Source organism: Eschrichtius robustus, chromosome 3, assembly GCF_028021215.1.
Source record: "Eschrichtius robustus isolate mEscRob2 chromosome 3, mEscRob2.pri, whole genome shotgun sequence".
In the NCBI taxonomy this organism is placed as follows: domain Eukaryota; kingdom Metazoa; phylum Chordata; class Mammalia; order Artiodactyla; family Eschrichtiidae; genus Eschrichtius; species Eschrichtius robustus.
The window spans coordinates 79,386,707-79,458,795 of record NC_090826.1 but is presented as its reverse complement, the minus strand read 5'-3'; the positions used below and the strand labels follow the sequence as shown (position 1 = coordinate 79,458,795).

Genomic DNA, 72,089 nt, shown 5'->3' with positions numbered 1-72,089 from the left:
ACCAACAGATGGAGAGATATACCATGTTCTTGGATTGGAAGAATCAGTATTGTGAAAATGACTATACTACCCAAAGCAATCTACAGATTGAATGCAATCTCTATCAAATTACCAATGGCATTTTTTTATGGAACTAGGACAAAAAAACTTAAAATTTGTATGGAGACACAAAAGACCCCAAATAGCCAAAGCAGGCTTGAGGGCAAAAAACAGAGCTGGAAGAATCAGACTCCCTGACTTCAGACTACACTACAAAGCTACAGTAATCAAGACAATATGGTAATGGCACAAAAACAGAAACATAGATCAATGGAACAAGATAGAAAGCCCAGATATAAACCCACGCACCTATGATCAACTAATCTATGACAAAGGAGGCAAGGATATACAATGGAGAAAAGACAGTCTCTTCAATACATGGTGCTGGTAAAACTGGACAGCTACATTTAAAAGAATGAAATTAGAACACTCCTTAACACCATACACAAAAATAAACTCAAAATGGATTAGAGAACTAAATGTAAGACCAGACACTATAAAACTCTTAGATGAAAACATAGGAAGAACATTCTTTGACATAAATCACAGCAAGATCTTTTTTGATCCACCTCCTAGAGTAATGGAAATAAAAACAAAAATAAACAAATGGGACCTAATGAAACTTCAAAGCTTTTGCACAGCAAAGGAAACCATAAACAAGGTGAAAAGACAACCCTCAGAATGGGAGAAAATATTTGCCAACGAATCAACGGACAAAGGATTAATCTCCAAAATATATAAACAGCTCCTGCAGCTCAATATTAAAAAAAAAAAAAAACCCAATCCAAAAATGGGCAGAAGACCTAAACAGACACTTCTCCAAAGAAGACATACAGATGGCCAAGAAGCACATGAAAAGTTGCTCAACATCACTAATTATTAGAGAAATGCAAATCAAAACTACAATGAGGTATCACCTCACACCAGTTAGAATGGGCATCATCAGAAAATCTACAAACAACAAATGCTGGAGAGGGTGTGGAGAAAAGGGAGCCCTCTTGCACTGTTGGTGGGAATGTAAATTCATACAGCCACTATGGAGAACAGTATGGAGGTTCCTTAAAAAACTAAAAATAGAATTACCATATGATCCAGCAATCCCAGAGAAAACTATACCCAGAGAAAACTGTAATTCAAAAAGACACATGCACCCCAATGTTCATTTCAGCACTATTTACAATAGCCGGTAATGGAACCAACCTAAATGCCCATTGACAGACGAATGGATAAAGAAGATGTGGTACATATATACAATGGAATATTACTCAGCCATAAAAAAGAACGAAATTGGGGCATTTGTAGAGACGTGGGTGGATCTAGAGACTGTCATACAGAGTGAAGTAAGTCAGAAAGAGAAAAACAAATATTGTATATTAACACATATATGTGGAACCTAGAAAAATGGTACAGATGAACCGGTTTGCAGGGCAGAAACAGAGACACAGATGTAGAGAACAAACATATGGACACCAAGGGGGGAAAGCGGCGGGGGGGTGGGGGTGGGGGTGTGATGAATTTGGCGATTGGGATTGACATGTATACACTGATGTGTATAAAATTGATGACTAATAAGGACCTTCTGCATAAAAAAATAAATAAAATAAAATTCAAAAATTCAAAAAAAAGAAAAGAAACAAATGAACCTATCTACATATTAAATTGGTAAGATAACTATATAGAAAGGAAAGAATTTAATCCAACTAACTTTTGGTTAGTATTTGGACTGTACATCTTCAGTGAGACATATTCTAAAAATAAGAACTGTAAAGGAATTTTAACCTTTTCTAATAGTATTGTTTTGGTAGTGGTATGGGTACAGCAATTTCAAAATTATTTGCATATGTTATGGCAATGAGCCAATGAGTAAATTTATTGATGTTGTTGAGATCCAGGGAGGTTAAGAACATATTTGAGAGAATCACTGTGGAGGAATGAGATACAAATAAAGAATGGGAAAGGGAGAGGAAGAATCCTGTAGTATTGGATTGGAATTAGAGGTGCTAATACATGATTTTTTTAAGCATTCACTCTTCTCCAACCTTATTGAGATATAACTGAAGGACATGAAGCCACACATATATAAAGTATGCAATTTGTTCAGTTTTGACAAATGTATGTACAAATAAAACCATCACTACAATAAAGATGACAAACATTTCCATCAAAAACAAAACAAAACAAAAAAAATTATTGAGCAATTAAACCGCACTCATAACCAAGTTAAGGACACAAACTTTGGAATCAGATAGAACTAGGCATGAATTACAGCTCTTTTATTTACCAGCTGTGTGTACTGGGGTTTGATGGGTTTGGGGGAGTTAATTGACCACTCTGAGCCCCTCTGTTTTCCTGATCTGAGTTTGAATGAGGGTTAAATAACAATAAATGCAAGGCAACTAACACAATCCCTGGTGTGTCAATGTTCGACCAATTGAGGCTATTACTATTGTTACTTATTTATAACTACTGTTTTCCTCTGAATCACAGCATCTCAAAACCTTTCCCCAGAGCTTGCTGGAAAACTGACTCAATGGTCTTTGCCAGCTGTCTTCTTCCTGGCCATCTTCCACTATAAGCAACTGGAGATGACCAAGTGATAAGTTCTGGCCAAAGAGACATAAGCAGAAGTCTGCTGGAGAATTTCCAGGAAAATATTTGCTTTCCCAATAATGGAGATGGATATGTCTGAAGACTGCCTTCCCTGCCATCCCTTCTTCCTGCTTTCAGTGTAGATACATTACCTGGAGCTGCCATTGTGTCTTGAGATGAGGAGGGAAAGGCCAGAAGGATTGAGAGGGTGACTCAGACAACATGAAGCAGCTGAACCAACATCAGTAGTTGTCTGACTCCAGATTTCTTATGTGAGAAAAGTAAACTCTATTTGTTTAAGCCAACATAAGTCAGTTTTTGTTGCTTGCAGTAAAGACACGATCAAAACTGATTCAACTGCCAAAAGTACTTTATGGTATGTGTAAGAGAACATTATAAAAAAGTAAATTAACAATAGCTCTGGGGCTTCCCTGGTGGCGCAGTGGTTGAGAGTCTGCCTGCTAATGCAGGGGACACGGGTTCGAGCCCTGGTCTGGGAAGATCCCACATGCCACGGAGCAGCTGGGCCCGTGAGCCACGACTACTGAGCCTGCACGTCTGGAGCCTGTGCCCCGCAACCGGAGGGGCCGCGATAGTGAAAGGCCCGCGCAGCGCGATGAAGAGCGGTCCCCGCCCCGCGATGAAGAGTGGCCCCCGCTTGCCGCAACTAGAGAAAGCCCTCGCACGAACCGAAGACCCAACACAGCCAAAAATAAATAAATAAATAAATAAAGTAGCTATAAAAACAAAAAACAAAAAAAACACAGTAGCTCTGTTCTTCAAAGACTCTTCAAAGCATAAACGTCAAATATTTTATCAAAACTTTGTTTAGGAGTGTTCTACCTTAAAGCCTAAGAGGGACTCAAATTAAAGTAAGAATCATCCTGAAACAAACTAATCCGGAGGGGAAAAGCAAGAAGGACCCATTGAGAAAATAATTGTCGGGGAAGATTTCAGTGTGATTATCACTTAGATATGTCTCCTGCTCTAGTCTATTGGATCTATGTCTAAACAGAGAACTGTGAGAGAAAACTGAAAGATGTGTGTGATCGTTTGGGTTACCATTCAGCAAATACTCAATCCCCCCCACCTCCCACTGCAGGTGGTATATTCCCCTGCCCTTTGACTTTGGTCTTGGCCATGTGTCTTGCTTTTTCAATGATATGTTTGAGAATATGACAAAAGCAGAAGCTTGAAATACACTAACATGATTGGGTTTCCCTTTTTGCACATCTCCTTTTCATCATGAATGGACTCAGGTGGCCATTGACCCAAGGAAAATGAGAGATATTTGGAACAGACTGGATCAAATCTGCGGCTTGAAGCCAAACCTAGCCCAGCCCAACCAATATTATACCAATCCCAGGCAAACTGCAGGCACATGACAAAAACAAAATACAAAACAAAACAAAATATGTATATCGCTGCACACCACTGAGTTTGGGGTACCTTACTTAGCGTTATTATAAAAATGACCGTAACAAACTATATCTCCAAAAACTCTGGAGGACATAGATTTTCAAGTTTCCCAGCTTTGGATCTCTTTAATAAAGTGGTTTTCAACCGGAGGCGATTTTGCCCCCAGGCAGGTATTTGGCAATGTCTGGGGACATTTTTGCTTGTCTTAAATTGGGGAGGGGTGGCATCCAGTGGGTAGAGGCCAGGGATGTTGCTAAACATCCTACAATGCGGGACAGCCCCACAACAAAGAATTATCCCGTCCAAAATGTCAGTAGTGCTGAAGTTGAGAAACCTTGTCCTAATAAAATAAGATGCTAATAAGGATGACATATTCTTTCCCTTTTTGCCACACACCTCGGCTCAGCCATAAGAACTCCTGTGTGTGTGTGGCAGCCCTGACTGCTTAACTAGCTATGTCAATAAGTACTTACTGAGTGCCTGCCAGCATTCCAGGTGCCAAGGATCCAGTGCCGAATTAAAAGAAAAAATTCCTGTTCTCATGGGGCTTACACTCTAGTGATGGAGACAGGTGATGAACAAATAAATAAAATGATTCTAGATCTAGTGAGTAGTAAAAGGGTAAAGGGATAGACAATGACTACATGGGAAGTCCTCTCTGAGAAAGTTGTGGTTTAACCTCGCTGGATGAGGAAAGAGACCCAGTCATGCTATGGTTTGGGCAAAGAGCATTCTGGGCAGAGAAAACACTAAACACAATGGCCAGGAGACAGGAGCAAAGTGTGGTGTATCAGAGGAACAGAAAGAAGGCCAGTGTACCTGTGGCATAATGAGTAAGGTAAGAGATGTGGTCAGAAAGACATCTGCAGGATCACATATGGAACTGCTGGCATGGTACCAAAGGTAGATTCAAATGAAGCTTTCAGAGATGTCATGCAGAGGGAGAGCTCAGTGTCTGGCGGTGACTGAAAGCAGTGTGAACAAATATTCATGAACATGTGGGATACTCCCTGGTGTATGTGGAAAGCTGGAGTGGGGGTGAGGACTTTACAAGGGAACTAGAGAGAATAAGTTAGCAAGCAGGTAGGGGTGAGAGCAGGAGAATTTGAGTTATGTTTGTTACTGTATCCCATCAGTAACCACAGACAGCTGATTGAGCCTAACGAAACTTAGGGATGCATCTGTAACTAGAGGAGAAAGAAAGCTATTCAGCACTTTCTTTTCTCGCTCAAAATCTTGTGCTTCCTTGGAATGCTGCCTCTCTAGGTTCCTGGCAGGCCCCCCGTGTTCTGAAGAACAGAGCTCTGCCTCTTCATTACTTCCCAAAGATAACCCCACCGCTGTTGACTCCAGATTTCCTCCTCTGGTGTTTTGGAGTGTGGGAAAAGCTAGAAGAAATAATTTAGGATCTCTGAAGCAGAAGGGAAACCCTGGAAGTCTACAGACCACGTTTCTAACATGCCATGTATCCAGAGGTGGTTTCTAGGCATGTACAATTTTGATTTGTTTGGAAACCAGTGCTGTCAGACAGACCTAAGTGAGTAGGCCACTCCTGAATTGTAATCACCGCTTAGCCCTCTGTAAGACTCCTGAGGACAAGGATTATGTCCATTTGTTTATAACTGTATCCTCAGCTCCTAGTATTAATGTCTGGCACCTAGTAAGCACTCAGTGGATATGAGGTGAATAAATAATGTTTCATGAACATTCAGACTTATAAAAAGTAGGTAACACAAAACAAAATAAAATAGCTGGACACATCTATTCTCGAAAAGGTCTGTATATTTATAGACATATACTTCCAAGAGAAAAATAACTAGAACATTCATTCATACAATCAGTTCATTTTTTTTTTTTTTTTTTTTTTGAGCTCCTACCATGTGCAAGGCATTGTGTTAGCTGGAGATGGAAGAAAGAGTAAGACACAGACCTTTCTGGGAAGCGGAGGACTCCAGGATAGGGTGGAGAAAGAAATATCTACAGCACGTCTATTGGTGAGTAGAGGGAGAAAAGGTCAAAAAGCCTGCGAATGCTTCCTAGAACCACTGAATCTAAGGCGGCTTTTTTTTTAATCCTAATACATTCAAGCAAAACATTTAGAGTTCAAATTCCACACCCAACTGTTTTTAATATATCTAGACCAGTGGTTCTCAACTGGGGGAGATTTTGCCTCCAAAGGGACATTTGTCAATGACTGGAAACATTTTTGACTGTCACGACAGGCAGTATGCTACTGGAATCTATGAAGCAGAGGCCACGGATGTTGCTGACCATCCTATAATGCACAGGACAGCCTTCCACAACAAAGAATTAGACTCTCCAGAATGTCAACAGTGCCAAGACTAAGAATCCCTGATCTCGAATGACAGAAGAATTAGGAAGTACCATGCAAATAAAAACACAAGTATATAATTTAGTCAAGGTTTCTCTAATGTAATTAATGTGATAATAGGATCATTTAATAGCTGCCTCAAATGTAAGTCAATAAAACACAAATAATAAAACAATAATTAGATTTTTGTGATAACTATGAATAAAGTCTCATGATATGCACAATTCAAATATTTATATTAATCAGTCATATTCCTAGCACCGCATACCAAACACAGGGTCTTAGGAAAACATTGCTTGATTAGAATTCCAAATTGAAGAATGTCACTCTTAAATAGAAACTGTGGGTTCTTTTATAGCTTTCAGCTTCTAGGATGGAAAAGACTTAGCCCATTCCTTTTGGGTTTAAAATTACATTACATAGTCATATGTTCAGCATCCTTTAGCTGGATACGTTTGTCCCCTGTAGGAAGTTTATAACTTGTAAAAGGAGTTTTATGTAGAATACAAATTGGGAGTATTACATGACTACCTCTTGAGGACACTGAGTTGTACAAACAACATCACTTTATCTGACGTAGTAGCTCTGGATTGGTCTGTCTGTTCACCCTAGGGCTGTCTGAAATTATAGATCGGGGACATCACTGTCATACCCCAGCTGCTGCAGAAAGCTACTGAAAGAAAAGGAGATTTATGAGTATTTTGGTTATGCTGAACCAAGGATACAGGAGCTATACAACAGGGAGCCTAGTGACTCTAAATTGTAGGCATTATGCAAAAAGAAAATGCAGAGTTGGGTGTCAAGGGAGTCCTCCAGGAGCAATAGGACATCTTTGTAAAATCTCTAAAGAATAAATTTAACAGTTATTAAAGAACACCACCCTGTTGTTGCAGGCACTGAACTTTATATCCCAAGAAGAGATACAAGGCATTTGCAGGCAAACATCTGTCATTTAACAGTGAGAGTGACCTCAGCTCTGACAAGCAATTCAAACCCCAGTTGAGGAAAGTTATTTAACTCTTTGTGGTGGCTGAGTTTGGAGCTCCAACATTAGCAGGTTATGAATATCCTTGACAGTTGAGGAACTCTGATGCCGAAGGAAAAAAATTATTGGGAATAACTATGATTGGTTCTGTTATATGAGCCATTTATTAATTATTTCCCTTTAATTATATCAGATTATCAGGTCATAATTAATTTTGACCAAAGGCCTGCGCAAACATTATGGAGAAAAGAGTAGATGTAATGTAATCTTCAAAACACATTATGAAAGATCAAGACGGTTAAAATAAATGTGAAAAAAACTAAATTTCTGTATTAATTTTACATAAAGGTTTACCAAGCCAATACTTCCTTTTCTCTTTTATCTCTAATGAAAAATAAATAAATAAATGAACTCTGACATTTAGGTAACAGTAAGAAAACTAAAATGTAAATGTTGAAAGCCAACTAAGCGCCCCAGACAGTACTAGGTGTTTACTTACACTCATTTAATCTTTGCCTCAATCATACAGGGAAGATAATAGTATCTGCATTTTATATATGAGAAAATTGGGGCTTTTCTTAATTTAAATGTTTTTCCCAAGATGGACAAAACTAGAACATGGTACAGCTGGGATAGGGAGTGGGGAACAGCGGGGAAGAAAGATCTGTTGAATCCCAAGGCTAAGAAGCTGTGTTACACTATGTTGCTACAAGAAATTATATTTTTATTTTGGTCAGACACATGAATATTAAAACTCATCACTTGAAAGAGAAAGCATTAATACTATAAAAGTTGATCATGAGTTCCCCGTAGCTCCATGCCTACATATCCAATTGCTTATTTGATATCACCATTTCAATGTTCCACGGGGAATAGCAACTTAACATGCCCCCAATTCATTTATCATCTACCTCACCTAAACTTGCTCTTCTTCTTGCTTCTCCTACCTCAAGGAACAGTATTAACATCTACCTAGTTGCAAAGAAAAATAGATTAGGAGGAAATTCACAAAAACTGCTAATTGTGCTGTTATTTGGGTGGTTGTATTCTAGGTGTTTTTATTTTATTCTTTATACTGCTCTGATTTTCCAGATTCGTTTAAAACATTTACACTATACACATGACATATGATTATATCCTTGTTTAAAAAACAAAAAAGAAAAACCAAATAGGTTGAATGAAAAACAAAAAGTTACCGCTTTCCCAATGCAACTTCCCACTTTACATGTAAACACCGTTTGTGTATTCTTTCAGACGTTTTCTATGTAAATACATTACTTTTACTTTTATGCATTTCTATACAAATATATAGTTTGGAAATTATATATTTATATATACACACATGTAGTTTTTCCAAGTAAAATTCTAATATATACATTATATTGTAACTTGCTTTTATCTTCTTAACAGTATGTCTTAGAGATTCTTCCATGTCAAAGCATACAGGTCTCTCTCATTCTTTCTAATGGCTATATAGTATTCAACTGTTGTGCTTGTACAGTAATTTAATTATTCCCCTATTGCTAAATATTTAGGTTGTTTCCAATTTCTCATTGTTACAAATAATATTGCAAAGATCATTCCTTCAGATATATTCTGCTTCAGCAAATTTTAGACACACTCTTTCCCTCCACATTTTATCATCTCTGGGACTGGAATGCATCTTACAATTGATGACATCTTATGATTGCTGTCAGCCAGGTGGTATTTTTTTGATACCTTCTGGTAATAGTAAAAAAGCATCAACCTCAATACATTTTAGATTAGATGAAATAAGTTATCTTTGCATTCACGTGCATTTCAGATTTCAGGCGAATGTATAGCTATTTATAGGTAAGATGGCTGGCTCAAATTATATGTGCATTTTAAATTTTGCAAGTTACTTCCAAATTTCCCTCCTAAATATGGCGAATCAATCTATTCAGCCATCAACCATCTGAGAAAGGGCCTACTTTCCTCACCCATAGTGGCTATTATAAATATTTGAATATTTATCAACACAATGGTTGATAAATTAGAGCTCTTTCACTTAATCTTTGATCTCTTATACATATTGCAAATATTTTCTCCCCTTCTGTCACTCTTCTTTCAACTTCATTTAGGGTGTCTTTCACCCTGCAATAGCTTCTTTCATGTCCCAAATTTGTCAATATTTTTCCTTATGTCTTCTGGGCTTTATATCTTGCTTAGAAAGACCTCCACCCCGAAATTATAAATGATTTTCATACATTTTATTTTAGTACTTGTGTAGTTTTTTTTTTAACCTTTGTCTCTTTAATCCATTTGAAATTTATTTTGTGTATAGAATGAAATAGGCATTTACCTTCCTCCAATGTAACTATTCTACTGTCTCCAAATCATTCAGTGTATTTTATCTTTTACCCATGGTTCAAAATGGTATCTTTATCGTATACTATGTATCTGCATAGTATAGAGTCTGTTTCATTAATCTGTTCCATTGATCTATTGATCTTTAATATATTATTGTAGTTTTGTTGTTCATCTCTAGTAAGAAACATAAGCCAAATTTTCCTCATTGTTCTTTTTTCAAGTTTGTTTTTCTTGGTTATTTACTTTGTGCATGAATTTCTGAATCAGCTTAAATGGCACATACTGCTAATAGTACCCCAATATCCATTTTCACCTTTCCTATTAATAGACCCCTGATTTTTACTGGAAACATGCCCATATAGAATATATACAATTCCTTGTCTTTTTGCAGGTGTGTTCATGTGGGTGTTTTAAGCAGTGGGATCAATGGAAGTAATTTTCACATATTGAGGTATGGGGAAGTTATTCTGGCTTATACATGATTTAACTTGAACGTTAGGCTAACCAAAACTGCCAGTTTGCAGCCTATTAAACATGCATTGTACATCTGCTTTAAACATTAAAAAAAAAATGCATTTAAAAATCAAAATGGAGTAACTGTGGTTCAAGCATTCAAAATAGAGCTGGTGGCCATTGTGGATGTGGTATCACACATGTTTCTTCATCACTGAGAACTTGAATTTTTGGAACTGTATCATACTAAAGGAATTGTATCATACTCAAGGACACCACCAGCCATTCTCAAAACAATATCTGCTAGCAGCTGCCAACTGCAACCTTGTGGTGTCAAGCTCTCCTGTTGTAACTATGCAACCATTTCGGCCCCTAATCAATCCTTGCTTAACAATCAGTTACTTCTTGCCAGCTCCAATTGTAATTTTTGACAATTTATGTAATTTTGTGTTTTTTGCCTTTATAAACCTCCCTCCATTTCGTAATTCAGTGGAACACAATTCAAATGCTTCTTGAGGAGTGGCAGGATATATTTAAAGTGATAAAAGGGAAAAAACTACAACCAAGATTACTCTACCTAGCAAGGATCTCATTCACATTCAACGGAGAAATCCAAAGCTTTACAGACAAGCAAAACTAAGAGAATTCAGCACCACCAAACCAGCTCTACAACAAATGCTAAAGGAACTTCTCTAGGCTGGAAACACCAGAGAAGAAAAAGACCCACAAAAACGAACCCAAATCAATTAAGAAAATGGTAATAAGAACATACATATCGATAATCACCTTGCATGTAAATGGATTAAATGCTCCAACCAAAAGACACAGGCTCGCTGAATGGATACGAAAACAAGACCCATATATATGCTGTCTACAAGAGACCTACTTCAGACCTAGGGACACATACAGACTGAAAGTGAGGAAATGGAAAAAGATATTCCATGCAAATGGAAATCACAAGAAAGCTGGAGTAACAGTACTCATATCAGATAAAATAGACTGTAAAAAAAAGACTGTTACAAGAGATAAGGAAGGACACTACATAATGATAATGATCAAGTGATCAATCCAAGAAGAAGATATAACAATTATGAATATTTATGCACCCAACATAGGAGCACCTCAATACATAAGAAAAATGCTAACAGCCATAAAAGGGGAAATCGACAGTAGCACAATGATAGTGGGGGACTTTAACACCTCACTTACACCAACAGACAGATCATCCAGAAAATTAATAAGGAGACACAAGTTTTAAATGGCACAATAGACCAGATAGACTTAATTGATATTTATAGGACATTCCACCCGAAAGCGGAAGAATACACTTTCTTCTCAAATGCACATGGAACATTCTCCAGAATAGATCACATCTTGGATCACAAATCAAGCTTTGGAAAATTTAAGAAAACTGAAATCATATCAAGCATCTTTTCCGACCACAAAGCTATGAGATTAGAAATCAATTACAGGGGGGAAAAAATATGTAAGAAACACAAACACATGGAGGCTAAACAGTGCACTGCTAAATAACCAAGGGATCACTGAAGAAATCAAAGAAATTTTAAAAAACCTAGAAACAAATGACAGTGAAAACACAATGATCCAAAACCTATGGGATGCAGCAAAAGCAGTTCTAAGAGGGAAGTTTATAGCAATTCAAGCTCACCTCAAGAAACAAGAAAAATCTCAAATAAATAATCTAATCTTACAACTAAAGCAACTAGAAAAAGAAGAACAAAGAAAACCCTAAGTTAGTAGAAGTAAAGAAATCACAAACATCAAGCAGAAATAAATGAAATAGAAATGAAGAAAACAATAGCAAAGATCAATAAAACTAAAAGTTGATTCTTTGAGAAGATAAACAAAATTGATAAACCTTTAGCCAGACTCATCAAGAAAAAAAGGGAGAAGACTCAAATCAATAAAATTAGAAATGAAAAAGGAGAAATTACAACTGAAAAAGGAGAAATTACCACAGAAATACAAAGGCTCATGAGAGACTACTACAAGCAACTTTATGCCAATAAAATGGACAACCTGGAAGAAATGGACAAATTCTTGGAAATGTACAACTTTCCAGGACTGAACCAGGAAGAATTAGAAAATATAAACAGACCAATCACAAGTAGTGAAATTAAAACTGTAATGAAAAATCTTCCAACAAACAAAAGTCCAGGACCAGAGGGCTTCACAGGTGAATTCTATCAAACATTTAGAGAAGAGTTAACAACTCTCCTCTCAAACTCTTCCAAAAACTTGCAGAGGGAGGAACACTCCCAAACTTGTTCTACAAGGCCATCATCACCCTGATACCAAAACCAGACAAAGATATCACAAAAAAAAAGAAAACTACAGGCCAATATCACTGATGAACATAGATGCAAAAATCCTCAACAAAATACTAGCAAACAGAATCCAACAACACATTTAAAATATCATACACTATGATCAAGTGGGATTTATCCCAGGGATGCAAGGATTATTCAATATACACAAATCAATCAATGTGATACACCATATTAACAAATTGAAGAATAAAAACCATATGATCATCTCAATAGATGCAGAAAAAGCTTCTGAGAAAATTCAACACCCATTTATGATAAAAACTCTCCATAAAGAGGACATAGAGGGAACCTAACTCAGCATAATAAAGGCCATATACAACAAACCCACAGCAAACATCATTGTCAATGGTGCAAAACTGAAAGGATTTCCTCTAAGATCAGGAATGAAACAAGGATGTCCACTCTTGCCACTATTATTCAACATGGTATTGGAAGTCCTAGCCACAGCAATCAGACAAGAAGAAGAAATAAAAGGAATACAAATTGGAAAAGAAGAAGTAAAACAGTCACTGTTTGCAGATGACATGATACTATACATAGAAAATCCTAAAGATGCCACCAGAAAACTACTAAAACTAATCAATAAATCTGGTAAGGTTGCAGGATACAAAATTAATGCACAGAAATCTCTTGCATTCCTATACACTAACAATGACAGATCAGAAAGAGAAATTAAGGAAACAATCCCATTTACCATAGCAACAAAAATAATAAAATACCTAGTAATAAACCTACCTCAGGAGGCAAAAGACCTGTACTCCAAAAACTATAAAACACTGATGAAAGAAATCAAAGATGACACCAAAAGATGGAGAGATATACCATGCTTTTGGACTGGAAGAATCAATATTGTGAAAATGACTATACTACCCAAAGCAATCTACAGGTTCAATGCAATCCCTATCAAATTACCAATGGCATTTTTCACAGAATTAGAATAAAAATATTTTACACTTTGTATGGAAACACAAAAGACCCCGAATAGCCAAAGCAATCTTGAGGGAAAAAAACGGAGCTGGAGGACTCAGACTCCCTGACTTCAGACTCTACTACAAAGCTACAGTAATCAAGACAGTATGGTACTGGCACAAAAACAGAAATATAAATCAATGGTACAGGATAGAAAGCCCAAAGATAAACCCACTCACCTATGGTCAACTAATCTATGACAAAGGAGGCAAGAATATACAATGGAGAAAAGACAGTCTCTTCAATAAGTGGTGCTGGGAAAACTGGACAGCCACATGTAAAAGAATGAAATTAGAACACTCCCTAACACCATACCCAAAACTAAACTCCAAATGGATTAAAGACCTAAATGTAATACCAGACACTATAAAACTCTTAGAGGAAAATATAGGAAAAACACTCTTTGACATAAATCACAGCAAGATCTTTTATGACCTACCTCCTAGAGTAATAAAAATAAAAACAAAAATAAGCAAATGGGACCTAATTAAACTTAAAAGCTTTCATACATCTGTCAGTGGACACTTAGGTTGCTTCCATGTCCTGGATATTGTAAATAGTGCTGTGATGAACATTGTGGTACATGACTCGTTTTGAATTATGGTTTTCTCAGGGTATATGCCCAGTAGTGGGATTGCTGGGTCATATGGTAGTTCTATTTTTAGTTTTTTAGTCTGTCATACAGAGTGAAGTCAGATAGAGAAAAACAAATACCGTATGCTAACCCATATATACGGAATCCAAAAAAAAAAAAAATGGTTCTGATGAATCTTGGGGCAGGTCATGAATAAAGTCACAGATGTAGAGAATGGATTTGAGGACATGGTGAGGGGGAAGGGTAAACTGAGACGAAGTGAGAGAGTAACACTGACATATATACACTACCAAATGTAAAATAGATAGCTAGTGGGAAGCAGCTGTATAGCACAGGGAGATCAGCTCAGTGCTTTGCGACCACCTAGAGGGGTGGGATAAGGAGGGTGGGAGGGAGATGCAAGAGGGAGGGGATATGGGGATATACGTATGCATATAGCTGATTCACTGTGTTATACAGCAAAAACTAACACAATATTGTAAAGCAATTATACTCCATAGAGATGTTTAAAAAAAAAAGAATCATGGGAATTATGACTAAAGAACTAAATGTAATAAATCTCACAGTATATGAAAGTTGAGAAGTAAAGTACGGGAGGGGTTCTGGGAAGAAGTATAAGATACCTGACTGTCTACAACTAAAACACAACCTAAAAACACCAATGACACCTATACAAAGATTTGTGCACTTTATTGTATATACGTTATTTCTCAAAAAGAATGACACTGTACCTTCATGTTTTGCAGTCTTTTTTCTTAACTCTGGAGGAATATTCCAAGAAATAATATATCTTACTGTGAAAAGATATTTACTTTACTTGACGTTTGACAATTCCTTCAGTATCACTTACTCTTTTTCTCTGATATATACAAATAAATTAAATATATTTCAAAAAAAAAAAAAAAAGAAAGCTTTCACACAGCAAAGGAAACCATTAACAAGATGACAAGACAACCAACAGTATGGGAGAAAATATTTGCAAATGAAGCAATGGACAAAGGATTAATCTCCAAAATATACAAACAGCTCATGCAGCTCTATAGCAAAAAAACAAAGACCCCAATCAAAAAATGGGCAGAAGACCTAAATAGACATGTCACCAAAGAAGACATACAGATGGCCAAGAGGCAAATGAAAAGATGCTCAACATCACTAATTACTAGAGAAATGCAAGTCAAAACTACAATGAGGTATCACCTCACACTGGTCAGAATGGCCATCATCAAAAAATCTACAAACAATAAATGCTGGAGAGGGTGCAGAGAAAAGGGAACCTTCTTGCACTGTTGGTGGGAATGTAAACTGATATAGCCACTGTGGATAACAGTATGGAGGTTCCTTAAAATACTAAAAATATAACTACCATATGACCCAGCAATCCCACTACTGGACATATACCCTGAGAAAACCATAATTCAAAAAGACACATGCACCCCAATGTTCACTGCAGCACTATTTACAATAGCCAGGACATGGAAGCAACCTAAGTGTCCATCGACAGATGAATGGATAAAGAAGATGTGGTACATATATATATAATGGACTATTACTCAGCCATAAAAAGAAATGAAATTGGGTCATTTGAAGAGATGTGGGTGGACCTAGAGTCTGTCATACCGAGTGAAGTAAGTCAGAAAGAGAAAAACAAATATCGTATAGTAACGCATATATTTGGAATCTAGAAAAATGGCACAGATGAACCTATCTGCAGGGCAGGAATAGAAATGCAGATGTAGAGAATTGACATGTGGACACGGGGCGGGGGGAGGGGAGGGTGAGATGAATTGGGAGATTAGGTTTGACATAAATACACTACCATGTGTAAAATAGCTAGTGGGAACCTGCTATATAGCACAGGGAGCTCAGTTCGGTGCTCTGTGATGACCTAGATGGGTGAGATGAGGGGGGAGGTCCAAGAGGGAGTGATATATGTATACATATAGATGATACACTGTACAGCAGAAACTAACACAACATTGTAAAGCAAATATACTCCAATAAAAAAAAATGCTTCTTGAATCTGTGTCTCTCAGGCTCAGAATCTGTCTCTCCAGTCCCCAGTTTGGCTCAAATAAACACTTTTCTATTCCTATTATAGATTGTTTACTATTTCCACCAAAAAGATTAATGTAGAAATGTAGGTACAATTTCTGGGACCTGTTCTCAAACTGAAGATGTGTGACTCTTCTTTTCTTCCTCTCCACTGACTGGAATATAGACAGGATGATTGGAGATTAGAGATTTTGGAAGGTGGCACAACAATATAGAGGAAGCCTCAGACTCTGACACCTGGAAGGGCACCACCAGCCTTGTATTGCCCACCTGAACTTTTACGAGAAAGGCACTTAAATCTTAAGCCACTCTTACATTTAATTTCTCTCACAGTCAACACTAAGTTATGAAACCCCACTGGGGTTTTAATTAATTTATGAATTCATTTGAAGATAACTGACATCTGGACAATACTGAGTTTTTACAAACAACAACATAAACTGTTTATTTATTCAAGTGTTTTACATCCTTCATTAAAATGCGTAGTTTTCCTCATATGGATCTTACACTTTCCCACTGTTTATTCCTAAATAGAATATAGTTCAGATTTTTATTGCAAATAGGATTTTTTAAAGTACATTTCCAATTGGCCCATACCAGTCGATAGAAAGCTACAGATTTTTTGTATTTTGAACTATTAAGCAAAACTACCTCTTATTATTTCTAATAGCTTTTGACTTGAATCTCTTGGAGGTACTATCTCCACAATCACATTACCTGAAATAACGACTGTGTTATCTCTCCCTAATATTTCTAGTTCAATCACATTACCTGAAATAACGACTGTGTTGTCTCTCCCTAATATTTCTAGTTCTTGTGGTTAAATGATTGTGGATGTGAACATCTGCTGAAAAGTTTCTGGTAGATGTCCTTAGCCAAGTTGAAAACGGTCTTTCTATTCCCAGCCTGACAAGATTTAAATCTGGAATGAGCATTACATTTTAGGAAATATGTTTCCAGCATCTGTCGAGATTATCATGTGATTTTTTTTTCTCATTTAATCTGCCTTTTATAAAAGTCACATTAATAGATTCCTAATGTATTGAGTTACATTAATAGATTATTTTATATTCTTTGGATAAACCCTACTTTGCCATGACCATATTCTTTTGGATTTAATTTGCGAATGTTCTTTTCAACGATTACATTTGTTCCTAAGTGAGACTGATCTATCGTTATATTTGATAGACAACATTCTGGAATAAGGGTAATGCTTAGTCTCAGAGACCAAATTGAGAAGTGTTTCAGATTTCTGTATAATCTGGAACAGCTTAAATAAAACAGAAATTTTCTTGAAATTTCATTTTTCTTTTAATGAAAGCATCACAACAGTTTTCTTTTGTATCTGATTTTTATTGGTTGCTAAACACCTGTTAATTTCTAGTTTATTGTACTGTGATAATAGAATGGAGCCTATATGACTTCTTTGTGACCTGCTTTATAGTCATTTTTTCATGGTATTTGAAACTAAATTCTCTATAACTATTAAAGTTTTTGAATTGTATGATTCAAAACCTGTGTCCTCAATTTTGAACCCTTCATCTAATAATTTTTGAAAGAGCTGTGTTCAAATACTTAGCTATGACAGCAAATCTTTCTCCCTGTCAGGTTTTTCATCACATAATTTGATTTCATGTTGTTGAGTGCATAGCATCTGACAGTTAATTCCCAAATCCTTCCATGTTCTAGAATTCTAAAATGCCTTTATTGTGTACTCACTTTCAAATGATAGTTTAACTCAAGATAGAATTCTGAATTCAGAACAATTTCTCTTCATAACTTTAAAAATAACAGTATCTTTTAGTATCCCAATGTACAGACAACAAGTCTGAGACCAATGTGATTTTCCCCTTATAGGTAAATTGTTTCTCTTTAGATATTTTGAGATTATCTTTTTATCCTGGCATTACATAAATTTTGTCAGGAGTTATTTTTCAAATGTCTCCTTTTCCATTATCTTTTCTCAGTACTGAGACTTTTTAATACGAGATCAGTCTTTCATCAGAATTTTTTTCCTATTATTTCTTTTCTTCAGCTTTTTCTGTTCTCACCTTCTGGAACTCATACACATACACGCATTCATTCTTTCATTTGAAAATATTGATCACTTACCACACACCCGGCACTGTGATGTATGCTGGATAGTCAATGGTGAATTCTCTCTCTATATGGCTCCTAAACTCAGCAAGTTTTATTTTAAATGGATGCTATTTACCTGGATCGTCTATGTCTCTTAATTTTTCTCATTATTTCCACCTATCTGATCTCTTCTCATAAGATTCTGGAAGTACTCCTTAGCTCAAAATTCTAGGTCAGTAATTTGATTTTCAGTCATGTTTATTCAACTACTTGGCCTAAAACAGAGATTTTTACTTTAGCAACTATTTTTTATTTTCAAGATACTTCTTCATAACAGTTTGCATTTTTTAAATTAGTGCAATCTCTCAAATCTCTTTGAAGATTATCATATATAACACTATCCAAGAATTACATATAAAACTAATTATTATAATTACTAATTATTATTACATATAATACTAATTATGCTTACTCAAAGTTCTTTCTGTCCCCCCTGCATTATTTCCATAGGAATTATTTCTGCTTGTTAAGGTTCCTGCCTATCTTTCATGTTGCTCTTTTCCTTCAATGTTCTTTGCTTCTAGGTTGTTGTCTAATGAGAGCCCAGGGATCAGCAAACTTCTTCTGTAAAGGGCCAGTTAGCAAAGTATTTTAGGCTTTGAGGGACACATTAGGTATCTGTCATGTATGCTTTGTTTTTGCTTTCTACAACCCTTTAAAAATGTAAAATTCATATGAAAACAGGCAGTGGGAGTCTTGCCAACTACTAGATTTTTCACTATTGTTACCTGAAGTTTATTTTCTCAGTCTGAGTGCAATTCCCTGGCAGGTTTTTATTACAAGGAACCTAGCATTCTAATTATCAAGGAAGAGGGGAAGAAGTCACTAGGGAAAATAGGAAATGGACAGCCACCAGGTTTTTGTTTGCGTGTTTTCTAAGTATGAGGAATCAAAGCTCCTTGTGGTACCCACAAAACACATAGGGCGTTGCCACACTTTGATGGCCCCTAGATATATCCTCTGGGAGTCTCCTGTATCAGAAGCCTCACTCCATTTGGCAAACAGCAAGCTGCGTTTGGCTTTCACTTGGAGGGATTCTATGAACCAACAGCTCTGAGCCAGAGACTAGTGTAACTATTCAGTCCTTTAAAAATCTATCTTGTCGACGCGAGCCACGGCTATCAGCGCGGACCCCAGAGACAGGCATGGGACGCTAAGGCTGCTGCTGCCGCCACCAAGAAGCCTGTGTGCAAGCACAGGTCACTATCCACACCTCCCCTCCTGGGAGCCTGTGCAGCCCGCCACTGCCAGGGTCCCGTGATCCAGGGACAACTTCCCAGGGAGAACACACGGTGCACCTCAGGCTGGTGCAACGTCACACCGGCCTCTGTCACCGCAGGCTCGCCCCGCATCCGTACCCCTCCCTCCCCCCGGCTTGAGTGAGCCAGAGCCCCCGAGGCAGCTGCTCCTTTAACCTCGTCCTGTCTGAGCGAAGAACAGATGCCCTCAGGCGACCTACATGCAGTGGTGGGTCCAATTCCAAAGCTGAACCCCGGGAGCTGTGCAAACAAAGAAGAGAAAGGGAAATCTCTCCCAGCAGCCTCAGGAGCAGTGGATTAAATCTCCACAATCAACTTGATGTACCCTGCATCTGTGGAATACCGGAACAGACAACAAATCATCCCAAATTGAGGAGGTGGACTTTGGGAGCAAAGATATATTTTTTCCCCCTTTTTCTCTTTTTGTGAGTGTGTATGTGTATGCTTCTGTGTGTGATTTTGTCTGTATAGCTTTGCACTTACCATTTGGCCTAGGGTTCCGTCCATCCGTTTTTTTTTTTTTTACTTTAAAAAATTTTTCTCTTAATAATTTATTTTAATAACTTTATTTTATTTTACTTTATTTTATCTTCTTTCTTTCTTTCTATTTTTTCTCCCTTTTATTCTGAGCAGTGTGGATGAAAGGCTCTTGGTGCTCCAGCCAGGTGTCAGGGCTGTGCCTCTGAGGTGGGAATGCCAACTTCAGGACACTGGTCCACAAGAGACCTCCCAGCTCCACATAATATCAAAGGGTGAAAATCTCCCAGAGATCTCCATCTCAATGCCAAGACCCAGCTTGACTCAACGACCAGCAAGCTACAGTGCTGGACACCCTATGACAAACAACTAGCAAGACAGGAACACAACCCCATCCATTAGCAGAGAGGCTGCCTAAAATCATAATAAGGCCACAGACACCCCAAAACACACCACCAGATGTGGACCTGCCCACCAGAAAGATAAGATCCAGCCTCATCCACCAGAACACAGGCACTAGTCCCCTCCACCAGGAAGCCTACATAACCCACTGAACCAACCTTAGCAACTGGGGAGAGACACCAAAAACAATGGGAACTACAAACCTGCAGCCTGCAAAAGGAGACCCCAAACACAGTAAGTTAAGCAAAATGAGAAGAAAACACATAGCAGATGAAGGAGCAAAGTAAAAACCCACCAGACCTAACAAATGAAGAGGAAATAGGCAGTCTACCAGAAAAGGAATTCAGAATACTGATAGTAAAGATGATCCCAAATCTTGGAAATAGAATAGAGAAAATACAACAAACGTTTAACAAGGACCTAGAAGAACTAAAGAGCAAACAAACAATGATGAACAACACAATGAATGAAATTTAAAATTCTCTAGAAGGGATCAATAGCAGAATAACTGAGGCAGAAGAACGGATAAGTGACCTGGAAGATAAAATAGTGGAAATCACTACTGGAGAGCAGAATAAAGAAAAAATAATGAAAAGAATTGAGGACAGTCTCAGAGACCTCTGGGACAACATTAAACGCACCAACATTCGAATTATAGGGGTCCCAGAAGAAGAGAAAAAGAAAGGGACTGAGAAAATATTTGAAGAGATTATAGTTGAAAACTTCCCTAATATGGGAAAGGAAATAGGTAATCAAGTCCAGGAGGCACAGAGAGTCCCATACAGGATAAATCCAAGGAGAAACATGCCAAGACACATATTAATCAAACTATCAAAAATTAAATACAAAGAACAAATATTAAAAGCAGCAAGGGAAAAACAACAAATAACACACAAGGGAATCCCCATAAGGTTAACAGCTGATCTTTCAGCAGAAACTCTGCAAGCCAGAAGGGAGGGGCAGAACATATTTACAGTGATGAAGGAGAAAAACCTACAACCAAGATTACTCTACCCAGCAAGGATTTCATTCAGATTTGATGGAGAAATTAAAACCTTTACAGACAAAAAAAAGCTAAGAGAATTCAGCACCACCAAACCAGCTTTACAACAAATGCTAAAGGAACTTCTCTAGGCAGGAAACACAAGAGAAGGAAAGACCTACAATAACAAACCCAAAACAATTAAGAAAATGGGAATAGGGACATACATATTGATAATTACCTTAAATGTAAATGGATTAAATGCTCCAAACAAAAGACACAGCCTCGCTGAATGGATACAAAAACAAGACGCATATATATGCTGTCTACAAGAGACCCACTTCAGACCTAGGGACACATACAGACTGAAAGTGAGGGGATGGAAAAAGATATTCCATGCAAATGGAAATCAAAAGAAAGCTGGAGTAGCAATTCTCATATCAGACAAAATAGACTTTAAAATAAAGACTATTACAAGAGACAAAGAAGGACACTACATAATGATCAAGGGATCAATCCAAGAAGAAGATGTAACAACTGTAAATATTTATGCACCAAACATAGGAGCACCTCAATACATAAGGCAAATACTAACAGCCATAAAAGGGGAAATCGACAGTAACACAATCATAGTAGGGGACTTTAACACCCCACTTTCACCAATGGACAGATCATCCAAAATGAAAATAAGGAAACACAAGCTTTAAATGATACATTAAACAAGATGGACTTAATTGATATTTATAGGACATTCCATCCAAAAACAACAGAATACACATTCTTCTCAAGTGCTCATGGACCATTCTCCAGGATAGATCATATCTTGGGTCACAAATCAAGCCTTGGTAAAGTTAAGAAAATTGAAATTGTATCAAGTATCTTTTCCGACCACAACGCTATGAGACTAGATATCAATTACAGGAAAAAATCTGTAAAACATACAAGCACATGGAGGCTAAACAATACACTACTTAATAACCAAGAGCTCACTGAAGAAATGAAAGAGGAAATCAAAAAATACCTAGAAACAAATGACAATGAAAACACGACGACCCAAAACCTATGGGATGCAGCAAAAGCAGTTCTAAGAGGGAAGTTTATAGCAATACAATCCTACCTTAAGAAACAAGAAACATCTCAAATAAACACCCTAACCTTACACCTAAAGCAATTAGAGAAAGAAGAACAAAAAAACCCCAAACTTCCTTAGCAGAAGGAAAGAAATCATAAAGATTAGATCAGAAATAAATGAAAAAGAAATGAAGGAAATGATAGCAAAGGTCAATAAAACTAAAAGCTGGTTCTTTGAGAAGATAAACAAAATTGATAAACCATTAGCAGGACTCATCAAGAAAAAAAGGGAGAAGACTCTAATCAACAGAATTAGAAATGAAAAAGGAGAAGTAACAACTGACACTGCAGAAATACAAAGGATCATGAGAGATTACTACAAGCAACTCTATGCCAATAAAATGGACAACCTGGAAGAAATGGACAAATTCTTGGAAATGCACAACCTTCAGAGACTGAACCAGGAAGAAACAGAAAATATGAACAGACCAATCACAAGCACTGAAATTGAAACTGTGATTAAAAATCTTCCAACAAACAAAAGCCCAGGACCAGATGGCTTCACAGGCGAATTCTATCAAACATTTAGAGAAGAGCTAACACCTATCCTTCTCAAACTCTTCCAAACTATAGCAGAGGGAGGAACACTCCGAAACTCATTCTACGAGGCCACCATCACCCTGATACCAAAACCAGACAAAAATGTCACAAAGAAAGAAAACTACAGGCCAATATCACTGATGAACATAGATGCAAAAATCCTCAACAAAATACTACCAAACAGAATCCAACAACACATTAAAAGGATCATACACCACGATCAAGTGGGGTTTATCCCAGGAATGCAAGGATTCTTTAATATACGCAAATCAATCAATGTGATACACCATATTAACAAACTGAAGGAGAAAAACCATATGATCATCTCAATAGATGCAGAGAAAGCTTTCAACAAAATTCAACACCCATTTATGATAAAAACCCTGCAGAAAGTAGGCATAGAGGGAACTTTCCTCAACATAATAAAGGCCATATATGACAAACCCACAGCCAACATCGTCCTCAATGGTGAAAAACTGAAACCATTTCCACTAAGATCAGGAACAAGACAAGGTTGCCCACTCTCACCACTACTATTCAACATAGTTTTGGAAGTCCTAGCCACAGCAACCAGAGAAGAAAAAGAAATAAAAGAAATCCAAATTGGAAAAGAAGAAGTAAAGTTGTCACTGTTTGCAGACGACATGATACTATACATAGAGAATCCTAAGGATGCTACCAGAAAACTCCTAGAGCTAATCAATGAATTTGGTAAAGTAGCAGGATACAAAATTAATGCATAGAAATCTCTGGCATTCCTATACACTAATGAAAAATCTGAAAGTGAAATTAAGAAAACACTCCCATTTACCATTGCAACAAAAAGAATAAAATATCTAGGAATAAACCTATCTAAGGAGACAAAAGACCTGTATGCAGAAAATTATGACACTGATGAAAGAAATTAAAGATGATACAAACAGATGGAGAGATATACCATGTTCTTGGATTGGAAGAATCAACATTGTGAAAATGACACTAGTACCCAAAGCAATCTACAGATTCAGTGCAATCCCTATCAAATTACCACTGGCATTTTTCACAGAACTAGAACAAAAAATTTCACAATTTGTATGGAAACGCAAAAGACCCCGAATAGCCAAAGCAATCCTGAGAAAGAAAAACAGAGCTGGAGGAATCAGGCTCCCGGACTTCAGACTATACTACAAAGCTACAGTAATCAAGACAGTATGGTACTGGCACAAAAACAGAAATATAGATCAACGGAACAGGATAGAAAGCCCAGAGATAAACCCACGCACATATGGTCACCTTATCTTTGATAAAGGAGGTAAGAATATACATTGGAGAAAAGACAGCCTCTTCAATAAGTGGTGCTGAGAAAACTGGAGAGGTACATGTAAAAGTATGAAATTAGAACACTCCCTAACAACACACACAAAAATAAACTCAAAATGGATTAACGACCTAAATGCAAGGCCAGACACTATACAACTCTTAGAGGAAAACATAGGCAGAACACTCTTATGACATAAATCACAGCAAGATGCTTTTTGACCCATCTCCTAGAGAAATGGAAATAAAAACAAAAATAAACAAATGGGACCTAATGAAACTTGAAAGCTTTTGCACAGCAAAAGAAACCATAAACAAGATGAAAAGACAACCCTCAGAATGGGAGAAAATATTTGCAAATAAAGTAACTGACAAAGGATTAATCTCCAAAATTTACAAGCAGCTCATGCAGCTCAATATCAAAAAAACAAACAACCTAATCCAAAAATGGGCAGAAGACCTAAATAGACATTTCTCCAAAGATATACATATTGCCAACAAACACAAGAAAGAATGCTCAACATCATTAATCATTAGAGAAATGCAAACCAAAACTACAATGAGATATCATCTCAACCGGTCAGAATGGCCATCATCAAAAAATCTACAAACAATAAATGCTGGAGAGGGTGTGGAGAAAAGGGAACCCTCTTGCACTGTTGGTGGGAATGTAAATTGATACAGCCACTATGGAGAACAGTATGGAGGTTCCTTAAAAAACTAAAAATAGAACTACCATACGACCCAGCAATCCCACTACTGGCCATATACCCTGAGAAAACCATCATTCAAAAAGAGTCATGTACCAAAATGTTCATCACAGCACTATTTACAATAGCCAGGAAATGGAAGCAACCTAAGTGCCCATCATCGGATGAATGGATAAAGAAGATGTGGCACATATATACAATGGAATATTACTCAGCCATAAAAGGAAATGAAATGGAGGTATTTGTAGTGAGGTGGATGGAGTTAGAGTCTGTCATACAGAGTGAAGTAAATCAGAAAGAGAAAAACAAATACAGTATGCTAACACATATATATGGAATCTAAGGGAAAAAAAAAAAAAGGTCATGAAGAACCTAGTGACAAGACGGGAATAAAGACACAGATCTACTAGAGAATGGACTTGAGGATATGGGGAGGGGGAGGGGTAAGATGTGACAGGGTGAGAGAGTGGCATAGACATATATACACTACCAAATGTAAAAGAGATAGCTAGTGGGAAGCAGCTGCATAGCACAGGGAGATCAGCTCGGTGCTTTGTGACCACCTAGAGGGGTGGGATAGGGAGGGTGGGAGGGAGGGAGACGCAAGAGGGAAGAGATATGGGAACATATGTATATGTATAACTGATTCACTTTGTTATAAAGCAGAAACTAACACACCATTGTAAAGCAATTATACTCTAATAAAGATGTTTAAAAAATTTTAAAAATAAAATTAAAAAAAAAAAAAACTACAATGAGATATCATCTCATACCGGTCAGAATGGCCATCATCAAAAAATCTACAAACAATGAATGCTGGAGAGGGTGTGGAGAAAAGGGAACCCTCTTGCACTATTGGTGTGAATGTAAATTGATACAGCCACTATGGAGAACAGTATGGAGGTTCCTTAAAAAACTAAAAATAGAACTACCATACGACCCAGCAATCCCACTACTGGCCATATACCCTGAGAAAACCATCATTCAAAAAGAGTCATGTACCAAAATGTTCATTGCAGCTCTATTTACAATAGCCAGGACATGGAAGCAACCTAAGTGTCCATCAACAGATGAATGGATAAAGAAGATGTGGCACATATATACAATGGAATATTACTCAGTCATAAAAAGAAACGAAATTGAGTTATTTGTAGTGAGGTGGATGGAGTTAGAGTCTGTCATACAGAGTGAAGTAAATCAGAAAGAGAAAAACAAATACCGTACACTAACACATATATATGTAATTTAAGGAAAAAAAAAAAAGTCATGAGGAACCTAGGGGCAAGATGGCAAAAAAGACACAGACCTACTAGAGAATGGACTTGAGGATATGGGGAGGGTAAGCTGTGACAAAGTGAGAGAGTGGCATGGACATATATACACTACCAAACGTAAAATAGCTAGTGGGAAGCAGCCGCATAGCACTGGGAGATCAGATCAGTGCTTTGTGACCACCTAGAGGGGTGGGATAGGGAGGGTGGGAGGGAGGGAGACGCAAGAGGGAAGAGATATGGGGACATATGTATAACTGATTCACTTTGTTATAAAGCAGAAACTAACACACCATTGTAAAGCAATTATACTCCAATAAAGATGTTTAAAAAAGAAAAATCTGTCTTGTCATACTATAGCCACCCACTCTCACAGCTGCCTCTAAAAATAGAGGTAATTCCTTAACTGTCATCTGTATGCGGCTGTAGCTCTCTTCTTTTCACCAAAATCTGGTTCCTTATCTTATATCTTCTAGAAATGCCTCACAGCACCCTAGTTGTGTTTCCAGTGTGGTTATGGATTTATCTTCATTATTGTATTTTTTTATCATTGTGTATCTTCAGTAATTTTAATAGAACTTTAGAAGACAGTAACTTAAATCCAATATGCATTTTGATCTGGAACTCTACCCAAATTCATACTTTATATTCATCTAATAACTAAGTTACTTGTAGTTCCCTTCCATACTCCCAGTCACCAGGGAGACCATCTCCCATCACCATTAACACCACCTCACCTCTACCCCAATATACTAACTTAAAAAAAATTTTTAAACGAAAACAGATGAACAAAAACTAGGAAAATCAAGAGGAAAGAGAAAAGTGGGAAGAGACTAGTATGACTGCTTCCAAGGAGCCCTCAAATGGTGGCAGCGCAGACTGAATTCACCACGGCCAAAAATCTGCCCCCAGCCTTGCAGGCTCCCTGATTTTGTTTGCACGCCAAGTAGAGATCCAGCTATCAGGGTAGGAACTATAACTATCAAATAGTCAAATTATTAATTTATAACATGAACTGTTAAGTGCCCAATGGACTGAAACACTTCTGCCAGCATGACTACTCCATTTTCTGTCCATCAGCATAACGACAATGGATGGCAAACTGTAATAAAAAGTTTGCTTGTCATTAATGCCCCTGAATTGTACACTCAAAAATGGTTAAAGTGGTAAATTTTATGGTATGTATATTTTACATATATATAGAAAAAAGTCTGTATTCAAAACAAGGACAATTTGGTAGGTGAAGCAAATGTTAAAGAATTTAAGTCTAATAACAAGATAACTTGATACTATCTATCTCTATAGTAAAAACAATCTTGTCAATAAAAATAGAATTCTCAAATATGTTTTAACACGTAATATTACCAATACTGCCTTTGTAGTTCTTTTATCTATATGTATGTCTGTGACTTTCGGGATACAAATTTCTGTAGATATTTTCAGTTATTTTTACCTCAACCTCATTCTTAGAAAGGATTATATAATTATATATTATATATTATACTACTATAAAATATAAGATATAAATGAGTATATTTCATAATAGTGTGATATTATAAATACAAATATAATATCTAGATGTTATAATATAGTCAGGTTATAGTCAAATCTTGGCAACTCTAAGAACCACTCCTGTCTCCTGAAGTAGGATCATAAATTAAAATGTTTATGGGAACAGGCAGTTAATATAAATATGTTAAGACTGATATATAAGGCCGGAGAAGCAGACAAGGAACAAAACAAAACACGGATGCCACACTAAAAGGATATGGATATTATACTAACTGGTAATGAAAGCCAATGAAGGATTTCAAGTAGGGGAATGAAACAAGAGAAAGTCTGTTATATGGGAGAACTACTATTCCTATGACTTTACAAAATGCTTGTAAGAATTAAATAATCTAGTAAGAGGGGAAAGAACAAAAACAAGGCCCTTTTCTGACTCCTCAGAAGTCTATAACAGGTCATTCCAATGCTTTTGCAAAACATAATGGAGTCTCTCCCAAACTTATATCAGCTTATTAAAGGACAAGAGCTCCTGCTTTGATATGAGAGTTGCAGGCACTTAAATTTGTTTGAAGGCACTATAAATATTCTCAAATGCAATCACTGACCACTACCATCAGAATCACCCGGGATATTTGTTAAAACATACCATCACCAAAGAATATGATCTAGTACATCTGGGGCACAGATGGCCCCAAAGTCTTTTACAAAAATCTAAGAACTACTATCCTTCTTTCCTCAGAAAAGCCTTTTCTAACATTTATGGTACCCATAAATGTTAGAAAGGATGAAGAGTCTGCTAAAGAAAGCTGACAGGTATAGGTTACAGAAAATGCAAAGGTCTGGAGATAGGCAAGAGTTTCATTAAAAACTAACAAATAGCCGTCGTAGCTAGTGGGAAAAATGGCATGATATTAAGTCAGAAAGCTAAACCAGGCCTGAATGCCATGAGAAGGAGTTTGGACTGACTGTATGGGTACCAAAAAAAAACCCCAGGAGACTAACATTATCTGAATTAACATTTTTAAAAGACTATACTTCTGTGTGGAAAACTGAATCTTAGCAGGGTAAGAGTGGAAGCAAGATTAGTTAATAAGCTATTTCAATAGTTCAGGAAAGAGATGATGGTGACTTGAACTGGGGTTGGTAGCAGCAGAGGTAGAAGAGTGGGCAGATAAATCTTGGAATTAGAAAACATAGACTTTCTTATAGATTGGAGGTAGACAGTGATAAAAAGAGATGACTGTAGGATAGTCCCTAGGCTTCTGGCTTAAACAACTGTGTGTGTTGTATATAAATTTCTTTGGTTTTTAGAACTACATGTTTGGCCTTTTCATAAAGAAAACAAATAATACTTGGGTAAGAGAAGTTGAAAGGGTATTATATATATTACATAAATCCTTATCACAAAAATATTGAAAATATAAACACTAAGGATCACAAAAATTAATCTGCCGGCAAACTAAACTGCGCATCTACAAATTATCTGATAAGATATATAAAATTTAAATCTCTGAATAAAGTACAATAACAAAATACTTTATTAATACCCTGCAAATAAGCTAATCTGAATAAAGGATTTTACATTTCTGACAAAAATTAATACTTAGATATTCTTTATCTCTCATTCTAAAACATTTACTTAGAAGCTGTTACACAGATTCTTGTTATACAGAATTCCAAAAGTTTCACATATCAATCAAATTACTTGGGACACTTTTTTTTTTTTAAAGCACTCTACTAGTTCCAAAATAACCCAATACAGTCATCCCTCAGTATCCACAGGGGACTGGTTCTATGACCCACACAGATACCAAAATCCACAGATGCTCAAGTCCGTTATATAAAATGGACATAGTATTTGCATATAACCTACGCACATCCTTCCCTACACTTTAAATCATCTCTAGATTACTTATAATGCCTAATTACAATGTGAGTGCTATATAAAATATAAATGCTATGTAAATTGTTGCCAGTGCTTGGCAAATTCAAGTTTTGCTTTTAGGAAGTTTCCAAAATTTTTTTTCCCCGAATATTTTCGATCTGCAGTTGGTTGAATCTGGGGATGCGGAACCTGGGGATACAGAGGGCCGCCTGCAATTCTAATCTCAAAGGGATCTATTCTCCTTTTACCTTAGCCCTTACCCCAAATTTTAAAATAAAAGAGAAACAGGAAGGTCCATCAAGTCCTATTAGCTTTAAAATCTGAACTCCTGAGCACAAAGGCTCTCTGCAGCCTATTTAAGTAAATACAGACTCCTAGATAGGATCCAAATTTCTCCTGTTTTCAACTAAACTTCTCTTACTTGGCTCCAAATCCCTACAAGCGGATATAAATGTCTATTGGATTTTCCCAGCTTAAAGATAAGCAAATCTAGCCCACAACAATAAACCCAAATTGACCTCAAAAATCTATTTTTAAAAGCTTTGTTATATGCAAAGAGAGAAATTATCTGTGAAATTCTACAAATACCCATACATTCATCCCCTTAATGCCTTAAAATTACTTAATATACCCATACGTTCATCCATTCAATGCCTCAAAATTTTGAGAAGATAATTTCACTGGAAGAGCCCCCCTCTCAAAAGAGACCAGAGTAAAGATTCAAATAAGAGCGCTACATTTTTTAGTGACACAGATGGTCATTTGAAAATAGATAACCTATCAATCTCATTTTCTCTTTTAAGTATGAAGTATATAAGCTATAAAAAGGAGAGACAGATTCAAGAGAGAAATAATTCTTTTTTAAAAAGTGATAGTTTGCTTCTTGGTTCTTCAGCCAAAAACAGGCATGACAAAAGAACTAACATAACTATGAACAATTATTTGTATTCAAATGTATTTCCAAGAAGATTTCAAGATCTGACACAGGCACAGAGAAAAGGAATGAATTAAAACAAATATAAAAAGGTCAGTTACAGACTGACTTCTATTTGAAACATGTTTTAAAATATTTTAATCATACTTAAAAAAAAGTGAAGTAAATTTTTTTAATTCAAGTCTTCCAATTATCTTAAAACACTTATAAGCTGAACTCATACATTAAGGCAAATCCTGATTTTATATACTCATTTAATTGATGAATTCTGTTTCATTTTAAATTGCTAAGCCAGGGAGAGAATTTTTGTAAAAAACATTTTATTGCTACAAAGGGAAACATGGTCACAAAAAGGTTTTAAGCGTATCTTAACGCAAATTACTATATTCAATGTCCAATGCAGTAAAAAAATACACAGAGCACAAAATACTTGCCCAATTCATCTCTTCTAGGGTAAGTATTGAAAACATTAATGCACACTTGAATATATACTCCCAAGAGCAGCATTTAAGTTCAAATGATTAGAATAGATATACTAACAATATACATCTGTTATCCTCAACACCAATAAAGTAATAAAAATTAAGCTTAAAAATTATACAAACAATTTATTGAATCTAAGTTAGGTAGCTATAAAAACTAAACTAAAATAGTCTTACCTTCATTTTATTAAACAAATGCCAAACATTTAGAAATTATATAAAACAAATTGTAATCTGTGGAATGCATGCAACATGGGTGTTAACTCTCATATTTTAAACTACTGATATTCTTACCCTTTTCCACATTGGGACAGAAATTTAAAGCTTCTTTTAAAACTGACTAATACCTTATATTTAATTTTCTTCTGGTTGGTCAACGGGGAAGCCGACAGGCTCTTCCTTTGCTGCTTCTTCCTCTACTTCCCCTACTCCCTCTCCTTCTCCCTCTCCTTCCTCCACTGCCCCTACTTCCCCCTCTCCCTCTACGTCCCCTCCTTCCTCTGTGTCCCCCACTCCTTCTACTCCTCCACCTTCTCCCACTTCCTCTACTTCCTCCACTTCTTCTACTTCCTCTACTTCCCCCACTTCCTCTTCTTCTTCCTCCTCTTCCTCTTCCTCTTCTTCAATAGGTTCGTCAATCTTTTCCTCCTCCTCCTCATCTCCTTCTATTTGCTGATCTTGAGAATGATCTTGAATTTCAAAGGGATTCTCACCCTAAAAACATGAAAAACAATAGCTTTTAAAGTCAGCACATTCATTTTTTATCAGTGAAATTTTTATTTGCTATACCATTAAAAATAAATACTATTTGAAACTTTTAATTTCAACTTATAACAAATTCATTTAATATTTGTTGAGTACTTATTTCATACCAATGTGGGTATATAAATTCCTGAAGTCATTACTTTATACTCCATAAAACAAAGCAGATGAAGATTTATGTTTTACTTAATTACATCAATATTCAGTGCACTACTGTTGCAAGTTCTCTTTACAAAATTCAAATGAAAATCAAGTACTTTTAAAAACCCAAATGAAAATCAGAAACGTATTAGGTATCATGCCTTTTACTTTAAAAAAATAGACATCTTTAATTCACTAAACGTTCACAGATACAATTTTAATATTTTCATTTATTTAAATACTTAAATTATGTATCTGTATGATGTCTCATAAATTGGAGCATATTAGAAGGCTATATTAATGATGTAAGAAATGAAGAGGCAATGAAGGTTTTTAAAGCAGGGAAGTATAAGATGGTACTACACTTTAAGATATTCCAGTTAGGAAGATGCAGGATGAATGGAAGTAGCAAGAGAAGAAATACTAGTGAGGGGGCTACTCTAATAGCCCAGGAAAGGAAAGGGTAAAAGATGTGGTGACACCATTAACAGAATGGATAAATTAAGACGGGGAAAGAGAAGCAGGTATATGCTATATATAATTGGAATTTAAGATATCTAAATGTCTAATAGGCAACTATAAATTTGCAACTAAAAAAGAGAAGAGACTTCAAAATAAGATATTTAGATTTGTGAATTGCCTGCACAGAGTGAATAGTGAAGCCAGGTCTTAAATAGGAAAGCCCAGGGTAGGGCTGAGGAAGTAAGTAGAAAAAAAGGGCTGAGAATAAAACCTATGGAAAAGGCTTGTACATGGGGACAGAAGTTAGAAAAGGAATACTCAATGCAGGAAGAAACCCAGGATAGTAAAATATCATCTAGCAAAACAAAGTTTCAAGAATAAATCAACAGATCAACAGTGTCAAATGATACAAACAGGTAACAGAAAAGAACTGAAAAAGTTCACTAAAGCTGATAAATATTAAACTGAGTAAGGGTACGTAAAGGATTTATTATACTATTCCCTTTACTTTTGTATGTTTAAAATAATAAACAATAAAATGTTAAAATTTTTTATCTGAAAATTAAATTAAGTCACTGGTAATCTTAGAAGAGTTTCAAAAGTATGATGTAAATGGAAGTTGGACAGCAACGACTGCCCAAGAATGAATCTGCACAATTTCCTCCTAAGCTCTCAAAACACACAGGCCCAGACCCCATACGCCAATATTTTAATTTAATCAAGTACTGGAGCTCTTGCTAAAAGCACAAATTCCTGAATTAGTTTCAGACCTAAACTTTCTGAATCAAACTGTCCAGGAAAGAAGTCTGGTAATCTGCATATTTAAGAAGGATTTAGGGAGATCTTTATCAGAGAAGTTTGAGAAACCCTAATTCAGAAGGTCTTTTATAAGGGGCCTGGGTAGCTTTTTTATTTGATTTTAGCTTCACAGGGAATTCTAATCACATCTCCAATTGGGAAATACTAGATTAAAGAGTGAATAATATATAGGAAGCAAAGAGCACAATGTAGGTTAATTACCTTTTCAAATATGATAGTAAGAAAAGAGATAATAAGATAAGAAGGGCTAGAGTCTAGGAAAAGTTAAGTCATTTTTAGTTTAGGGAACTCAAAAGCATGTCTCTTTGGGGAAGAATAGTAAGATAATAAACAGGAAAAAAAATCAGATGAAAGTAAGGAGAGAGATAACTGATGAAACAAGAACACAGATGAAGGGCAAAAAAAGAGTGTTTTCCTTCACAGACAACAATAAGGGTGAGAAAAAAGATACATAATTCTAAAGTAAAAAGGAGAAAAGTTATAGAGTTCACATCTAACCGTCCAACCTCCCTAAAGCAAGAGAAGAGATAAGAATATGGTAAGTGAAGGGAGTAAGAATGAAATCCGGATATGTGAAGAGTGGAAAGTTTGAAATAGTCACTACGGGAAGCACATTACATTGATTGATAATAAGTAAAATCATTGTGAATTGCAGTGAAAATCTGGCAAACATAGTACTAGCATAATTCCATATTTTTAGCAGGAAAGACAGTAGTAAAGCTAACCATAGATGGCAGAGTTAAGAACTGGTAAGTGGTAGAACAATTAAGTAAAGAATTTTCGAATGGCAGCACTGCATTGTCGTAAGGGCTAACCATGAGTGTCCAGGCCAGGGAGTGAAGGCAGAACAAGATGATATAGCTGGAGAAGTGGGAGAAATTGATGAACTGATTATATCACGGGGCACAGATTAAAAAAGGTATTTTGTCATTCTGAGAGCACGTAAAGATGAAAGTGTTTTAAAGCCATGGATTATGAGCAGAGGATGTTCTGCAGACATCTAGAACAACTAGAAACAGAGCAGACAGCAGGGAACAGAGCAGACAGGAATGCTGGACAAAAAATGCTGGACAAAGGACATCACTGAGTCATGTGACACCAGTGCTTCTTGAATTTTAACATGTATATAAATCAACTGGGATCTTGTTAAAATGAAGATTCTTATTCAACAGGCCCAGATATGAACTGAAACTGTATTTCTAATGAGCTCCCAGGTGATGTCAATACTGCTGGATCCTTGGATCACATGGAAGTAACAAGGTTCTAGAAGAGTTCTCCTCAGTTCAGGTACTTTCTCCACAAGATGCACATGAGCAAGACACTCCCACTTAGTGATGTCTCCCATTCCATGAAGTGACTCTAAAGTGTCGCTTGAAAACCCTACATAGGAATTCTAATTTGTATTCTTCTCTCATTAAAAATTACTTTCACGCATCAATAGAAACCATTAACTTCTCAAAAGTCTGTGATACAGCAAGGATAAAAAATTTAATATTTCCTAATTTAGCTATGGTGCTTTAATCTTTTTGATGCCATATCTCCCACAAAATTGGATTTCAATTAGGGCTGCATTCACTTTTTTTTTTTTTTAATTAATTAATTTATTTATTTATTTTTGGCTGTGTTGGGTCTTCGTTTCTGTGCGAGGGCCTTCTCTAGTTGTGGCAAGCGGGGGCCACTCTTCATTGCGGTGCGCGGGCCTCTCACTACTGCGGCCTCTCTTGTTGCAGAGCACAGGCTCCAGACGCGCAGGCTCAGTAGTTGTGGCTCACGGGCCCAGTTGCTCCGCGGCATGTGGGATCTTCCCAGACCAGGGCTCGAACCCGTGTCCCCCGCACTGGCAGGCAGACTCTCAACCACTGCGCCACCAGGGAAGCCCTGCATTCACTTTTTAAAAGTGGTGTCAAGAGTTCAGTAAACAGTGCCAAATAGGACAAATCAGAAAATAGGGCCCTCAGGAACAAGCTGAAAGAACTGAGATTTTATTCAGCTTGGAAGTCATCTGGTTGAGGAATAATTTAATGATCACTAAATATATATATTTATATTAGATATACATATATAACAATTTAATGATCATCAAATAGTACCTATTAATCACAACAGCCAAAATAAACAAAACTTCTCTAATTTATAAAATATTTAGTTACTAACGTAAATAACACTTTTGTTAATCTTCAACATAACAGGCTCACTTCAGCGCAGGATGATTTTAAATGAGGTATTATTTTATAAAGGCTCAAAAACTAACCTTTAAAAATTTCTATTAATTTCCTGAATAATAATAAGTTTCTTATTTATACAGTAAGTGCTCATAATATGTAAAGAAGGATTACTGGAATAATATATGGCAAAAAGCCTGAGAAGCAGTAGGCCAGGTATACCTAACTGTTCACCTCTGAGTTTCCTAACATTAGAAGCAAACCTCTTTCCTCCTGGCCTCCTGATTCTATAAGGGAGCTGTTTTTCTGAAGCAACATATCTGATCTTCCTACTTCCCCTCCAACTTTTATCCAAGGAAGAGGAATGACTTATCTAATTGGTATGCTTAGAAAAAGAACTAAAAATTGGATACATCATTCCTCTTTGGAATTTCTCTTTGCTAGGAAGACTCAAAAGAGGGGAAAGAAGGGATTGAGTTGGGCATCAAGACCCTCTTTTGCGTCTTCTTAGCAACAGAAAGGGTACATTCTACTTTGTTCTACGCCATGTGATAGACCAGGAGAACCCTGTTGCTGCCCAGCTGAACCAGTAACAGAAGTTGGGGGGAGGTGAGTCTGTCTAGGAGTGAAATACTAGACTATCTAAGACATATCCACCAAGTCACTCTTTTTTTAAAAAATCAAGGATAATATTGGGTCTGACATTTGGGTCTTCTATCAGACTCCTGTGTATCTCTCAAATGACCCAGAGCTAGAAAGGCGATAAGAAAGGAATGGCTTATTGCTCCCTCCCCCAACAAATCCCAATAATTAGGAAAAAAGATATTTTTTTTACCTATATGTACAATATTAAGTAAAATTCTCCTAATTTTGTACTATATTAAATATCACAAAGAGTTACCATATCATCATTTAACTATTACAATACTACAATATAACCTAAAGTTTTTGCACTAAAATCTTACCTTAATAAAACGTTCATATCGCGCCTTCACTATTGGATTATTTAAAATGCTTGTAGCAGTCAAGACACTCTCTCTTTTTATTTGTTCCTTATAAGCCTATGAAAAACAGAACACACTGAGATACCTGAAAACCATGTCATGAAAAATATTTCCTTAATTAAAATGACTGCATGCTCGAATCCTTAGAATTAAATGACTTATTTTCTGGCAAATTAAGTTCTAAGGCAACAACAGCTACTGTGACCACAATCTAAATCATCTATGAATTAAAACAATGAAGATTCAAAAAGCCAATCAACTTCAGCAAAAAACACTTAGTCACTAAACACTCTAAGTCTGGGTCTACTAAACAGTTGTTTTCTCTCCTTTTCACGCTACATCCAACTCCCCCAGCCCCAGCTACTCCAACTATTCATTTTCACGCTATCAAAAAAACGACTAATTTTTCATACTGCTAGAGTAATTAGTCTTTCTCTGGGCTGTAAATAGTACAAGAATATATTATACAAAGGAGGAAAGGTAATAAAATGGAATGTCTAATTGCCAAAAAGGTGTCAAGGGAATATCAAAAAAGAGAAAGGACAAAGATTTAAAAAAAGATTGTACATGCTCAAAGTGGTTAAAAAAATCTGAGTTAAATGAGGTTCACGTCAATACAAAATATGAATTTAAGACTCAGGAATGCTCTATTTAAAACTTAAGTCTTTAATATTTGAATTTTTAAATTTGCTTTTCAAACAAACTAATTTCTCACAAAGTAAATATTTTTATTTGAAATAAATTTGACTAAATAAAACCAACACAGAAGCAGAAATATACTAATCAAGAAGAAAATAGTAAATTTTTCCTAGAATTTTTGAGTAAATTCTACTAAAAATGTAACAATAGATAGTAACTGGTAATCCTACTTTTTAAATTTATTTTTCCCAGTCATCAAAATGTATGCTATAACCAAGTCTTTCTTTTTTGTTCTAAAATACACACACACTCATAAAATCATTTTGTACCACGTTTAAAAAATGTTAACAATAAACAGAACCGTTCAACAACAGCTATGATTTCCTGAATGCCTCCTATGTGCCAGGCACTACTTTAAGTGCCTTTTATATTTTAATTAACCTAATCCTTAATCAGTCATATAAGAGAAGAGTGGTTATCCATCCTCATTTTACAGATAAGGAAACTTAGACAAAGAAAAGTTTATTACTTGCTTAACACATGTATGTACTGAACCAGGATTCAAACAGAGAAGTCTTGCTCCAGAGCCCACAATACTACACTTAACCACTGTATTACACTGTCTCTCTAAGTACCTTTACAGTAATTCACTCATGAGATTAATTGGATTGTACACAAGTAGGTAGGTGTGAAACAACAGCCTTTAAAGGGCAATAAGGGATTAATGAATAATTCAATGACTTCATTAAGACAAATTAAAACTTGCCTGCTTCCCTTTGATATGATCAGGAGATTTTAAGTGCTGCTGAACTGAGCTATGTAAAGCAGGGATATACACACTGCAAGCACTGCAGTGAACAGTCTCTACTTTCATCATGTGATCATCTGCAGTAACACCTACAAAAGAAATGCAACTATTAATAAGTAGTGATTCACATACTTCTGACAAATCAAGTTTTCACTATTTCATTTCCATGATTATTTATACCCCTTCTTCCAAAAAAAGGATCAGAGTATATAGGTAGAGTTCTTTTGCTATATCTCATACATCTGCATATATAGATTCAAAACTATATGGATAAAAGATTAAAATTATAAAGTATAATTACATTATATTTCCTAATCATGTTATACACTGATGCTCTGAGGTCTATAAGTCCAACCCCAAAAAATATAATATAAAAAAAAAGGTTGATTTTCTAGTAAAATAAGAATTTCCATGCTTATGAATGTGGGTGGGTAGGGACTAGAAAAATATGTCAAAATTGTATTCATAAGGAACAAAAACATACGTTAGATCTTAAAAATGGTGACTGAGGTGTATTACAGGTGAAGGCTACTTTATATGTTTTTAAAACCTATTTTATTTGTTGATTTCTGCACATCCCAATAGAAAGAGAGTAACAGCTTTGGCTCCCTGGCTTATCACTGTATGTTTGGCTCTTAGCAACAATGCCTGACACACAATAGGACCTCAGTAAATATGTTAAATTAATAAGTTATATGTATATTCACAGGAATTTTCTTTAAACGCTGCACATGAAAACCTGTTGGGAACACACCAGTTTCCTTGGAATTATATCACTTTTAAAGAACCATGTATTTTTTTATGTTGAAAAACTTGACTTGGCTCTTCCTTTGGGCAACTGAACTTATCATGACAGTCGATTAAGAAAAGAGTAGACAACATGTAGCTTCAATTCAATAAAAAGATCCCCATGATCTTATATTTCATTCTTGAAGTAACATTGTAAGGTACTAGTACTGTGACCATCTGTATCAGCCGGTTCCACATCTGCAGATTCAACCAACCATGGCTGAATTTTTTAAATAGAAAATATTTTTTTAAAAAAAGGTAGAAAATATTAAAAAAAAAAAAATTCCAGAAAGTTCCAAAAAGCAGAATTCCATGCTGACAATTATTTACACAGCATTTATACTGTATTAAGTATCGTAAGTAATCCAGAGATGATTTAAAGTATATAAGAGGACATGCATAGTTTATAAGCAAATACTACACCCATTTTATACAAGGGACTTGAGCATCATGGATTTTGTTATCTGCAGGGAAGTCCTAGAACCAATCTCCATCAGATACATAAAGACAACTGCCTGTGCAAGGGAAGGATATAAGAGAAAATGGCACTTTCTGGGAATTACAAGTAATTCAATATGGCTGGGGCACAGACTATAAAGAAGGGACGACAGGGAAAAAAAGCAGGGCCTAGATCATGAAGAGCTTTGTATGCCATGCCTAGGAATCTGAACTTTATTCTGTGCAGGATGGGGAAGCCACTGAAAATTCTTGAAGTAATAAAATCATGTAGTAAAGTTAAAGATAAGAAAGACTAAAAGTAAGGAAACTAGTTAGAAAAATACTGTAATTGCCAAGAGAACAGATAAAGCTTTGAACAAATTCAATATTTAAAGAGGAAGTAAAGAAACAGACTTGGTACATATTTAAAAGATAGAACCGACAGAACACAATGCTACAGACATAGTAAAGGTGAGTACTAAGATTAACTTCAAAGTTCTGGTTTTGATGATGGGGCCACTTTCCAAGATAAATGAGGAGATATTTGTTAAGTTTTTGTTTTGTTTTCTTTTTGGGGTGGAGGACGCTCAAGGGGAGGATAAATTTTCTGGATATGTTCACTTTGTGAGACTGCTAAAGAGAGATGTCAGTAGGCAGTTGGATGTAGGAGATTGGAGTTAGAAGAGATCTGTGCTAAAGATATAGGTCTATAAGTAATCAACATATAGATGTTGATTTAAACTGTATGTAAATTCATTCATCAGGAAGATATATAGAGATGATAATGGGACTGACAATACTGAAAAATACCAACTTCCAAAGCTTAGTAGAGAAGGAAAAGCACAAAGAATAAAAATGACAAGGGAATAAAGAAAACATCAGGGCACTGAGATACCACAGAAACCAAGGGAGGAAACAGATTCACAAAGAATACAGTTATCAGTGGAGAATGTTGCAGAAGAAAGATAATGATTCAAAAGAACATACTGAAGTTGGTGTTGGTAACCTCTGTCATAGCAGTTTCAGTAGACTAATGGTAGCAGAAACTTGTCTGCTGTGGGTAAAGTAATAAATGAGAATGAAAAAAGAGAGACCAGTGTGGACTATGCTTAAAGAAGTGTGGCTGTTTAAACAGAAAGGCAGGTTTTAGAGGAACTAGTGTCTATGTTTTTTTCTTTTCCTCTGGGGCTTATGAGAAGGTATAAGAGAGACAGAGGACATACAGAAGTACAGGCGGCCCTCTGTATCCATGGCTTCTGCATCCATGGACACTGGAGAGCCAACTACGGGACCTGAGCATCTGCGGATTTTGGTACCCGAAGCAGGTCCTGAAACCAATCTCTCTCGGAACCTAGGGACAACTGTATCTTCCATGTGGAGGCAAAGCTGAGTTTTCCTCTATGAAGGAAATGAAGTGAAAGACGTAAGGGCAGGTAGTGATAAATTTGTAAGCATGAGAACAGGAATCAAAGGATTCCATTTCTGATAACCCACTCAGGCCTACCACATATGACTATGTACTATATCACTCTATTGCAGCGGTCCCCAACCTTTTTGGCACCAGGGACCGATTTTGTGGAAGACAATTTTTCCATGGACGGGGTTGGGAGGGATGGTTTCGGGACGTTTCAAGCACATTTATTGTGCACTTTATTTCTATTATTATTACACTGTAATATATAATGAAATAAGTATACAACTCACCATAATGCAGAATCAGTGGGAGCCCTGAGCTTGTTTTCACTTGCCACTCACTGATAGGGTTTTGATATGAGCCTGTAAGCAATTGATCTATTATGGTCTCTGTGCAGTCAAACCTCTCTGCTAATGATAATCTGTGTTTGCAGTCACACCCCAGCGCTAGCATCACCACCTCAGCTCCACCTCAGATCATCAGGCATTAGATTCCCATAAGGAGCATGCAACCTAGATCCCTCACATGCGAGGTTCACAGTAGGGTTCGAGCTCCTATGAGAATCTAATGCCGCCGCTGATCTAATAGGAAGCGGAGCTCAGGCGGTAACTCAAGCGATGGGGAGTGGCTGTAAATACAGATGAAACTTTGCTCGCTTGCCCACCGCTCACCTCCTGCTATGCAGCCTGGTTCCTAACAGGACACAGACCGGTACTGGTCCATGGCCCAGGGGTTGGGGACCCCTGCTCTAATGGGCATCATTTACACTGAAATAGGTTATGGTATGTAAAATATATATGTAAATTTCTAAATCAATTTGTTTAAATACTTACCTTCCATAACATCTTTTTCAATTATTTTGACTACTTCTGTTTGATTATTTGTCTGTTGCTTACGAATAGATGTTTTCTTGAATTTATTTACCATACATTCCTAGAAAACAAAATAGAAAGAATCCAAAAAGTTTTCGGTGAGCACAGAGTATAGGCCTAGCACCATGCTTGGCCTATGGAAGATAACAATATCTGTTATATAAGAACTAGTAAATGTTCCCAAGGAGCTTACAATTTAGTTGGAAAGACTACTATAAAGTACCAGGAAACTACAAAAAGTATTTACTTTTCAAGATGTATTTTAGGCACACAGAGAGAGAGAGATCGAAGACAGCTGAATAGGCAAGAGATCTTCTCAGGACAGGTGAATACTTAAGTCCTAAATAACAGTTAGGAACCAGTTAAACAAAATTACAGAAAGAAATTTTAATTAAGGTACACAATTCTGCAAGGATATAGAGGAGTAAATGATCCCTGTACTTCTAACAACTCCATCTCTTTTGCCCAAATTAATTGTATGTACAGTTAGCAGTCCAGATCCAGCCCTGGCCCCAACTATCCACCCCTTCTCCAAGCCACTTCTGCCTATACCTACATCACTCTGGGGCCTTCCACTTAATAGTGTCATCTGTGTAAGTGTGAGTGTGTTCGATTTCCAATTATTGTTAGTTCACTGAGGGGAGTGTCTTTGTCTTCAGTGCCTGAACAGCACCTTCCGTAAGTATTCAAGAAAAACTGTTGAACTGATGACCACATTCTGATAATATACAGGACACTAATCAAACACCAGGCTCTCTGGCTCTGAATTCAGACTTCCATTTATTGAAAGTCACTGAACTGCTCTGAGCATGATCTTTTAGGATAAAGAGGAGTTAGTATAAGGCTGAAATGAAATATGAAGAAAAGTACCCAGCACAACACCAGGTACACAGAAGATTGTTAATAGATGACAGCTGATTCTGTATCAATAAACAGCTGTTAAAGGAATTTTTTTCCTGACACCTCTGCCAGAAACTACTGTGAAAAATGTAAAATGTACTCTCAAATAACAAATCTAAAATCTATGAAAGAGGAATTCACATCTACTTCTGAGCTAATTTTAAAACAACTCTTTCTTTAAGTGAAGAGTAAATTAAATTCTTAGAAACAGAAAATGGGAGAAAGATGGGAAACTATGAAAATATAAGAAATTCAAATGTCAGATAAAGTGCTTCTCACTTCAAAAACAGCTACTTACATGCAAAAACTCCATAACTACTTTATCGAATTTGGTTTGTTTTTGAATATGATCTAATGTTTCCTGGTGTGAAGAACTTTCCAGATGCAGTTCAATATCTTTTTCTTCAAATGTTCGAAATTTACAAAATGAACATGTGAATGCCATTCTGTAAAGGAAAAAAAAGTTTTTCTTTAAATATTACCTTATTTACTTTTTCAGAGTTCATAAGACTATACCAATAAAATTAATTTTCCCAGCATAAATGATTTCCTCTCTTCCATTTAATGGTTGATTTAAATTTAGCTTAAGTGAGAAAAAGATAGTATCTAAGTACCTGTCTGGACACTGTTATTATACCAAATGGCATTGCTGGCCCACACTGGAGCTTCTGGGTATGAAAGATGGATCAATGGATCTACTTAATCTAATCCTAAACTATCCACTTCAAGTCTAGATCAGTTAGAAAGCCAGAGCAAACTTCAAGCAGTATCAAGTTCTGAAGTTCTGCTACTTATTTTACACTCTGTTCCATCCTCAAGCTTCCAAACCACTAAAGTAGTGACAACAAAGCCAGGTGGAACATCAGACAACCATAATTCTCTGTTAGAGCTCTTGGATGATCAAAAGTCTTGCCCTCTAAAAATCACTTCAGGATGACTAATCAGCCTGGACTGGACAAATGCACTCATTTAGAAGCTCAGGAGCCACTCCAGAATGAATTTTCCCTTTTTCTGCCATTTAATTATTCCTACCTCATATATTCTTGTTACTTCCTTTTCCTCGAATTATGACACTAGTTTCCTAATTGGTTTCTTTGCCTCTAGTCTCCATTTTCCAACTAATTCCTTACAGTACTATTATATTTATTTTTCTAAGTACGAGTATAGGATCTGATATCTACTGCTGGGTTTATTTCCTAGCACCCTTATGTGACCTCAGGCAACTTAACTTCTCTGGGCCTTAGTTTTCTTATCTTAGTTTTCTTATCTTAGTAAGATGAAAACCCTCATAGAGGTGTTTGAGCATCCTGAGATTTTGGTATTCGAAGGTCTGGCGGGGGTGGGGGTCGGGTAGGAGGGGTGGTGGTCCTAGAACCAATCCACTGTGCGATGACTGTAAATATCAAAAAATCAAAATCATTCCTATGTATCTTTTTTTTTTTGGCTGTGTTGGGTCTTTGTTGCTGCGTGCGGGCTTTCTCTAGTTGCGGTGAGCAGGGGCTACTCTTCATTGTGGTGTGTGGGCTTCTCATTGTGGTGGCTTCTCCTGTTGCAGAGCATGGGGCTCTAGGCGTGCGGGCTTCAGTAGTTGTGGGACGTGGGCTCAGTAGTTGTGGCTCGCGGGTTCTAGAGCACAGGCTCAGTAGTTGTGGCGCATGGGCCTAGTTGCTCCACGCCATGTGAGATCTTCCTGGACCAGGGTTCGAACCCGTGTCCCCTGCACTGGCAGGCGGATTCTTAACCACTGAGCCACCAGGGAAGTCCCATTCCTATATATCTTTGATCAAACCTTTTCATTTGACTCTCAGGAATTTTTTCACATCCAAATTGATGTATCTGCCTTTTCAAGGAAACAGGTTTCTTTTTGTTTTTGTTTGCTTAAACACAATAATTTATCGATTCTAAGACATATTTTTCCTTACTGCATCTCTGAAATCAGTCTGTATCATAAAATTAATGACATATCACAATCTCTTTTGGCCAGATAGATTATTGCTTGTGCATGTACAAAAATGAGGAATTCCAGTTTTAAAATCTGAAGAGTGATTGCCAGTGGCTTGAAAGTCCCAAGGACAATTATACAGCATTCTTTTAGACACTGACAACCAAATAGTTGTGGGAGAGATGGAGAGTAGCAAATTGAATATATTTGTCAATATCCTTGAGACAGGAATCAAACATAGGTTAACTCTACACAACTACAGCACCAGCTTAAGACACCAAAAGTAACAGCTTTTTAAAAAATATCTTTTCTTTTTTTACTTTTTTCCAGTTTTATTGAGATTGACATATAACACTGTGTAAGTTTAAGATGCACAACATAATTATTTGATACATGTATCTATTGTGAAATGATGAGCACAATGAGTTTAGTTAACGTCCAACACTTCACTAGTTTTTTTTCTTGTGACGAGAACTTTGAAGATCTACTCTCTTAGCAACTTCAAATATATATACAGTATTGTTAACAATAGTCACCATGCTGTACAATATATCCCCAGAACTTATTTATCTTATAATTGGAAGTTTACACCTTTTGGCCATCTACTCAATTTTCCCGCCCCCAAACCCCGGAAGCAGTTTTTTTATGAGTCCAATTTTCAGACTCTACTAAGCACAAACCTGTATCCATCTCCATATTTCTCACTGTTTTTTTCTCTTCTGCGCCTTTGTTTCTCTCGCCGAGCCTCAATTCGTCGCTTTTCTTCTTCTTCATTTTTAGGATCTGTTTTTGCTAGGGGATCAGACAAAAAAGTTAAAACTAAAAATCATTTTTCCATTCTCCTTTTCCAGTCCCCAGTTCATAAACTATAGACATACAAGATTTACTTGATGGTCATTATCTAAATTGAACTCACCAGAAAAATCAGAATTTGAGATTACCCATCATTTCTGAAACTTCATTCATGTGAATAACATCATCATGAACTTTGCCTATTTACTTCTCACCTATGTTATTATCTGCTACATATTTTTCTCTAGATCTGCTCATTTTTTCTTATCCTCATTTTAAGCAATAATATCCACATCACCTAAAATAATTTTGAATACCACAGTCTGGGAAACACTGAAATAACCTGACCTCGCATGAATGTGGAAAAACAATGAGCACTAGAAAGAGAGCCTTGGATACAAAAACTCATTTATTATAGCAGCTCTCCCAAAATTTCTTAAAATGTATAAACTCTAAAACAAAAGCAGATTCTTCCTCTTTTTCTCAAAACATGCCTTAATGTGAATACACAGTACAAAATGCACTATTTTAACCATTTCAAAGTGTACCATTTAGTGGCATTAAGTGCATCACAGTGTTGTGCAACCATCACCACTATTTAGTTCCAGAACTTTTTAATCACTCCAAAGAGAAACCCCATACCCATTAAGCAGTCACTAAAGCACCTGGTAAAACTACCAATCTGCTTTCTGTCTCTACAGATTTCCCTATTCTGGATATTTTACATAAACAAAGGATACAATATGTGGCCTTTTTTTGTCTGGCTTCTTTTATTTAGCATAATGTTTTCAAGGTTCACCCACATGTTGTACCATGTATCAGTACCTCCTTCCTTTTTATGGCTGAATAATATTCCATTGTGCGAATACACCACATTTTTTTTCATCCATTCATCTGTTGATGAACATTTGGATTGTTTCCACCTTTTAACACTTGTGAATGATGCTGTTATGAATATTTATATACAAGTTTTTGTTTGAATACTTCTTTTCAATTCTTTGAAGTATGTATCTAGGAGTGTAATTGTCAGTTCATATGGTCAGTCTACGTTTAGTCATTTGAGGAACCACCAAACTGTTCCCCACGGCAGCTGCACCACTTTACATTCCCACCAGTAATGTATGAGGGTTCTAATTTCTCCACATCCTCGTCAATACTTGTTATTTTCTTTTTTTTATTTTTAAGGCCATCGACTTCACATGGTGTGAAGTGGTATCTCATTGTATTATAAGAAAAAGGTTCTTTCTTATAATACAATTAACTTTAGACTTAAAAAAAAAAAACGCATCTGCCCTCAAACTTTTCCTTTTATACATTGTTTATCCTTTTGGATTACCTTTGGAAAAATATCTAATACAAAATCATGAACACCTGGGGATTTCATAAACTTAACAGTAAACAAATATTAAGTACTTGCTATGCATACAGTGGGATGTTTCAAAATGATATAAAATCAATACCTTAGGGCTTCCCTGGTGGCGCAGTGGTTGAGAGTCTGCCCGCCAATGCAGGGGACACGGGTTCGAGCCCTGGTCTGGGAAGATCCCACATGCCGCGGGGCAATTAGGCCCGTGAGCCACAATTACTGAGCCTGCGCATCTGGAGCCTGTGCTCCGCAACAAGAGAGGCCGCGATAGAGGCCCGTGCACCGCGATGAAGAGTGGCCCCCACTTGCCGCAACTAGAGGAAGCCCTCACACAGAAACGGAGACCCAACACAGCCATAAATAAATAAATAAATAAATAATTAAAAAAAAAAAATCAATACCTTAAAATTCAATATCTAGATTATTTTTCATCATTTTATAAGAGCTTAAATGTACATTATTATTTTATTAACCATTTTCAATATCCTCCTTCAGTTCCCCTCAAATCCTCACTCTGTAGAAAATCCACTTGTACATGACCTTAAACTACAAGCAATTCCATTTCCCTTCATGTGCTAAAACTACGATATATGTTGTACCTCTATCCAAATGACTGAATATGGTTCCTTTCCTACTGCTTTTCAACAAATCAGATAGTCTATATACTACAGTGTAGCAAGACTTCTTATTCCTAAATATTCAGCAGACATCTTTCAGAATGCCACCTCACGCCTAACAGTGAAAGCCTGATTTGACTATAGGATTTTGGCTTCATTGTTAGTTATACTACACTGTTCTCTCAAGTTTTGCTAAAAAGAAAAAAAAAGTTGGGTCACATATAGCTGCTTTAGTGGCAAATCAGTTTCTGAATCAAACTTTGCAATATTTATTTAACTATACCTGCAAAATATATCTTTGAAATCTATCCCAAGAGGATCAACTGAATTGCCTAGTCTAGAAATATTTAGAGTACACAATTCAGTAAATAGCAATCTATCAACTAACACAGTATAAAAGTTATCCTTACTAACACACACTCTACCTATTATCAGGTTTCCTGAATTCCAGAATATTGCTATTTTTTACTAAATAATATAGATGTCCAATGCAAAGCATGGCAGGAAAAGTAGATTTAAGAATAGTATTTAAACCGTTCCTGAGTCTTGCATTATAACTTATAATTTTAAGGAAAAAAAATCCAACATTTGCAATTTCAATTATTTTTTCAAATATGATATATTAAAATGTCTGTAATGTTGTAATTAGATTAAAAAAGACACTATCAAACTCTGAGAGGAAAACATAGGCAGAACACTCCATGACATAATTCACAGCAAGATCCTTTTTTTTTGACCCACCTCCTAGAGAAATGGAAATAAAAACAAAAATAAACAAATGGGACCTAATGAAACTTAAAAGCTTTTGCACAGCAAAGGAAACTATAAAGAAGATGAAAAGACAACCCTCAGAATGGGAGAAAATATTTGCAAATGAAGCAACTGACAAAAGATTAATCTCCAAAATTTACAAGCAGCTCATGCAGCTCAATATCAAAAAAAACAAACAACCCAATCCAAAAATGGGCAGAAGACCTAAACAGACATTTCTCCAAAGATATACAGATTGCCAACAAACACATGAAAGGATGCTCAACATCATTAATCATTACAGAAATGCAAGTCAAAACTACAATGAGATATCATCTCACACCGGTCAGAATGGCCATCATCAAAAAATCTACAAACAATAAATGCTGGAGAGGGTGTGGAGAAAAGGGAACCCTCTTGCACTGTTGGTGGGAATGTAAATTGATACAGCCACTATGGAGAACAGTATGGAGGTTCCTTAAAAAACTAAAAATAGAACTACCATACGACCCAGCAATCCCACTACTGGCCATATACCCTGAGAAAACCATCATTCAAAAAGAGTCATGTACCAAAATGTTCATTGCAGCTCTACGTACAATAGCCAGGACATGGAAGCAACCTAAGTGTCCATCAACAGATGAATGGATAAAGAAGATGTGGCACATATATACAGTGGAATATTACTCAGCCATAAAAAGAAATGAAATTGAGTTATTTGTAGTGAGGTGGATGGACCTAGAGTCTGTCATACAGAGTGAAGTAAGTCAGAAAGAGAAAAACAAATACCGTATGCTAACACATATATATGGAATCTAAGAAAAAAGAAAAAAGTTCATGAAGAACCTAGGGGCAAGACAGGAATAAAGACATAGACCTACTAGAGAATGGACTTGAGGATATGGGGAGCAGGAAGGGTAAGCTGTGACAAAGTGAGAGACTGGCATGGACATATATACACTACCAAACGTAAAACAGATAGCTAGTGGGAAGCAGCCGCATAGCACAGGGAGATCAGCTTGGTGCTTTGTGACCACCTAGAGGGGTAGGATAGGGAGGGTGGGAGGGAGGGAGACGCAAGAGGGAAGAGATATGGGAACATATGTATAACTGATTCACTTTGTTATAAAGCAGAAACTAACACACCATTGTAAAGCAATTATACACCAATAAAGATGTTAAAATATATATATATATCTTATTTTTAAAACTGGATGTAAAAAGTTTGAAAACCTGGACTAGAAAAATTTGGAATATTCATTCATTACAATGATCTTAACCTCCTCCAGTCCCAACAAGATTAGGCAATCAAATATTAATTCTAAAGAAGAGAGTAATTGTTGCCCCCTTGCAATACCACCTAACTTGGAAAGATAAAATGCTCTTCAGTCATCAAGGCAAAAATAAAATAAATATAAAAAACAAAAAATAATTCAGTGTACAGTCAAAAACAGGCAAAGTATTTGTTGTATATTATTTTGCTATTATGTTTTCACAAAGAATGCTGAGAAAGACATTTCCTTACCTTTTATTTATGTATCCTCTTGACAATCTAATTTGGTCAAATGTACTTGATATCATTTAGAGATACATTACAAAGTTAAATAAAATACAATGACGGAGAAAAGAAACAGAGTAATCTGGCTCTGAACTTTTTTTTTAAGATTTATTGAGATATAATTCAGAATATACCATACAATTCACCCATTTAAAGTATGTAATCCAATGTTTTTTAGAACATTCACAGATATGTGCAAACATTACCATAATCAATTCTAGAACATTTTCATCACCTTACAAAAAAATCTGGTACCCTGGTATTACTCCCTACACACCCCACAGCCCAAAGCAACCCCTAATCTACTTTCTATCCCTATAGACTTCTGTATTCTACACTTTCAAATGAAAAGAATCACATATGTGGACTTTTGTGACTGGCTTCTTTCACTTCATTAATCTTTTCAAAGTTCATCCAAGTTGTAGCATGTATCAGTACTTCACTCCGTTTTATGGCTGGAAAATATTCTACCATTCTATTCTGTATGGACGTACCACATTTTGTTTATCCATTCATCCACTGATGAGCATTTGGGTTGTTTCTACCTTTTGGCTACTATGAACAATGATGTTATATGTATCCGTACACAAATTTTTGTGCGGACATATGTTTTCATTTTTCTTGGTATATACCTAGGAGTGGAACTGCTGGATCATATGGTAATTTGTTTAATCATTTGAGGAACTGTTTTCCAACGTGCCTGGACCATTTTACATCCCCACCAATGGTATAAGAAGGCTCTAATTTCTCCACATCCTCGCTAAGACCTGTTATTATCTTTTTGATTCTAGCCATCCAGGTGAGTATGAAGTGGTATCTCATCGTGGTCCTGATTTAAATTTCCCTGATAACTAATTGTTGGGCACTTTTTCATGTGCTTATTGGCTATCTGTATATCTTTCTGGGGAAAATGTCTGTTCAGATGCTCTGCTCACTTTTTTCAATTGGGCTATTCGTCTTTTTACTGAGTTTAAAAATTCTATATATTCTAGACACAAGTCCCTTATCAGATATATAATTTGCAAATATTTTGTCCTACTCTGTGAGCTGTCTTTTCACTCTCTTGATGTGTCCTTTGAAGCACAGAAGTTTTTAATTTTGATAAAGTCCAATTTACCTATTTTTTATTTGGTTGCTCATTCTTTTAGTGTCATATCTAAGAATTCCTTGCCAAATCCAAAGCCATGGAGACTTACCCCTGTTTTCTTCTGAGAGTTTTATAGTTTCAGTCCTTGCATTTAGGTGCTGCATTTTAGCTTGTGCATGTGGCAATCCAGTTGTTCCAGCACCATTTGTTGAAAAAACTATTCTCTCCTCAATGAATAATTTTAGCATTTTTGCTAAAATAAATTTGACCATAGATTTATGAGTTTATTTCTGGACTCTCAATTCTATTCCATTGATCTATATGTCTGTCCTTGTGCCAGTACCACTCTGTCTTGATTACTGTGGCTTTGTAGTAAGTTTTGAAATCACGAAGTAATGAGTCTTTCTATTTTGTTCTTCTTTTTTTAGGATTGTTTTGGCTATTTTAGGTCCCTTGCAATTCCCTATGAATTTTAGAATCAATCTGTCAATTTTTGCAAAGAAGTCAGGTGGCATTTCGATAGGGATTGGGCTGAATCAGTAGATCAGTTTGGAGAGTATTACGATCTTAATAATGTTAAGTCTTCTGATCTATGAACATTTATTTAGTATTCCATTTATTTAGATCTTCTTTAATTTCTTTCAGCGTTTTACAGTTTTCAAAGTATAAGTTTTGCACTTCTTTTGGGTTTTTTTAATTTATTTATTTTATTTATTTATTTTTGGCTGCATTGGGTCTTCATTGCTGCACATGGGCCTTCTCTAGTTGCAGCAAGAGGGGGCTACTCTTCATTGCAGTGTGCCGGTTTCTCATTGTGGTGGCTTCTCTCGTTGTAGAGCGCAGGCTCTAGGTGCACGGGCTTCAGTAGTTGTAGCATGCAGGCTCAGTAGTCGTGGCTCGCGGGCTCTGGAGCGCAGGCTCAGTAGTTGTGGCACACAGGCTTAGTTACTCCGCAGCATGTGTGATCTTCCTGCACCAGGGCTCGAACCCGTGTCCCCTGCATTGGCAGGCGGATTCTTAACCACTGCACCACCAGGGAAGCCCTGCACTTCTTTTGTTAAATTTATTCCTGAGTATTCAATTCTTCTTGATGCTAACTGAATTAAATTGTTTTCTTAATTTCATTTTCAGACTGGCTCTCAATTTTTAACACTGTAAAAATGGAAATATGATTATCTCTAAGAATAATCATGTCCAGAAGATAAAAAGCAAATTAATTTTCTAGAAGAATACACAGCTTTTCCTGGTACCAAGGACCATGAAAAATTTCTTGCCTTTGACCTCATGAAGGGGATTCTATGTAATGTAACATACCACTTCTTCAATAATATATCCAACAATAAATATAACACCCAAGAAAGGAGTCTGAATCAAAATCATGTGTGAGGTCTTTTTAAAAATATAGACGTTCTGGCTCCACCCTAAATCAAGATTTAGCGAAGAGGGGTGAACCAGGGCATGTGAATTTAAAAAGTATCTTTTGGCAATTTTGATATCCATGACTGATTAGGGCATCTGCAGGTCTGATTTCTACAACTGCAATTATTATACTGTTTCTCTATATGAACATGAAAAAATTATCTAAATGCACTGAGTTAAAAAAAATAAAAAGTACCTTGAACCATAGCAAGGTTATGTTTTCTTACTTACTGGGTGATTTGCTGAGGCTCATCTTCTCCACAGGTTTTGCTAGCTTGGGTTTCTTGATAAAGGTTCCACCAGGCTTATTAAATGGTTGCATCATTTTTCTCTTTATTCCTCTTGCAGCAGTAACTGTCACATTGGTGGGTTTGTTTTGATAGTCAACAACAATTCCAGGTCTATGAATGCTTCCAAAATCACTCATATGCTGCAAATTTGTGAAATCAAGAAACATTAGCACAATATCCAAAGATAACATATGAATTCATATATAATTTACATGTTACCTATCTAAAATTTTTCACCTGAAAATCCCTCAGAATGTAACTAAATTTTACAAGTCCACTCTGAATAAATACATTGAGAAACTTTGTAAATTATTACATGAGCTCAAATCCACTGAATTAGTATTTTTATTTCCAGAAGAACAAATATGAATATTTCCTATTTTTTGATTCTTACAATTCAAAATTACTTGAGATCATAAACAACATATGTGCCTGTCAGAATATTACCACTTGTACAACTCTCTGACAACTCCTCTTCAGAGTTCCTAATCGATGTTTTCCCATGAAAAGACCTTAAAAGAAATCTTTATTTTACTAAAACCTGGCTTAAAACTAAGATACACAAAGAAGACCATATTTGAAGTTTGAAGTAAAAAAAGATCCAGAAATGATTTAGGATTTCTCCCTGCTGAAAAAGGGATGAGAAGGCGAGATGGAACATTAGTATGAAATAGGAGAGTTAAAGCATAACCATGCATCAACTTCCAAGACACACTTCAGATAAAGAATTGCATCTGACGTTCCATTCACATTCTTACCTAGAGAAACATATTCTGACCCAGAAGCCCAAGAAGCAAAAGTTTACAGACGAAGAGTCATGCAACAAACGACTCTTTGTGTCCCTTCCTCTTCTCTTGTCGTTAACAAAATCCACTACACCAAGAGGCCACATGTTCATAGAAATTTACTCTACTAACCCTACTTTTAGAAGATAAAGATTGAGGAGCAATCTGAAGAGAAGGATCCAATGGGAATTGTACAAGTGAAGATTAAAAAAGAAAGCCCTATTGATTCATCTATGTCATTAACAGGAAGAAAGAAAGAAAAGTCCATTCCGACTAGAATGGTGGAAACAAAGAACAGGAATACCTGTTTTTCTATCATGAAAACAAAATTGATATTTGAAGTCTCATTGAGAAAAAAATCATTTGCCTAATGGAAAACGTTAAGAGTTTTCCAAATTTTCCAACTGGAATAGATTTTCAATTTCAAAACCCAAAGCCTATTATCCCAACTATTTTCAATTAATCTACAATCATGAAGCATGGTAGAATAGCAACATATCAGTTGTTTACATTTGTATATTATGCTTAGGAATACCTATCTAACCTAGTAGACTTGAATAAATTAGTGTTTCCAGGTAATTTACATAGTCACATCAGAAAAATCTTCATCAATTATCCATTAAAGGTGCAATGCATTTTACATAAGTAAAGAGTAACTGTTATAAATGCAAAATTTCTACACAAGTATGACAAACTACACTGATGTACCAAAGGCTAGTGAGCAGTCAAAAATATGTGCCCTACAGCATTTTTTATCAGAAGTACTTTCCTCTGCAAACAGAATATTAAGAGCAACTGACTTAAAAAGAATAAAACACTCCTCACATTATAGCAAAAATACAGTATTCTTTACAGGATCAAAGTGCATAATAACTCCACAATCTACATACACTTACTAGGTAAAATTTCATGTCAGTCAAGTTACCTGAGGATGTAAGGCATAATCTTTATACTAGATATCCTGAAATTAAATACTTGAAGACTAGTATATTTACTCATTTAAGCAGTAATTTACAAAATATTACTTCCTAGGAAGAAGCCGTAGACGTGTTTATACAGGGAGGAAATTATTTCTCAATAGTAAAACTAGTGACACAGGTAAAACAGAACACCCAGCAATAGGACATACTGTAAGAGAGTAAGTTAGCAAAATTATACTGACCACAAATCATCTACAACCTATTATACATATCAACTTCTTCACCATGTAAACATGGCTAAGCTACCCTCAACTATCACCGACTTTTAGTCTCTTGTGTTTAATGTGAAACATGAAGCTTTGAAGAAATTCTACGTGCTAGAGTTTAGCAGCAAAGTATACACATTTTATCATACATTGCACCTTTAACCTACTCAAAAACTCCAAAAGGGTTCATTACCTTTACATAATCCAAGAACTGTCCCACTAGCAAAACTGCTAGTGTTTACAAGGAAAAATGCAACTCCTTTTAACCCCTTTTAGACCAAACCTAATATCCTCACCTTTTTAATAAAGGGATATTTGGCAAAACTTTATGAACAGTCATCTCACACTGCCACGTATTTTCTGAGGTGGAAAAACTTTTATAGGCAACCTAAAAATTATGCTTAGGACTCAGCTTTTCTTCAAAATACACTGGGATGAACAGTGTTTATTCTAGTTGAAAACCATGGTCTTGAAAGGGTTTAAAAGAGTGACTAGTGAAAAGAATCTGAAAAGATTCTGTTGTACTTACTCCTCGGCCTCGGCCTCTGCCTGTTGATGGTCCTCCAAAAGCATCATAGTTTCTGCTTCCAAACGTACTTTCAGGATAAGCAGGCGTTCCTCTCCCCCGAGAGCCTACAGGTGCAGGCTTCATATGGGGTGAAGAAAAACTGCTGTAGGAAGAGTAATTCTCTCTTCCTCTGTCCTCCATAAACCCAGGCCTCAATTTTGAACGGGAGTAAGGTGCTTCCCAGCTAGACCCGCCCTGGTTTCTACCTCCGAAAGAGTCAAGGCTATTCCGGTAGGAGCTCTCAAATCGACCACCATAACTACCTCCGAAGCGGCTTTGTTCGGGTTCATTAAAACCATAGCCAGATCTGTACAGATCTCGCCCACCCAGAGAAGACCTGGAGTCGTAAGACTCATAAGGTCCAAACCTGGAAGAGTTGCACAGTGAGGGAAAAAACAAAAGTAAGCTTACTAATGTTAGACAATTCAAAAGACAAATTATCAGATGACATTTATCAACTAAAATTCATTTATACCATATTGGTTTGCACAGTTCTACTTTTGTTCACACTTGATTAGGGCTGGGCAGTTCAACATGAGACCAGATAGAAAGCTATCTGAGTCAGTGTTTAAATATGAATTGAGTTAAGTAAACCTTAGCTTAAAAATCTGCTTTTTGGCAGCTTTCTATTTTATTAGAAAGAAAAGATTTTTCTGTCATTATTTAAGCCCAGCCCTAGTCTTGGGAAAAGTCATTTATTAAAGTTCACAAACTACTCAAACTTTCTTTGAATCCATCCCTAATACTGGAAAATACAAAATATTTACAATAGTTTGGCTTTCAATAGGGACACAAATTGAAGACTACACAGATGTAGGCTACTTGTGACACAGAAGAGATCCATCTGCACCCCCAATAATCTATATGACAAAACTGCTTCATTGTGTCTACAGCAGTCAAAATTGGGAGAATTATCTGGTTATAAAGTTTGGCAACCTGCCAAACTTTGGTTAAGGTCAATAATCAATCCTCAGTCACTTTTTACTTGTAGACTAATAAATCTAACAAATCTAGAAGGATAAGCACATAAAATAGAACATAAAAGTAAAAGACCACCAACATATACCCTCTGCATATGAATTTTCAAGGCAGATTAGAAAGAATACATTTTATAAGGTCTTCAATTATTTGAAAAATTATTCCCTATTATCAAAAAATTATTCCCTAGTATCACATAAAATTATCACATAAAGCTACTCTAAAAAAGGGAGTGTACAGTCTCCTCAAGGTTTTAATAGAGTCAACAGAAGAAACAAATCATCTTACTTCTCACCAAAGCATGGATTACAAAAGTCGCTTATCTTACAACATAGTTTTATAAAGGCCCACAATTACACGAGATAAATGATAACATCTACATAGTTTACGCACATTACATTTACAATGTAATAGGGCAGGAAGAGATATGGTAAAACATTTAAATGTGTTACATTACTTCAATTATTTACAGATCACTAAATAGAAGGTACTATTTACTTCTGAATCCTAGTAACCATATAAAAATTATTCCTCTTTTCAACTACATTTTTCAAAACATCTATCACGTAAGCAAAATTGTTGTATCTATTTTCTTGATTTTTCTCTACTATAAACCATAATGGCACACTTGAAGCAGAAAAAAGAAAAGTAAGCATCATTCGGTCCATCCTTAAGGAATCCAGATCCTTCAATTTATGAAGAAGGACAATACTTTCAAATGTTTCCTAACTAGTTTTACTTATATCTAGTAGGAATCTTTGTGCCTCAAAAAGTAGACCCCCCGTGACCTGAAATGTGGTCAACCCTAAAGCCTGTAGGAGTTCAACTAGGTTTAAGCTTTACACAGTATTAACAGTGAAACATAAGTACAATCTAAATTCTACTGCATTAAAATAAGCAAAGGTATCATACTCATGGCTTTAGTATAATGTTCCTAGTCTAGAGCACAAGTGTTTCTGGTATAAGCAGTACCTGCCAATAAATAATCTGGACATGATTTAAAGAACACTATTATTATTACAATATGCTCTTGTAACTTACTTTAAAATTAAAATTAAAATTAAAAGAATAACTATTTTAAATGTTTCTTAGAAATTGAATGTTGCTAGACTGGTTCAGTTAAACCCATTCTAGTCAAAGACTGCTTTGCTGCTTTATAGTAGTAAAGATTTTTGGAAATTCATAACAAAAAGCTTCACAAGTAATATTTCCAATAACACTTTTATATCATTTGTTCAGGACACTCTGATTGGTAAGCAGTTAAAAGTAAAAGAAGTAAAAAAAAAAAAAAATGCTCACTGCTAAAGACAGAAAATCTTACTCTATTATAATGAAATGATAAAGGTTTTCCTGAGATTTTCCTAGTGTCTGCCAGTGATGCTGAGATAATTTTTAGAACCATTAACACCTTTCAACATCTAAGGTGATTCTAAATAGCAAAGTTCAAGTAGCGTCACATGCCTAAGGAATAGGAAATTAGAATATCCAGAATCTTACAGTCATCTAATTATTTGGCCAAGTGATGAAGCAATTTACCTGCTACCCCCACCACCACCACTGTGACTGTCCATGCCATATGACTGGTTTAGGTAGGAGTCCATGGATCTTTGACCCCCACAGGATCCATGGCCATAGTCACGATCCATCCCTACAAAGAGTTTAAAAAGAAAAAAATTAAATGACGCTCACCTTTACTGGCACTCAAAAGAAGAATTTTTAGATAAATATCCTTGAATGTCAGACCTCCATAAGATCCGGGGCCATAATCACGATCCATTCCTAAAAGAGTCAATAGCAAAAGGTCAGTAAGATACCATTCTCTTCAGGAATCTTTGCATAAAACACAAGATATTCATATCAATCATCTGAGATGTTAATTCATCATTAACATTTAAGCTAAAGTCACAATAGCCACTGAAGGAAAAAACACACAGATTATAATCTATTGAAAAATCAGATTTGCTAATAAAACCTAATTTTTCAAAGAAAAACATTATCAATTAAAAAGTTCTATATTAAAATTATCTTCAATATAGCCAATGTTTATTTGACTAGGGTACTACCACAAGGCCCTGTGTTAGGTGCTACATGGTACATAATTAATAATTCCTATTCTCAAGAAAAGTCAGTATGTAATAATGTCAAAAGGAAAAGTTTTTGTTACAAGTATAGTCTTCTACATCTAACTCCTCTCAAAATGTCTAAAAACTCAGAAGCAGCCACATTTTAAATTAGCCTAACTGAAATTAGTTCATACAGTAACTGAAATTGGTATCTTTAAAAAGTAAAATCAGAGTAGGGCCTATCTGTGGTACTGTGCCTATAAATAATGACTCAACAAATATTTAAATCCTCAGATACTTTGAATAAAGGGAATGAATGTGAATTCTAGCAATGCAGACACTAAAAAAAATTATGATACAATTGAGGCACTTAAGTATATTTTATTACACTGTAATTCCACTTACATCCCAACCTCTGACATGAAAAACAAATACAACAAAAGAGGTAATAAAATTAATTTACTATGATTATAAAACTGAAAAAATTTAAAAACCATTCAGAATGTGTTTCCTATAAAGTCCTTTAAGATCCTTCATTTATCACCCTCTCCAAGTTTTATGCACTAATAAATGTAAGAATATACACGGAGCAAATACATTAATTTTTATTTTTTAAAAACACTAAATTTTAATTATAATCATATAAATATGATTTCTGGTCCTAACAACAAAATCTTGCAACTTTAAACCTGAAAGCAACCTAAATGATCAAATTTAATCGTTTCATGTTATAGATTATGGAACTAAAAAGTCCAAAGAGATGAAATGATTTTCCCAAAGTCTCATAAATAACCACCCCTCTAGCTTCGTGCTGTCGCTTCTTCATGAAACGCTCTCTTCTACCACCCCAAATATCGGCTTGTTGAAATTTTCTAATCTTTTAAAGTCCATTTCAAATACTAATCCTTTCAAGAACATTTTTACTGATGTTGTCTCAGTTGATTATCATCTCTTTCTTTTGAATATCTACAAAACTCTGTAGCTCTTACATGGTATTTACGATACTCTGCCTTATACAGTATTCTGCTATTTGTGGCCTCATTTTTTTTTTTGGCTGCACCACGCGGCATATGGAGACCTTAGTTCCCCAACCAGGGATGGAACCTGTGTCCCCTGGAAGCGTGAAGTCTTAACCACTGGACTGCCAGGGAAGTCCTGTGGCCTCATTTTAAATGTACACTGGACTTGTGGTCAGGGTCTGATTTTTTACAAATTTTTTATGCACCCTAGGACAGCAGTTTTCAATAGCCTGTTGACTACTGAGAGTTGCCAGGACCCCTTCAGAGGGTCCACAAGGTTAAACTATTTTTATAAATAGTACTAAGATATTATCTGCCTTTTTCACAGTGTTGAAAATTTTTTTGCATTGAAGATGCAAAAGCACTGGTGGATAAAACTGTTGGTGCTATAGCACAAATCAAGGCAGTGACACCAGACCACACTAGTAGTTGTACTGCACACTTGCAGTAAAAAATAATAAAATAAAAATGCCATCATTGCTTAAAGAATGTCCTTGATGAAGCAGTAAGAATTATTAATTTTATTAAATCATGACCTTTGAGTACACTCTCTTTATGATATTCTGTGCAGTAAAATGGAAAGTATATGTAAAGCAATTTTGTTGCATATCAGTGCATAAAGTTCCATTAAGTGCCATAGTTCTCTCCAGGAAAAGCCATTGAATTAGCCACTTTTACAAGGAATACTATTTTTACTAAAAGGAAAGACTGACATTCAAAAACTATGGCTTTCAGATTTGAGCATCTGGCAGACACTTTCTCAAAAATGAAGTGAAACTCACTTCAAAGAAAACAGGTGACAATATTTGTTGCCAAAGATGAAATTCAAGCTCTCACGTGAAAATTAGAATTTTATAAAACTTGAGCTTGACAGCTTCCCAATTCTTAAAGGTTTTTCTGATAAAATTGATACTAGTATTACTGAATATGACTTTTTACATTGTACCATAAAATCTGTCAATATTTGGAAAATCTGAATAACTCAATAAACCAGTACTTTTCAAATAACTAATGCCTGATATTACAGGATCATAAATCGTAAAAAGATCCATTCAAAGTGCAAGGCATACAAATGGATTTTAATAGAACAAAAAGTTTATCAATATACAGAAAGTACTGAGATATTTTACATTGTTTTTTGTTCATACTAAGACTTCAAGTCAAGTTCATACTAAGACTAAGACAGCATACCTCAATTCAGACTCTCCACACTGCAAGTGCTCAATAGTCATACGAGGTTGGTGTCTACCATATCAGATAACACAGTTCTAGACTGATAAAATAGTTATCTGTCTTTAGAGTTGGTAATTATACAATATAATTTGCTCATATCTCATATAGAGGACAATTTTGACATTAAAATAAAGTTTTCAAAATAAAAAGCTTTCCTCTAAAGGCCTCATATTAAAACGTAATTTTAGAGTTAGGTTCAGTTAGGTACACAAAACAAAAAAACTTGTATTTTGTTATTTCTGCTCATTTCTATTTTGAGTCAGCAGAGGCTGCCTTTGGATACTAAATTTTTCAGTTTTTTGATTCTGTGTGTTTTTATTTCACTACAGAGTCATAAATTACTAACATTTATGAACACTCACCTTGTGCCAGGCACTGTGGAGTACACAAAAATTAATAGAGCTACCTTTATATAGCAATGACTTGGGCTTACTGTTCATACTACTGTTACTATTCAGTTAATTAAAAAGGAAAAGAGGAAAAGTCTTTATACATATTGCATATAATCAGTGTGATTATAGGGATACAGATTCTATAAGATGACCATTTATATATAAACAATATTCTTCCAGGTTACGGAATGAATTTAAAAATCACTTTAAAAATAAAGTTGTAAGACTATAACATACCTTTACTATTAATATTAAATGAGAACAAGGATATACTGTACAACACAGGGAATACAGCCAGTATTGTACAATAACTATAAATGGAATATAACCTTTAAAAATTGTGAATCACTATGTTATACACCTGAAACATATAGTATTCCATCAGCTATTTCTGAATAAAAAAATATATTAAATGAAAGTAACTCACTCAAAAATTAAACTGACATATTTTAAATCAAATCTATTCTATTGCTTTGATTACACTATCATATAAATGATAAGCTCAACAAATGTTAAAACTCATGTATAATTAAATCACAAGATAAGAGCTGTGTAGTAGTATGAAAAAACAACTGACTTATGATCAAAATAACTAACAAGTTGTATGACACTAAGTCGTGAATGAGACCACTTTTTACCACCTCCACACTACTAGCATCATGGTGCAGGCCACCAGCATCTCTCACCTACATTATTGCAACAGCCTCCCAACTGGTTTTCCTGCTTCCACTTCTGCTCCCTCCCTTTCTGTTTATTGTGAAGAAAATAGCTAGAAGAATTCTGTTAAAATGTAAGTTAAATTATGTTCAATGCTCAGTACTTTCCAATGGCTTCCCATCTTACTCCAAGTAAAAGCTAAAGCCTTAAGATAATCTATAAGGCCCTACACCAGTGGTCCTTACCCACAGGCAATTTTGCCCCCCAGAGGACATTTGGTAATGTCTGAAAACATTTTTGGCTGTCACCAAAATGGGTAGTGGGTGCTACCTGCATCAAATGACACAGGCCAAGGATGCTGCTAAAACATTCCACAATGCACAGCACATTCCACCACAATGAAAAATTATCTAGTCCAAAACATCAACAGTGCCAAAGTTGAGAAATCCTGCTCATTACCTCTTAACTTTGTCTATCCCATTGCCTCTTAATTTCATCATCTATGGTCTCCCCTTACTCCACTCTAGCTATACTAGGTTCCTTGCTGTTCCTAGACTACAACAGGCATATATCCATTTTTGCACCTGCTATTCCCTCTGCCTGGAATGCTCTTCTTCTGTATCTGTGTTGCTCACACCCTCAACTCTTTCAGGTCTTCACTTTCTATTGCTTCCTAGATATAAGCAAATTGTCTTTGACTTTCAATGCCTTCTGGCTACACCTCACTATTCTAACCTTGTTTTAAGATTACTCAGCAAAAATCATCTGCTGTAGTCAAGCCCATCTTCTTAAGTCTCTCTGAAGCACAGCGTACTCAGCCCTACCTTTGTTCCTGCTTTCCCTCTACCCAAAATGCTTTCCCTTTTTTTGTCTGCTATTTACATAAGAAGAATTATTTTAAAGCAAGAAGGAAATATGGAGACACTGGAAATACAACTTCCTTCCAAGAAATTTGTATCTTGACATGTTTTCCAGTGTCTTCTACTTCATTTCAGTTGCTGGAAAATACAACACTAACAATCAATGCATTGTTGGCTTCAACTGGTAACTACTCCATACTTTTTATTTCCTAAAGTCTACAGCATTCTTCCCCTAGATAGCTTCATGGCTTGCATCCTCATCTCCCTCAAATCTATGCTCAAAAGTTACCCTTTCAGTGAGGCTTTCGCTAGCTAATCTCTTTAAAATTGTAACACACGCACACACACACACACACCCTGCCCTGTGTTATTATTCTCCCTAGCAATTGCAATAGTACAATATATATTACTTCTTGTTTACTGTCTATTTCACCCCACTAGACTGTACACTTCACAAAGGGAGGAATATTTGTGCATTTTGGTCACTGCTATATTGCTAGCTCCAAGAACAATATCTGATACATAGCACTCAATAAATATCTGTTGAAGTCAAATTACATCCCTGAAATTAAGTTCCTCATTTATAAAATGTAGATAACTTAGACCTCAAAGTGGTGTCAAGCAGTGGTCTTTACCTAAAGGTGCATTCCAAAATCATTCAAAGTAGTTCTTTAAAACTTACATAGTTGGGACCATTTACCCTAAAAATTAAGATTCAAGGGGACTAGAGTATGACCTAAACAGATACTTTGAAACAGCTCCACAGGGAAATCTAACAATCACCCTTAAATGAGAACCACTATTGGAACTAAAATTAAGAGAAAAGTAAGTCATAACATTAGTAAAAAACTAATTTGAAAAGATATATGTACCCCCATTTTCACTGCAGCATTATTTACAATAGCCAAGGTATGGAATAACCCAAGTGCCCATCAATAGATTAATGGATAAAGATAATGTGATGTGATATATATGTATGTATATACATGAAATATTACTTAGCCATGAAAAAGAATGGAATCTTGCCATTTGCAACATGGACAGACCTTGAGTGCATATGCTAAGTGAAATAAATCAGACAAAGAAAGATAAATATTGTATGATTTCACTTATATGTAGAATCTAAAAAAAAACAAATCAAATCAAAACAGAACAAACAAAAAAGCCAAGCTCGTGGATATAACAGATTGGTGGTTGCCAGAGAAGGGGGGTAGGTATAAAAGTGGGTGAAATGGGTGAAGGGAGTCAGAAGGTACAAACTTCTAGTTATAAAATAAGTAAGTCATGGGGATGTAATGTATAGCACAGTGACTATAGTTTGTAATAGTGTATTGCATATTTGACAGTCGCTAAGAAAGTAAATCTTAAAAGTTCTCATTACAGGAAAACTATGTATGGTGATAGATGGTAACTAGACTTATTGTGGTGATCATTTCACAATGTATACAAATATGGGATCATTATGTTGTACACCTGAAACTAATATAATGTTATATGTCAATTATACAAAATAAAAATTATACAAAAATAAAATTATACAAAAATAAAGTGCATGTTTTAAAAAGAAGGTCATAACGTTAGTGACAGAAATTTCTGAAGCTCTTTTTGCAACACTGTACATTAAGAAAATAAACTTCTGGCCCTCTATGATCCTGCATTTCAAAGCCCTATATTTAGGCATTAAATTCAGCTCTCTGTTACATCCTACTGGAGATCATGGCCTTCTATTATTCCAAACCTCTTTGGTAAAAGTACTAGTCCTACTGACTCCAGTTTAAAATCCTGGATTCATTTTTATTCACCCTTCTCAACTTTCTACTCACTACTAGGCAGCCTGAAAGTTTTGCTAATTTTCTCAAGAAATAGCTTAATATTTTTTAAATTACTATCATCACCTCCCAAGTTCAAGGTCTAAAATCCTTACACCTGAATTTACGAAACAGCCTTCTTGATAATTTTCCAGTTTTCAATCTAACCTACATGTGGATGCAAATTAAACTTCTTTTGGTAATTTTATGATATCACTCTGCTTCTCGAAAATATATTTTTCAGCACTCAATATACATTGACTACTTCCTATATGTTTAACCTTTTTAGTCAACATCAAATTCAAAGTTTCTCTAAATTCTTAGAGATGATAAATAGAAATTAACTGAATGTTAATTTTTCCCATAAAATGACATGGTCTTCTTTACGTAGTAGTACATTTACTTCAGTTTTATTTAGTGAATATATTACATCCCGTACAACAGTTGAATTTTGCATTTCTCTGGCAATTAGGATATTTAATTCCACTCCCTGGTGTCATTCATATAATGCTTTTTAACCTCTTTGAATTGTTCCATGTCCTCTTTGTGTTATTATCCTGTCTGGTAAAGCCTTAACGCTAATAACTATCAAAACACCACCCCAATTGTATGCTGCATACCTCTTATGATTTTACCTAGCTCTGTAGTCACAACTCTAATGTCATGCTTATGTCAATAAATAATCAGGCTTCTTTATGTGCTCCTCTAGACAGTTCTTTATATACTAACACATTTGGACACATCAAAGCAAATGACCTCAAAAACAAGGTCAAAATGTTACAAAAGAAGCAGTATAAAACAAAGCCAATAATCCACTTAATCTACTTTATTCAATACCAAAACCTCTAATTCAACAAAAATAACTCAGCTAGTTGCTTGTTAAGTCATCACTCAGTGCAGTCAGGGCCTTTTGGAATAAATTAAAGGATTCATAATTCAAATAAAACAGAGTCAAATTAATCTGAATAGCCCTAAGTTTTTCTGATCCCAAATTCTCTAACTCAAATAATATATATATTATAACAACATTAACACTGATACATCAAGAGACCAAAAGCAAACAATGACTGAAAGAAGGCACAATTCTCTTTTTACATTGGTACTTTATATGGATGAAGAGAAAAACTGAAATGCATTCCCTTAACTTATTTCAGAGCAAATGAAAGAGGATACTCACCATTAAAGCTCTGATAAGTATTTCTGCAAGCAGAGTGTGTGTAATCTATGAAGACACATTTAACAGAAAGGAATTAGTGCAATATTAGCAAATATCTGAAATTATATACCCATCTACTAAAAACAAACACAATTTTTAAAATGCCATTAATGCAATTATCTGCAAAAATAGGGTGTAAATAATTATAAATATTTCATATGGGAAAATACATAACCCGTTCTTTTCACTATCTCCCCAAATGGCAGGTTTATCATCCAAATCATGGTAATGTAAAAATTAGTTTATAAAACCTAATATATAATAACATCCAAAAAAGGGGATCCAGTACTGATTTATACGGAGTAACAAAAAGGAAGGCAAATATATTATGTATCAAATAATGCAAAAAGCAGGGACATCTGAGAATTGATTCTATGTAATATATAATTTTTTCCAAGTTAATATTTCTTTTAGCACTTAATTTGCCCTCTAAAGATTTCAAGATCTTATCTGAGAAATGTATATACATGTAAGTGTATACGTGTGGTGCTATCTCTACCCAGGATGTGGAATCATCACCAAAAAATCATATTGATAATTTCTCTGTCAAAACCAATTTGGCAATTGTTAAATTCTTTAGTTAATTTTACTAATAAATATTGAAAGAAAGGAATTTAACACAGTGGTCATTTGGATACAATAGAATCCAACTACACTACACAGGATTAGTCAAAGTCCAACTAAAACAAAAAAAACACCAGAGTGTGCTACTGTTAATACCTAAACTTTCTGTTTCAAAGTAACTTAAAACTACCCACAAAAGGGTTATTCCAATCCCCTTTCATATACTTAGATTTGATAGCTTTAACTTTTTGTGGCATGAAATCAAATCAAAGATCAAAAGATCAGTTAGTCGGACTCACAGCACATTCAAAGATAATTCTGGGGGTTGGGTTAGAGGCTTAGAACTAGGTAGTGAACTGATTTTATTTAGAAATGCCTGGTTACTCAGGACTAAATCCAGTTTATTCACACCCCTTCTCATGTCTCCCTAATGCTGTCATTACGTACTCATGTTACCTTGACACCCGCTCCTATAAAAGTTGGCCAAGATTTGAAGACAAGGTGAAAACCAAATTAATTTTACTTCGTGAGCCTATGAAAATGCTTTAAAGAACTGGCCTGAGAGACGACTGAAAGGTCCTGCTAAAATACGGTTTATTTAAACAGCAAGTCCAACCCAGGCGGTTGTGCACAGGTCTGAATTTGAAGGGCATGTGATGCTGTGCCAGAACTCTGACTAACTTAAGTCCCATCCATACACCGTCCAGAGAAAAATGCTTTGCTTCACAGACGTATTTCAACTTAGGGATTAAGGCCCGGGCAATGTTTGTTGGTGGATAAATATCCCAGTTCGCTAACCAGAAATACCTTACTTTCCATTCCGGATAGAGATCTACCTATACTTATCACTTACAGATGCCCTTTAAACTCATCTTAAACTAAGACAACCAGGAACACGACCGTGAACAAGCCTATGAAAATCCTATCTGGCGAGAAGTAACCTGGGTTTGGGAATTGACTAAAAGGACGATCTGGATCGCTGCCCACGGCGCGAGCGCGAGCCGCGGCAGGGGAGGCCCGCTCGCCGCTTAGCCCGAGACCGGGAAGTTGGAAGCGTCGAGGCAATTTCCACGCAGCGGGGCGGGGACCAGTCTGGGGCCGAGTCCGGAGGCCGCGGCGCTTTGGGCGCGTCCTTCCCCACACCGAGGCCGGCGCGGAACTCCAGGGTCACGGGCCACAGCGGGCGCCGGGCCGGGGGATCGGGCGCGCGGGTCCCCACAGAGGCCGACTCCGGGCACCGGGCCCGCGGCGGGCGGGCGGCCTCCGGGCCCGCAGAACAAAGCCCACACGGCCATCTTGAGACGGTAAACAGACCCCCGGGGCAGGCCACCCCGCCTCCCACCGCCGCGGCGACCAGCCAGAGGCCGCGCTTACCGTCCTCGAAGTCCATGGCGGAGGCTCGGGGCCGATGGCCTCGGCGGCGCTGGGCTGAGCTGTGACGGGAGGCGAGCACCCGTGACCCGCGGTTACACACAGCCAGTCAACGCGATCAAGAACGGCGCTACCGGCCCAGGAGCCGCAGGCCACAGCGAGGCTGGGAGGCGGGGCCGGCCGGCGCTGCCAACCGTCGCAGCGCGGCCTGCGATTGGCTGGCGCGGGCTGGTGGGCGGGCCCTCGAGTGGGGGCGGGAAGCAGGTCAGCTGTCACGCTCCCAGGTGCTGACCCTCTCGGAGCGGACGAGGGGTAAGGAAGGTGGAAAAAAAAAGGAGCCCCAGCGACTGGCCGAGGTCGTGGGAAAGAGAGCTGGGTGTTCTGGAAGGTCTGGCTGCGGCCCGCCATGTTTGATTCTGGCAAGAGCGAAAGGATCTGGTTGGAATATCTTCCTCCTGCCCGAACTAATATATTATACCACGTGCCGACATTTTGCTTTTTATTGGCTGGTGATGACTGACCAGAAAATGTTAAAATCCTTATGGAGTTTCTGTCGTGGAGACGCAGAATTCCAGGACGCTTTTAGAACTCTGTGAGCAGAGGAGAACAGATTGCTAAATAGGAAACAATTATGAGTATGATCCAACACAGGCCATGATCAAGTTCTGAGTTTCAAGGTGCAAAATAAAAATGTTTTAAAAGTTAACAGGGAAGATTTGTGGCAGGAGTCATCCAGAACTTGAAGAACAACAACGGGCAAACACACATACATATTAGCATTGTATTAATGTCACTTTGGAAATAGTGTTGGGGACAGTGGGCAAAGTCATTCACCCACAAGGCAATGTGGAAAAAAACCACTGTTAGGTCATTCTAACCCTGGAGCAGCTTGAACTCCAGGTTAGAAAACATTTTTTTCATAGCGCAAATGGTGTCAACAATGAGTTGATCACAGGATAGGAAATCATGAATCAAGCCCTTTGCCCTTCTTTGGGGTCCAAGCAATTGCGGGAACCAAGTTCCGAGAAAGCAGCCCCTAGAAACAGGACTGAAGGAAAAGCTCACAGGTATACTATGTTGCATTACTGTAGCCCCAAATCTGGGCAGGGCACTGTTTCTTCCTCATCACTTTCCTTCTCCACCCTGATTGATTCACCCAGTTCTCCACCCTTTTATTGTTTTCTTCTTTTTTTTTTTTTTCCTCCTATACATGTTTTCTATTCACCGGAGTAGAACATGTTGAAAACTGAACTCATAATTTCCTTCCTCAAACCTGTTCATCCTCCTTTATTCTTTCATCTGTGTTTGTGGCGTCATGAGCAACCACCCACTACTAATCCCAGCCAGAAGCCTGCGACTTATCCAGGCTACTCCCATTCTCCCATCCTCAATCCGTACTGAAGTCTCTCACCTGCTTATTACCTCCTAAAATGTCTTAAATTTGCCCCCTGCTCTCCAACTCACTGCACTACCTGAGTTAGACTCTCGTTATCTCTCTCCCAAACTATTGCCATAGCTTCCTAAATAATTCTCAGGCTCCTCAGGGCCGCTGTGATCTAAAGGCAAATCTGAACATATCATGCGTCTCTATCACGGATTAGGTGAAGGCAAAGCTCCTTAACACAGAGCACATCCAGCAGGGTCTAGCCACTGCCTGACCTGCCATCTTCCTACATTTCTCCCTCCTCCTCTCTCCCCTACTCTTTCCCTTTTGATTGGCAGTTTTAAGCTACTCGCAGTTCCCAAAACACCCCAATGCTTTTTCATGCCACTGAACTTTTGCTTAGGTTTTTCTCTCTGTTTGGAACACCCCCAGTTAACCCTACTCATCCTCAAAACACAGTTCAGAATTTATTTCCTCTAAAAAACCCTCCCACATCCCACCCCCGCCCCCTAGACCAGTACTTCTCAAATATTAATGAGCATATGATTCACATTCAGTCAGTCTGGGTTGGAGCCGGAGAGTCTGCATTTCTCACAAGTTTCCAAGAGATGTTGCTGCTGGCAGTCAAACTAGACTTGGAATAGCAAGGCCCTGGGCCCTGGGCTCTATTAAAAGCCCCTCCTCTGAGTTCCCTGGACCAACCTCTGCTCCAGCACTATCTTCCTTGCATCAGATACTGTTTGGCTTTATGTCTCTCCACATTAAAAGCCCTTTGAGATTAGACCTAAGTCTTCTTTGTATCCTAAGTGCCAAGCACGTAAGTTTAACAATTAAAACTGAGCTCTCCCTGAGGTTTTTAACTTTTTTTCTTGTTATCAAGGCAAAGGAATGATTTTGTAATCTGAGGTCTTCAGGTCTTGGCATAAGTGAAAGGAAATAAACATTGGGTCACTATTTGTATTTGTGTATCGTGTGCACACACGCGTATGTACGCGTGCTCACACACACACACACACACCCCTACCTTACTCCCCTGAAAGAGAAAACTGCCAGACAAGGAACTCCTAACTCCAGAAGAAACCTGACCTCAGCACAAACGCCTGGAGAGCCAGAATACATGTGTCTCTTCCCTCCTTCCTTCCTCCTTCCCAAATAGGAAGTGTTCTTGAAGAGGCAGGTGGCAGTACCTGAGACACCACGTAATACTTGAGAGACTATCACATCATCCCCTAATTCACTTATGGAACGAATATTGGATAAGCACCAACTATGTGCCAAACATCCTTTTCTTCATTGTTATCTCTTTCCTGCCCCCCAGGGTCTGTACTTTGCTAGGCTCAGATTTTTACCCTGAGGGGCCAACGTTTTGTACAAAGTCTTATATCATTTCATCCTCCACATATTTCGCAAGAGGTGGAAGGTTGGTAAACACCAGACCGGGAGAGTCTCTTGGAAAATAAAAGAGAACAGGGTTTTTTAAGTGCAGAGGTTAAAGGATGTGTGGGCTGAGGCCAAGGAAAGATTGCAGGGAGAAGGAGGAAGTGAGGAGCCATGCCCAAGACCTGATCCTGAGGGAGCTGTCAGAGGAGCCCCGCCATCCCACTCCCCAGAACCTGAGAAGAGCTAGGTGAGCAGACTTCCTCAGGACGCAGGGACCTTTGCCCTTCATCTCCTAACCCTCCACCTACATACTTTCTGCCCCAGCAACACAGGACCATCTGCTGTTCCCCGAGCAAGTCATGTAGTTTCACGTTTCTATGCCTTTGCTTATCTTGTTCTCTCTGCTTCTATGATGTTTCCTCCCCTCCTCTGCCATTCTTCAAGGTTCAATATCGATGTTACCTCTTTTTAAACCCCTCCCTAACTCTTAGTCAAAATCCCCTTCCCTCTATGTTACCTTAATAGCAGTTATCACAGTTGAATTTTTGTTATAGTTAGTTAGTTACTTCTTTGTCTAGCTACTTTTTCATACTCTTTGGGTATGGAGACCCTTCTTTGCACCCCTTTATAAGGCCTATGTGTAGCACATTGTCACTATATATTAAAGGAGAGGCTCATTAGCCAATTAGCCACTGAAGAAAAGATTCAGACAAATTGGATGTCCAGAGCTTCATCCAAAACCACAGCATCCTACAATTTATTTTGGAGAGTAAGTGACAGTGGAGTTACAAAAGGGAGTCCTAATTTCACAATGTTTTCCTAATTAGCTCCAAATAATTCTTCCTCCCTATATTCTTTAGGGAATTCACAAATACTTGCAAAAGTCAAGAACTAAGAATTACTATCTTATAGCAAAGCAGCTAAACTCAATATAAACAAAGTAATTCCTACTGAGGGCTCTGAGGACTTATCAAGGAGATCTGGTTACAGAACCACAACAGTGGAAGTCCGCTGAAAGCAACTGGTATGACAGCACTAAATGGATGTGTTTTATACGTATGGGAAGATATCTCTCCCTGATTTTCATATACGACTTTGAAAAGATGCAAGAGTCTCTAAAAGCTAAAAGGAATAGCAATTAAAATAATTAGCAACCGTTATAAAGCCCTATATATTAATAAATGTTCCAAAGCACTTTACATGTATTCACTCATTTTATCTGCCCAGTAATTCTATGATGTAGGTACCATTATGGCCACTACTTTAGAAAACTGAGACCCAGAGAGGTGAAGTTGCTTGCCCAAGGTCACGCCCCTAAAAGAAGAGAAGAGATGTTTCAAACCCAGGCAGCCAGGTTCCAGAGCCCAAGCTTCGGAAGTGCCTATGCTTGTCTACTGAGTAGCCGTGATATGCTAGGAATTTGGTGGACACTTTACATGCCTTATTTCGAATCCTAACAAGAAAGATAGGCTATATCCTTTTCCAAATAAGACAAACTAAAAAGAAAGTTATTCATCCAAGAACACTTAACGAGTAATTGCTGGTTCTATATTTTTAAAAAAAATTTTTGGAGGTATAGTTGATGTGCAATATTATATAAACTGGTTTCATATTCAGGATAAATATTATATAGTCATGCTTGGGTCTACTGGTGTATGGATCCAACCTTGTAGATCCAGCATCATCATCAGGGTCCTCAGGTTATAAAGGGGGCGTGGGAAGGGGTTTGCTAACCTATCATTTGCATAATTGCATATAATGTGGTCAAAGAAACTGCACACCAAAAGAAGTGATCATGAAGGCTTTAGAGATTCCTCACTTTGTTCTATGCTTTAGGCCTTCCTCAGATTAGAAAAACTCCATTAGTTTCATATGCATTTCCTCCCCCCAAAATGGAGGTAAAATTTTAAATGCAAAAGTGCTTTCAGAACGTAATAATTACCTCCCTTCCTTAGGTACATATTATATAAAGTTCACATTTCTAGAAAATGAGGTTTATTCCCTTATAGGGGCTCAATTAAACCTCTGAATTATTGCCACTCATTTTATCTATTAATGTGTTATACTCCATCATAAATTTTAATTTCCTAAGTAAATTGAGAGCAAGCTGTCTGTGACATCTGTCAACCCCACTGATGGCCAGAATTGATTTGGTGGATCTGCCCTGCTGGAAAGGTGTCCTCTTTCTTCCTGGCTCTGCCACATGTGTCTGTCCCAAAGCTGCATGCTTCATTGAAGAGGATGATTTTCCTAGATAGAGGACGACAAGGATCTATAAGGAGTCAGGTTCTTCTGCTGGAATATCCAAGGCATGTTAAGTAGGTTATCCTGCCTGGGATAGATAATGAGCCACCTGAAGGTGGAGATTTCATCTTTATGTCTCCAGCCCCCTAGCACAATACCCCTGGCACATGGTAGACTCTAAAATGTTTGTGGAATAAATAAAACGGAAACAGACCCAC

At 36.7% G+C, this 72,089-nt stretch overlaps 1 protein-coding gene across 4 annotated transcripts; it reads right to left on the bottom strand.

Annotated features, from left to right (window-relative positions):
* Window positions 1-30,933: 30,933 nt before the first annotated feature.
* ZNF326 (zinc finger protein 326) lies at window positions 30,934-67,039 on the bottom strand. 4 transcript variants are annotated; one of them, XM_068540262.1, is made up of 12 exons: window positions 66,867-67,036; window positions 64,890-64,934; window positions 57,424-57,459; window positions 57,217-57,328; window positions 54,664-55,069; window positions 52,105-52,303; window positions 44,965-45,076; window positions 42,641-42,788; window positions 41,404-41,503; window positions 37,888-38,018; window positions 36,444-36,539; window positions 30,935-31,846 (listed from the first exon to the last, which is right to left on the bottom strand). In XM_068540262.1, the coding sequence occupies exons 1-12, from the start codon at window positions 66,880-66,882 to the stop codon at window positions 31,487-31,489; spliced, it is 1,761 nt and encodes a 586-aa protein (XP_068396363.1). In that variant the 5' UTR covers window positions 66,883-67,036; the 3' UTR covers window positions 30,935-31,486. The 4 variants fall into 4 exon arrangements, with proteins under 4 accessions (XP_068396365.1, XP_068396366.1, XP_068396363.1 ...); XM_068540263.1 differs by lacking the exons at window positions 30,935-31,846; window positions 36,444-36,539; window positions 37,888-38,018 and adding an exon at window positions 40,489-40,932 and having other exon boundaries at window positions 66,867-67,039; XM_068540264.1 differs by lacking the exons at window positions 54,664-55,069; window positions 57,217-57,328; window positions 64,890-64,934; window positions 66,867-67,036 and having other exon boundaries at window positions 30,934-31,846; window positions 57,370-57,459.
* Between the last annotated feature and the right edge of the window lie 5,050 nt (window positions 67,040-72,089).

What these genes read in the sequence shown, in the direction of transcription:
- ZNF326 (XM_068540262.1), bottom strand. An exon ending in GCAGAGGCCGAGGCCGAGGA is followed by an intron (nt 52,304 to 54,663) that starts GTAAGTACAACA and finishes ACAAATTTGCAG; the next exon opens with CATATGAGTGATTTTGGAAG. An exon ending in TAGTTATGGAGTTTTTGCAT is followed by an intron (nt 41,504 to 42,640) that starts GTAAGTAGCTGT and finishes TTTGTTTTCTAG; the next exon opens with GAATGTATGGTAAATAAATT.